The 60948-nt window shown below is 41.3% G+C and overlaps 7 protein-coding genes across 10 annotated transcripts; 5 read left to right on the top strand and 2 right to left on the bottom strand.

The window, feature by feature from the left end:
• Window positions 1-2601: 2601 nt before the first annotated feature.
• Window positions 2602-4155, top strand: LOC118115405 (sepiapterin reductase-like). The gene is made up of 4 exons (XM_035166527.2): window positions 2602-2752; window positions 2844-3072; window positions 3201-3488; window positions 3901-4155. The coding sequence occupies exons 1-4, from the start codon at window positions 2678-2680 to the stop codon at window positions 4053-4055; spliced, it is 747 nt and encodes a 248-aa protein (XP_035022418.2). The 5' UTR covers window positions 2602-2677; the 3' UTR covers window positions 4056-4155.
• A 1150-nt stretch (window positions 4156-5305) lies between these two features.
• Window positions 5306-13216, top strand: smyd1b (SET and MYND domain containing 1b). 2 transcript variants are annotated; one of them, XM_035165976.2, is made up of 10 exons: window positions 5306-5574; window positions 6735-6911; window positions 7409-7622; window positions 8376-8506; window positions 8621-8659; window positions 10175-10370; window positions 11313-11405; window positions 11513-11676; window positions 11802-11970; window positions 12884-13216. In XM_035165976.2, exons 1-10 carry the CDS (start codon window positions 5453-5455, stop codon window positions 13046-13048), a joined length of 1470 nt encoding a protein of 489 aa, XP_035021867.1. In that variant the 5' UTR covers window positions 5306-5452; the 3' UTR covers window positions 13049-13216. The 2 variants fall into 2 exon arrangements, with proteins under 2 accessions (XP_035021867.1, XP_035021868.1); XM_035165977.2 differs by lacking the exon at window positions 8621-8659 and having other exon boundaries at window positions 5307-5574.
• Window positions 13217-14657: 1441 nt separating this feature from the next.
• On the bottom strand, window positions 14658-15756 carry LOC118115054 (fatty acid-binding protein, liver-type). Its single transcript, XM_035165978.1, has 4 exons — window positions 15482-15756; window positions 15130-15302; window positions 14907-15002; window positions 14658-14813 (listed from the first exon to the last, which is right to left on the bottom strand). The coding sequence occupies exons 1-4, from the start codon at window positions 15546-15548 to the stop codon at window positions 14763-14765; spliced, it is 387 nt and encodes a 128-aa protein (XP_035021869.1). The 5' UTR covers window positions 15549-15756; the 3' UTR covers window positions 14658-14762.
• Window positions 15757-17067: 1311 nt separating this feature from the next.
• Window positions 17068-19755, bottom strand: LOC118115574 (isotocin-neurophysin IT 1). 2 transcript variants are annotated; one of them, XM_035166821.1, is made up of 4 exons: window positions 19694-19755; window positions 19469-19593; window positions 18339-18543; window positions 17068-17445 (listed from the first exon to the last, which is right to left on the bottom strand). In XM_035166821.1, exons 2-4 carry the CDS (start codon window positions 19586-19588, stop codon window positions 17300-17302), a joined length of 471 nt encoding a protein of 156 aa, XP_035022712.1. In that variant the 5' UTR covers window positions 19589-19593; window positions 19694-19755; the 3' UTR covers window positions 17068-17299. The 2 variants fall into 2 exon arrangements, with proteins under 2 accessions (XP_035022712.1, XP_035022713.1); XM_035166822.1 differs by having other exon boundaries at window positions 19469-19590; window positions 19694-19754.
• Window positions 19756-21405: 1650 nt separating this feature from the next.
• Window positions 21406-31016, top strand: znf366 (zinc finger protein 366). 2 transcript variants are annotated; one of them, XM_035166820.2, is made up of 7 exons: window positions 21406-21598; window positions 24049-25077; window positions 25166-25333; window positions 26031-26181; window positions 26800-26991; window positions 29485-29659; window positions 29738-31016. In XM_035166820.2, the coding sequence occupies exons 2-7, from the start codon at window positions 24056-24058 to the stop codon at window positions 30382-30384; spliced, it is 2355 nt and encodes a 784-aa protein (XP_035022711.2). In that variant the 5' UTR covers window positions 21406-21598; window positions 24049-24055; the 3' UTR covers window positions 30385-31016. The 2 variants fall into 2 exon arrangements, with proteins under 2 accessions (XP_035022711.2, XP_035022710.2); XM_035166819.2 differs by lacking the exon at window positions 21406-21598 and adding an exon at window positions 21664-21766.
• A 3478-nt stretch (window positions 31017-34494) lies between these two features.
• mrps27 (mitochondrial ribosomal protein S27) lies at window positions 34495-43912 on the top strand. The gene is made up of 11 exons (XM_035166857.2): window positions 34495-34595; window positions 34756-34833; window positions 36368-36438; window positions 36542-36600; window positions 37425-37539; window positions 38099-38177; window positions 39340-39455; window positions 39731-39833; window positions 39947-40089; window positions 41853-42014; window positions 43425-43912. Exons 1-11 carry the CDS (start codon window positions 34523-34525, stop codon window positions 43671-43673), a joined length of 1248 nt encoding a protein of 415 aa, XP_035022748.1. The 5' UTR covers window positions 34495-34522; the 3' UTR covers window positions 43674-43912.
• Window positions 43913-54949: 11037 nt separating this feature from the next.
• On the top strand, window positions 54950-58089 carry ptger4a (prostaglandin E receptor 4 (subtype EP4) a). The gene is made up of 2 exons (XM_035166157.2): window positions 54950-56059; window positions 56581-58089. Exons 1-2 carry the CDS (start codon window positions 55277-55279, stop codon window positions 57124-57126), a joined length of 1329 nt encoding a protein of 442 aa, XP_035022048.2. The 5' UTR covers window positions 54950-55276; the 3' UTR covers window positions 57127-58089.
• The last annotated feature ends 2859 nt before the right edge of the window (window positions 58090-60948 follow it).

The raw sequence follows: 60948 nt of genomic DNA, 5'->3' as shown, positions 1-60948 counted from the left end.
AGGGGTGAAGTGAAAGAGTCTGAAGAAGTGGAACTTTTCCATTGAAAACTGAAAATCTACATCCTGAAAAAGAGAAAGTGACTTGTTGATTAAAAACAAGAACACAACTAGTAAACAACGCTAAGTAAACCAACCAACACCCTCCCTCTTTAAGGGAGATAAATTAAATAACCCAGAAACAGGTGACAAGGAAAACACTCACTACACTGCAGCTGTAAGGTTTGTCCATGAGAGAGCAGTAGTGTCCCACTGCCGACAACCTGCGGAGGGGAAAGACTGTTCTTTCTCCAAAATCCTCTGACTCCCTTTGGCAACTAGGAGGCGCTGTAATGCCTCTACGTTTCCTCCATGTACTGCATATGGTTGCTTCCCTATGATGCACTTCTAGCACTGTCAGTTCCCCTCTCTTTTAATGGTAACACAAGAGAAGACACAGATTCAGGCATGAATGACCTTTGTAACTTTTGGCATTTTACAACCATTTTGTCAACCAAGAATGAGACAGTGTATTAAAAAGATGCTTTTAGTTGATACTTCGAAGGCAGAATCAAAGCAGCATTGTTCACGCGTGAATAAGAGCACACAAGGGATTCGTGTGTGAGTCGAAAGTGGGTCAAATTTGAAATTCTCTACTACAAACACATGAGTTCATGTTTTTGAAGTCTTGAAATGATAGAGAGACACCCATATGAACATTTTAAGTTTTTATGTCATACGTATATTGCAAAATTCCGCTGAGGCTTCTAAGTTTGGTTCCCTAAACTCTTATTTAAAAACCAATAGGCCAACACTCACAAATACATCTGCCACAAGACCCTGTAGTGCACGTGGTGGAGTCCATGACAAAAATCCTGGGTCATTTGATTTTTGGTGCCTTAGGTGATACTGTGGAGAACAGTATCACCTAAGGCACCAGACTCCCAGGATATCGCTGTTGTCTTTATTTATTTATTTATTTATTTATGATCTTAGAATAATATTTAAAGAATTTACGTGTGGCAATGCTTGTCGGCTAATGCCTGTGTAAAGTGTAGCTGCGTTAAGCCACTGATAATGTCACTGTATTTGAACTCGGAACTCAGCATGCAATTCATGAGTCATGAGTCATGTTCTCTCAGCCTGAAGGTGAAAAGTAGTTAACTCGAACGATTATCGAGAGTCATGCTGTCCTGGAAGAAACTAATACTGCTCGTATGCAAAGAGCTCTAAAAGTGTCAAAATGTTTTTGTTCTATTTTGTTCTTCAGTGTAATATTCAGTTTATAAAATCAGGCTAAACAACTTGAATTAAAAGTTTAATTGTGCATGAATGATCAGAATAGCACGAAATAATAGATAATATAGAGCGGAGCAGTTAAGGACATCTCAATTATTGGTACCCTCCCACCCTCTCCGCAACAGCATGCACACGTTGTCCATGCAGCATGAGTTAACAACATTCCAAGGAGATCTTTGTGCTCCTTGTGCTCCTTGTGATTTTTACACACAGTGTCGTAAGAAATGTTCGATGGGGCTGAGATCATGTGAATGTGGAGGAAAGTCCACGACAGTCAGAGGTCATTTCCTGTCTCCGGAGAACGGATTGGGACTTCTTCTCGGTAAATTGGATGCAGGTATCCTACTTCAGCGTGCATTCTCTCTCCGTCTGTCTGTTACGGCCATAAATCTAAATCTTAATCATCAGTGAATAGAACTTATTTTTCCAGGAATTCACAATGAAATCCCTGGATTTATTAGTTTACCCACGTTTGGCCTCGTTCCCACTCTTAACAGGTGGTCAAGAGAACTGCTCCTCACTACAAGGCAGCTTTATTCTGAGTTGTCTTTTGTTCTTGAGTAAATTCTGTATCAGTATAATTTCCATTAGAGTTTCATAAACTGCCCTGTAATGGAATTGATGGTGTCTTGTTCTCATTCTGCTAACTTAAGAGTGAGAAACTGCAAGAAGCTGCCACCAAGTTGATTAACTCCTTCTAAATGCAGAACAATCATTAAATCATTGTTGTAGTGACAGACCTTATCGATGCTTAGGACATCTGGTTTTCATCTCCTTCCCACCAGATAACACCAAGAGCACAAACAACTTCTAACAGAGAAAGAGACTTTGTCAATCTCTGGCACGGGTCTGTTGTGCGATCTTTATTTTCAGATTTCCACCACAGCCCCGCGAGAAACCTTGAGTCTACGGCACTGGATGCAAGTGAAATTCCCAAATGAGCCTCTGATGAGCAGTTGAAATCCACATGAATATAATCTGGGAGACAACAGATACAGAGGAGTTAAATTGAAATGACCTTGCACAGAATCTTAAATATTGTGAATATTGTGTCAATTTATGCAGTGCTTATTTTTATTCATATTTATATAATACTAGTCATAAAGCTATTTCATAAATAAAGTTATATCAGTTCTAAAAAGTATTTTTAAAGCCTTTAAATCTGTAGTTATTCCATTTCAACTCTCTGTGGTCACAATTCTCTTTTCACTTTGAAATATAACACATGAAACACATTAGTTCTGCCGGCACGTCTGATTATATAAACAGCTCAGTGGCCATGTCCTCTTCACAAGCTGATAAAAGCAGGACGCTCTTGTTCTCGCACTTCACTTTCGCTTCAAATTCCCTTTTTTTTAAGCGACCATCAGTTTTTTTTAAACCTTCGAAAGAATTTAGCAAAATGGCGACTTTCGGGAGAGGGATCTGTATCATCACAGGAGCGTCTAAAGGGTTTGGACGGGCGCTGGCTCATGAAGTAAGTGGTTTGCTGGGTAGAAGGAAGAAAGGGAGGAAGGAAAGAAAGAAAAGCAGAAAGGAAGAAAAACACATGTGTTGTGTTCTTGCAGGTGTCCCACTCTCTGGAGCCTGGCTCCGTCCTCCTGCTGGTGGCTCGCTCTGGGACTTTGCTGCAGGACCTGAAGGAAGAGTTGCACAGCTTCAGTGAGAGACAGCATCTGATTGTTCACTGCATCGCCGTCGACCTGAGCACCAGAGAAGGGGTGAATGAAACAGTGAGGATAGCGAGGCAGGAGGCTGTAAATGAAATTGATCATGTGCTCCTTATCAACAATGCTGGTAAGTCTTGAATGGGGGGCTTTGTTTCGTGGAGATCCTGGTTAATGCTTCTTTTGTACACTGAAGAAGTCAAAATGTACCCACCATCCCTATCTATCCGCTCTCTGCTCTCTCTCTCTCTCTCTCAGGCTCTTTGGGTGAGATTTCCGGATTTGAGAACTTCACAGATCTTGAAATGGTGAATTCCTATCTGTCCTTTAACGTCAGCTCAGCTCTGGCGTTGACTGCAGGAATCCTGCAGGTATTTCCATGCCGAGCCGGCCTGCGATGGAACGTGGTGAACGTCTCGTCTATATTTGCACTGAAGGCCTTACCGTCCTGGGTTCTGTACTGCACCGCCAAGGCCGCCAGGAAGATGATGTTCAGCGTTCTGGCTGAGGAGGAACCAAATATCAAGGTCCTCAGCTATTCACCAGGTAACATAGAACTACCACTGACTGCTTTAGTGAAGCCATACTCTGTTATACACATAATTCATGTTTGACCTTAGGAGCGCCAGTTGACAAAACATTTTCCAATCAAGGCACTGTAGATGTTCAAACTTTAAATGTTTCTGAGCACTTTTACTGCTCGTCCAAGATGCACCAGCGGAAAGAGGCACCGGCTGCCAGTGTGTGGACCTGGAACGACATGTGCCAAATCTTAGCTATGTTTAATCTAACCAGGGAATTTAGTCTCAGAAAGCATTTATTTACCTTGGGAATATAAATAACGGTAGCCATGTTCTAGGAGACAAAATAAGAGTTATGATACCATCTCCACAATTAATCAACTGTGACGTATAGAGGAGAAAATCTTAATCCTTCCATCTTTGCTGGTTTCCTACAGGTCCGATGGACACAGAGATGCAGGAGGATATTCTGAGGTTAACAGGCACCCGCCATTGTCTGTTACCCTGCCAGGAGTCTGCAGTCAAACTGGTTAAGTTGCTTCATGACAATGACTTTCCCTCAGGGAAACACCTCGACTTCTTTGAAGTGTGATGTTCGTATAATTGAGAATGAAGAATCATTATTAACAAATGTATATAACTAGATTTTACATGTGTGTGTGTGTATCCATGGCGAACTGTGAGTATTAGAGCCAGGCCCTCAACTCAGCCGCTCTTTGTCACTGGAGACCTGTTTAAAGCTTGTGCAAAGCAGCAGAGCACATAAACCAGCACGATGGTGAAACAGTGGAGATTCGCTGCCGTTGAAGTCTGATTGTCTGTCCATGATTATTTATGTTCCTTTAGTCCACGAGGGTCCAGCAAACATAAGAATAAACAGGGTTTTTCATAAACTTTATTCCACCCAGTACAAATCAAAAAGTGATTGGTTTGAAACACACATTGTTTTCTTGTACATATATAATGTCACTCATGTTTTCGTGTTTTTTGTGAACAGTTTTGTGTTGTTATTGTTGTTGATGTAAATGAATTGTGATAAGTATAAAATTATAATTATTAATAATTAACAAATATCTTAAACCCAGCTGTGTAGTGAAAACACTGTGTTTTTTAATACACAATCTAGAAATGACCTTTGTATTTGGAGAATCCTTTTTCTGCTTGTACTTTGAAAAGTTGCATGAATATGTACATGTACTGTTTGTACTTTTCAGTCATTAAATAATATAAAAGCGATACAATGCGTGGCGAGTACAACCGAAACCTTGACACACACACACACACACACACACACACACACACACACACACACACACACACACACACACTTGTCTCTCTATATTTGGCATAATGCATTACCTAGCCCCTTACCCTAACCTTAACCATCACAACTAAATGCCTAACCCTGACGCTTACCCTATCCTAACTAACCCTAAATTGGGGAGGGAAAGAAAGCACTAGAACACAGTAGAGGCAGCAAGATGGATCAGCCCAGCTTCTGTCTCGCAGCTGTCCAACGTCACCACACACTACTGACGGACAGCAACAACTGAGGGACAGAAATAACCATCAGGGATCAGGCACCTACCAAGTCACAGCTGGGGTCCCTAAACAGGATAAAAAACAGAAAGTGTGAGCACAACTCAAATAAAAGACAGGAGCACAGAGAACGACAATGAGTTCAATCGTGTTACTTTTTAGCGAGGTTGTTGGTTTTATTGACACATCTGTTTGCCAACGACAGCGAACTAATGTGACACCCCCAACCCTTTTTCTGTCTCTCTTGGTACAGTTCAAGAGGTGGAGGGCTATTTTAGTACCTTGGCTGAGGAATGTGCAGTTGTCATTGAAGAACACAGAGGGCACAGATTGGTCCACGAGTTCCTCAACTACCCTATCGCAGTATTTAGCCTCTTACTACCACTGCCACGCTCCTCTCTTCTCAGCTCACCTTCATTGGCCAGCATCTCAGGAACCAGTGCAGCGACCATGGAGAACGTGGCAATATTCAACTCACCTGGAAAAGGGAGGGGTCTGAAGGCGACCAAGGAGTTTTGGGCTGGAGATGTGATTTTTTCAGAGCCCAGTCTTTCGGCTGTTGTGTTCGACAGGTACGGTGAAGACGCAAACTGTGGATGTGGTTGGGAATGTGTTAAGATTTGGTCAGTTTATATGTAGATTATATTTCCCCCTGTGAAGAAGGTTGTGTTAATGTTTTTGGGTTTGTTTGTTACATTACATTTCATTTAGCTGACGCTTTTATCCAAAGCGACTTACTATAAGTGCATTCAACCATGAGGGTACAAACCCAGAACAAGAAGAATCAAGTAAGTACAATTTGCCTCAAGAAAGCCAAACTACAAGGTGCTATATGTAAGTGCCATATAAGTGCGACTAAATATATATATAGTGTTTTTTTGTTTTGTTTTTTAATGCTAGGTATAGTTAGAAGAGATGTGTCTTTAGTCTGCCGAGGAATATGTGTAGACTTTCTGCTGTCCTGATGTCAATGGGGAGCTCGTTCCACCATTTAGGAGCCAGGACAGCAAACAGTAGCGAGTGTTTGTTAGATAGCAGGGTTACACAAAAACTACTCAACCAATGAGCAGTGCCCCACCACGACCCAACTTTGGTGGGGATCTGGATGAGAGGGCGGATCCCTGATCTTTTTTTTCCACTTTCTTGTTGGGGACTGTTGGGCCTCAGCTGTCCTCTGACATGTTCCTGTTTCTAAAGGCAATGGAATCTGATTTTACTAACCCTGGCCGCCGTATTCCTCCTGTGATGTAATTTTACAACATCCTTACATAACTAACTAAAAATAATGTGAGCAACCTGAAAAAAGAAGAAAAACACTTAACGACATTCATCTCATCTGGAACAATCAGAAACAAAAAGCTGTTTTGACTCACTTCTCAGGCGAAAATGAGCGGCATCATCTCGAGCATCACTGGGATGCAATTTGAAATGGACAAGATAACCATCAGATATGGACGAAAGATAATGCGATTGTGGATAATATTTAAGCCGGTGTATCCCTCATCCAATATTGTTTTTCATGTTCCATTAATATCATCAATAACACCAGTGTTTGAAACGAGGACAATATTTTTGAGATATGAGATAAAGATAGATATTTACTGCGTCTACCCACGATGCTCGCAATAACCATTTTTATGGTTTTAACTTGTGTTATGAAATAATCTCGAGCTCAATTTCCTTTTGATTTTGTTATGATCTGTATCTGAATGTTACCTTTGTTCTTCCGCAGTCTTGCCGAGCGTATTTGCCACAGCTGTTTCCGCAGGCAAGAGAAGCTGCAGAAATGCGGCCAGTGCAAGTTTGCACATTATTGTGACCGTACCTGCCAGCGAGCCGGCTGGGCCGAGCACAAGCAAGAGTGCGGTGCCATCAAATCCTTTCACAAAGCACCAAATGAGAACATCCGGTAAGTGGAGGGAAAGGGAGATAGGAACTGAATGAAAGATATTATTATTTATTTGAGATTTTTTTATTAATTCTTTGCTGACAAAACACAGGTAAAGACTCCAACACAAAGAGAGAAACTTTGGCTAGTTTTCCTCAGTGTGTGGCGGTTTCTTTGCATATTCTCTGCAGTTGACTATTGCTTATCCACCGTTTTAAATTTGGAAGGAAGAGGGTTGTTTAGTATATTTTGATTTGATCAAGACAACACAAGGGAATGCAAAGAACCACAATTAACAAAGTGAAGAATAGAACCGTTTAACCACTGGTTATTGTTTATCTCTGAGTTGCACCAGGTTTGTTTTTGTGTCACTGTCATATACTTGCTTCAATTTGCATAACTGTGTTATATAACAGCCTCAGTTACGGCAGACTTTAAAATTTGTCTCAAGATAATGTGTGTCCGATTCCCTTGTAGCCCCCCGCAGTCACATGTCTTCTTTTTCATTTTGTGGCCAGTTTGGTTGCCCGCATCTTGTGGCGAATGGACAAGGAAGGGAGCATCGTATCTGACATGCAGCTGACGACACTGGACGAGCTGGAGGATCACATATGCGACATGCAAGAGGAGGAGATGCAGGAGTTCAAAGTGGACATCCACAACTTCCTCGACTACTGGCCCCGGAACAGCAAACAGCACACAATCGACGACATCTCCCATATCTTTGGAGTGGTGCGTCTAAATATGGACACTGCAAATATGTAAAAGTTTTGTCCCAACTCAGGGGATGCTTCTTTCACTGAAGAAGCAAAAACAATTATGGGTGGAATCTGCCCCACCGCTCCAAATCTGACAGTCAAGCTTCCCTGAGACTGAAACTAATGTGTTCAGGTGTCTTTGTCAATACGTAATATAATTTTTTTTTTCTTTATCTTTATCACCAGAACTTCAGTTTTTAGCAGCTGACACAGCAAAAAATAGCTGAGGTCATTCAGACGTGCTCTTTGTACCTGAGTTTACAGCACAAGTTGAATACTTGACTCCCAGTCGGCACACAGTGTACCAGGTTAATTGTGAACGTCAAACTTTGTCAAACCCATATTGTAAATTCACCTGAAACATCTTGTGCTTCACAACATGTCCAGATTCTTAACACCATGACGTGCACATCATATGAATGACAGTTACCGAAGCCAAATACTGCGACAAGGACATTATTCACCTAAATTAACTTTGAATGAACCCACCAGAGGCAGTGACCTTTATAATCTACTGGAAATTGTGTTCAAAATCAGGCTTAAACCAGGAGGTGCACTGGGTCACAATGTTTAAATCTTATGACAAAGCAAAGCAAAATGTTGATAAGAGCCTTTTGAAATCTGGACTCTGTTCTAAATATATGTAATATCTAATATATGTAATATATGTACATTTTTCTCCCATATTTGATGTGTTCATGCACAATTATTCCCCTCTTTCCCCCAGATCAACTGCAATGGCTTTACAGTCAGTGACCAGAGGGGTCTTCAGGCAGTGGGAGTCGGGCTTTTCCCAAATTTGTGCCTTGTGAATCACAACTGCTGGCCCAACTGCACTGTAATCCTCAATCACGGCAAGTAAGTAAGACAAAAAAAAACAAAAACACAGAAGCTGAACTCCACTTAAATGTTTGTGAATGTGTGTTTGTCAGGTTGGGTTTGGTGTAAAACTACTTCCTGTTTGTCTTTCAGTCAATCGGCTGTGAATACTATCTTTCATTCTCAACGGAGGTGCGTTACCTCTTTAAGTGTTATTTATCAGAGCACCATTAAGACTATAACATTAAATACTGAATTAATATATCATTACATATAACGCCTACTCCCTCCACAGTCTTTGTCAGTAGTGCTGTAGTTTGTACTGTAGGTCTGATGTGACTCAGTTTCACATCAGTGGCTCTGTTCATTCCTGGTAAAAATTCCTGCCCTATCCACTCCAGACTGAAATTAGACACATAAATCACTGGTTTCTGCAAAGACCAAAAGCATTGTTGTTGTTGTCGTAAACCAGTCGGACGGATAAGGCTTTTGTCAGGCACGTGTGTGTGTGTGTGTGTGTCAAGCAATGTGCTGTACAAAGCTCTACTATGAAATAAGATTTGACGCACTTGATTGAAAGAATAGAAAATCTGTCAGTTTTTATTGCGGCGGGCCGCCATGAATAAATAAATAAATGTATAATAAATGCAAACTATGAAACTATATTATAGTATGAAACTGTCGCAGGCAAGAGTATGTCAGCTGAGTAGTTGGTCATTTTAATAATGGCTCAGGACCCGTTCACGTTCACACAGATTTAAGTATGTGGACCAGACCACCTCCTAATGTGATCTGAGTGATCAATTCATCTTGGATTCGTCCACACGTGTACTATATGTTGTTAATGCCAGGTATGAGCAGGGGCAATGAACGATGTGTGATCATGCTACTTGAATGCTCTGACTTTTCACTTTTCACTCATTAAGCATAACAAAAGGCTGGTGTGGGTTTTTCCTTCACGTTATTCTCCACAGATAACTCACTTTTCAACCCCATATATTAATCTTTACTCATACTCTTCTGCTTTGTCACTGTGTGTGTTTCCATATGTGACTGCACTGTGTGTTCCTCTGAAATGCCAACACCGATGTCTTACTGTGTAAGAGTTTATTGATAGTTTTAATTAGTAGTAGTAGTTCACCTCTATTACCATCAAACACCATGATAAAATAATATTTCCATGCATTTACCTATCTAAATATTCATATTAATTTCATATTTAAGCCTTTTAATTATTTTTTTAGCTTCAACAATTACTTAATACTGTAGGTCTGTCACGCATTTGTTAATACTGGGTTTAGTTTGGCATATTTGCAAATTGTTAATTAACAATAAATAACTGTTCCAGAGGTAGAGATTTTTCTGCTGCATCATAGAGAAGATGTGAGTATTTAAATTTAATTTAGAAAAGTCCTATATTTACATAATTAACTAACTAAACTTTGGCATAAATTCGAAATAACATCTCTGATATTCACTAATATGCCTTCCTTCAATCCAACACTGGATTGACTGAACTAAAAGGCACATCATCAATCAAAAACCTTAAATAAAATACAGAAAAAATTAACCAGATAAAGATCCTATGAAATAACTGATGAGTCACACTGAGGCCAAAGCAGCCTCCGGGTGGGACAGGGGATTTTAAGGGTTTATATAAGTGTTTCAGTGTGTATTTGTGGACGTAACTGTGTATTTCTTCCTCAGGATTGAGCTGCGTTCTTTAGGTAAGATCGCAGAGGGCGAGGAGCTGATGGTCTCATACGTGGACTACTTGAATTTGTCAGAGGAGAGACGAAGGCTGCTGAAAACCCAATATTTCTTTGACTGCACTTGTGAGCACTGCAAGGATCACATCAAGGATGATTTGAAGTTGGGGGGAAGGGAAGTGGACGGAGTCAAGGTTTGAGTCTTTCTGCATGATTCTGTTGATTTAAATGTTGAACTGAGAGAATGATTGCATTCTGCACAGGGCAAAAAAGGGCCAAACCTCCTCACGACATTTAGCCCTGACATGGTTGATAAGCACAGATAAGTAACATGAGACACAGAGCCACAGTGACTATTTAAAGCAAAGATAAGTCCCAATGGATTCAGATCACAACTGTTTGTGTGTGCATGCATTCACACACACATTTGAAACACAGTGATGTATAAAATATGACAGATAAACTTTACTTACTCAATACCTTAAATTAATTTGGGGCAGTAACTGTATTTATAATGTTTAATTTCACCCAATTTCCAATACCAAACTGCTTATAATTTATAATTTATTACTTTGTGTATAAATTAATGTATGACCAACATAAAAAGTGCAAAAACTCTGTGACATTGGTGGATATGGCTTTGCATTATCAGGTAACGAGTTGTAAAAACCATGTTCCGGGGACTATCATCAGAAATTATGATTATGATTCGCGAAAAACTAATTTAGCAGTGACAAATTACAGTAATTTTTTAAGTTGATTTGAAAGGTATATTAATCAAAAACCACTGATGTGCAGGAACTGGCTGTCAATTAATAACAATAATAACCAAGACTTGTCTTTTACTCATGTAAAGGAGTAAATCGTGTGTGTTATTAGTAAAAGAAGCATTCAAGTTCTTAACAGGGGTGAAGAAGGACGCTTTACTGGGTCAAACAACCCAGTTAAAAACAAAGTAAAATAGTCAGGCCTTTGCCTCTATGGACTTTAAGAATGAAAACCAGTTTTGTCCCCCCAAAAAATATTTGATGTTTCATCTTGTATTTTATTTTCATTGTGTTGATACTCACTCACTCACTGGGGCAATGCTGCTTAAATCTATTAAAATGTGACCAATCTCTGTCTCTACCTTTTAGCCTCCAGAGGAGCAGGTGAAAGAGGCAACAGACTACTGCTTTTCACTGCTGGAGAAGATGGACAATGCTCGATTAAACGGTGACTACCACGAGGTAACGTAACAAATCAACTACTGACTTCCAGACGGGCTTTTTCCATGTATATCTTATAAAGCTCTATTCTACCTACACACGATTTTTCTTTCCTTTTCTTGCTTCAGGTGGTTAAAATCTGCAGAGATTGCATCGAGAAAACGGAACCAGTTCTGGCCGACACTCACATCTACTTGTTGAGGATGTGGAGCACGCTAAGTGAGGTGCAAGCTTACCTGCAGTACTTTGAGGAAGCAGCAGATTACACCCGTAAAATGGTGGAAGGATACATGTGAGTACAGAGAGCAGTCTCTTGTGAGCATTTTATATCATATGCTATCCTGTAATAATGATGATCATGCTGAGTCTTCAAACTGGATGGATGGACAAATAATTCGAGCCTCTTCCGTTTCACAGGAAGATCTACAACCCAAACAATGCTGCTCTCGGTATGGCTGCCATGAGAGCCGGAGTGAACCACTGGCAGGCTGGCCAGATAGAGGTTGGACATAGTATGGTCTGTAAGGCCTATGCCATTCTCATGGTCACCCACGGCGCTACACATCCCATCACCAAGGATCTGGAGGTAAACACCATTTCATCTCAAAATCTGCATACACAACTGCAGGAAAAACGAGAACAGCCAGGTTGTTAAATTATCTGTGATGCAGTTCAACGACTTTGATATTACTTATTTACAAAAGTAGCATATAATCAATATTTTTGTACGACGTATCAAAGGATGTGCTTTGTTCATTGTGATGAGCATTAAAAACCATCCAAACGCTACCTGCTCTGAACCAAATCGAAGATACAGACACAGCTTGTGCCTGACTGCTAAGAATAGTGGAAAATTAAGCAGCTAATTCCCTCAGGCAGTGATAGACCCAAATCAGAGCTAGCAGTAAAGTGAATATTGAATTTTGGTTTGGAAAACAACCTCACTTTTTCTTCTGTTAATCCCATGGTTTAAGGCATTTGATAAAGATTAAACAGTTGTGGTATCTCTTAAATACACCGGTTTTATTTGACCAGTTCACAAACTTGCAATTCTTTTCTACATATTGTACATTAGATTTAAAGGTAAAGTGTGTAGAATTTAGGGACATCTAGTGGTGCAGTTGCATGTTGCAGCTGAATACCCCTCACCTCACCCTCCCCTTCCAAACATGAGCGAGAACTTGTGGTAGCCTTCAGTTGTCATAAAAATTTAAAAGGTGTTTAGTTTGTCCAGTCTGGGCTACTGTAAAAAACATGGCGGCCTCCCCAGAGTGGACCCACTACACGTGTAAATATAAAGTATTTAAATACAAATGGCTCATTCTAGGGCAAAGAAAACGAAATTTTTTACAATTTAGATGAAACACACTAGTAAAAAGACATCACTCGGATTATTTTATGTAAAATTTCGGCCAATAGATCCCTTTCACCTAAATCTTACACACTGAACCTTTAACTAATGGGTGGGCATTTATGTGTCATTCCTGATATCTACACAGGCGATGCGAATGCAGACAGAGATGGAGCTGAGGATGTTCAAGCAGAACGAATATGTTTACCACAGTATGAGAGAAGCAGCACTGAAGAACAAACCAATGACCATGATGAATGAACCCAAGTCTATGGAGGAGGGAATCAAGAATCTCTTCCATCGGAGGAAGTAACCATTGGGTTGCAGTCAGGAAGTCATATTATCTGTAAACAGCTTTGAATGTTGGTGTGAGAGATGATTTCCTGTATCACTTTTGCAGTTACACTTTACATTGAAAAGATGCCACGAGCTTTTTAAATGATCTTTGTCTTCACAGATTTATATTAAAAATTGTTACATATCATATCTCCGAGTGTGTTTGTGCTGTATTGTTTGGGTATTCAGAATGTGATTAAAGGACATTTTGTATCAAAATGACAAATAATGGCATTAAGATGGAAGGTTGGAAATGGGAAGAGAATTTGAAACCCGAACCCTGGACTACTGTGCTAACCTTGCTGGTGCATCAGTGCTGGACAGATCAGATATGTTACTCAGTGATCAGCAGTTGTATTCTACTTTTCATGATGCATTGTGGGAAACTGAGTCCACTATATCGGGTATGAACATTTTCACCTCACATTCCTTACATCACTACAAAATGGACACAGTCTAAGACTCAAGCTAAAGCAGGTCACAGCACCTTCTACAGGTTGTGCTGCAATGCCCCCACACGTATATTTAATCAGCATAAAAATAGCTGAATGTGGTTAAAACAGTAGAGTGATTATGACACTTAATTTGATTAAATCCCTGCAAACACAGTAAATCAGCTCTTAATCTGTGCATCAATTTCTTTCCAACTTAGTTTTTTTGGCAATTTTAGATTTTCGAATTCAAATACTGTTTCATAATATTCTGACAATATTGAAAAAGCATTGGATCAAAACAGTTTAGTGTTTTTTTTCTTCAATTTTGTGCTTCCCTGCAACATCCATCACTTATTAAACTTTCCCAATCTGAACAAGATAACCTGGCTATCTTCAAATGTTGATAGTAAAGGTGTTAATGACCTAAGTGCTGATATTCAGTTAGTCCACTCTGTTGATGCACACCTTGAAACATGTTGCTTATCAGTTCCGCTCTCAGAAAGGGGACCTTTAGTCAGGGGCCTGTGCCAAATGTTTATTTCCTCTATTAAATGGCAACATTAAAAATTACTTCCACTTATTTGTTCCATCTCATAAAGTTGTGCGATTTCAAAATATTCCAGTCATTTTTTTTTAAAACCTAGAGAAATCCATAGTTTAATCTGGACGTTTGAGTGCAGATTGGGTCAGTTGTGCTGTTGCTTAATCAGACTCTAAGCTGCAAGAACACTGCTATTCTAATCAATAGTCCTTTAGTCCTGAGTCTGACTTCTGAGAAATCTGCCAAGTTGGAACACCACAGCACAAAGTGCAGTACGACTTGTGCCACGACTGAGAAGAACACAAGTTCAGATTCAGAGCACTAGAGTTGCCTGCATTAGCCAAACTGAATGCTCACGTGTTGAATTTAATACATTCCTCTGTCCATTAGTCCTATAGGGGGAAAAACCTGCAGAGACAAACGTCTAAGCAACAGTAAGTAAACACTCTTCACCAGTTTGGAAGGTTCACATTTTAAACCCAGTGCTCCAGGTCACAGATATGTCTTGTTGATCCATTATCTGTGTCCTACTAAGATAATGTCAGGAGGGTCATAGTGCCTAGAAAGAAAGGAGACATTTTAACGAGCCTTTTGTAAAGAAGGACCGAGACCAAAATCTGAATGCTTTATTTCAAAATTTCAAAATTTTACCATTTTAGAAAAGAAAACCATAAGACAGTGTTGCCTTTTCGATTTTATTATCCCAGTGCAGACCTTTACATGCGTTTGCTCGTCCTCTTGTACACAATGCTGCCGAGTGTCATTGTCTGGGGAGGGAAGAGTAAGAAAAAAATAAACGTTTGTGTGAAAACGCAAAGATGAGTCAGTCGCAAGAAAAAAAGTGCATCATGTCTACTCACATTGACAATTGTGTTTGCATCCACCAGTTCTGTGACCGACTCGATTCCCTTGAGGCTGACCTTCAACTTGTTGCTGCCGTCACGCTGAACCACCGCCTTCAGGCAATGTGACACAAAAGAGGGTTCAACTCAGTCTATTCTGATTCAGGATGTGCTCCATTTACTACTTCACATTTTCTACTCAAGCCATGTGGTCTAAAGTCAAGCGTTTGTTCTGGCTCACCTTGATCTTCTCCCCAGTGACCGTCTCCAGCTCAGCCTCCTTTCCGATGGTGAAGGTGTTGACGAGGACCTTTGACCCAGTCGTGACCGTCACCTTGAAGTTGTCGCCAGTCTCCTCGATCTCAGAGATGCTCTTGATATCTTTGCCTTTCTGGATGAGGTCGTCAGGCAGACCTAAGACGGAAAGCAACCAGTTAGCAACCAGTTAAGATCATTTGGGGAAAATTTCTCCGTACTTTCCCATTAAAAAGTTAAAAAAATATTTTTTAGCACTATACAAGCAAAAATAAATAAAAACACAAGCATCTGAGTCAACAGGGATGAACCTTTGCTCAGGAAGTGAAAAATCTTACCAATTGCCTTCATGAAAGCCTCAAAGTTCTCCTGAGAGTCCAGCTGGTACTTTCCAGAGAAAGGCATGGTGACGGATCGGCAAAGGTGAAGTGTGGCGAGGTTGTCAGCCTATTTTATACTTTCCAACTCCAGCGCTGCAATCATTAACTACAGATGCCTACAATTAAATCAGCTCCAACCCACTTTATCCAGCAGAGCTCACAGAGGATCCACCGCCAACACCGATAAGGACAGAGAGGGAGAGATAAAGAGAGGTACAGGGTGACCAGACTGCAGTTAGGTAACTTTAGATCCAGAGGGGAGGTGTGTGTGTGTGTGTGTGTGTGTGTGTGTGTGTGTGTGTGTGTGTGTGTGTGTGTGTGTGTGTGTGTGTGTGTGTGTGTGTGTGTGTGTGTGTGTGTGTGTGTGTGTGTGTGTGTGTGTGTGTGTGTGGATATTTTGAGGATCTGGCTCATGCACAGATACGTAATGATCAAGTGATGGCAGGGCGTAAGGTTTCCGTTTCTCTCGTTCCTCATCCTCCTTCCTTCCTTCTCCCAACTCTTAAAATGTTTTGATTTCAGTTCCTCCTCTGTGGGCTGAACAGCTAAATGATGAAATCTAGCTTTTTTTAAACATGAAGATACAGATGACATGACACTAGAACGTAGTAGTAATAGCAGTAGAGCACATCCGCCAAGGCCCAACAGTTCCCATCGATATACCTGATATTCAGGATCCAGTCTGGGAAAATGTTGGAAATCCCCCTGATCTTGCAAAGTTAAACAAAGTTTTAAAAAAAATAAATAATTGTGGATCCGCCCCCTGATCTGGATCCGCACTAAAATTTCTAAGGGGTCTGTTCCGGTGTTTTTGTGAAATATTGCTCACAAACATACAAACACACTGACAGGGGTGAAAACACAACATCCAGGTAAAGGTAAGAAGAAGAAAAATAAAGGTTTAGCACTGATTTATTTTGGGGGGAGCATTTCTTTAACAGACAGTAAAACCCTCATGTCCCCTCCACAGTCTGAACTATAGTCTACCTTTCATCACAAAGGTACTTTACTCATGTGACTTTTCGAGATAAGCCTCCTCAAAAAAAAGCAGCACAGTGTCACTGTTCCATCATCAATGTTTGTCCCGAGCGTTAATGTCTTCGAGCTGCTCTCTTTGTGCCTAATTTGTTTGGTATTCACCCCTCGAGCAGAACAAGAACTGTGAAGATAACAAAAATGATCAAAGGTTACCACCATTCAAGATAACTGTTGCAACAGTGATATTGTGTCAGTGGAGCCGCCACAAAAATGCACAGAGGATCCTTTAGAATCCCGTGGAGGTCTGTTCCAGGATTATGCAAAGCTGAACTTCTGAAAGACAAAGATGTCTGTGGGATTTGTACATTTGTACAAATAGTGGAATAGTAAATAGCGAAGGACAACACTACATTACTCAATAAGATCACAATGCTTATTTGATTATTTTGTCATTGTTTTTGTGTTGTAGATATTTAGTAACACAAAGGTCATGTGCAGAGAGACTTCTTTAAAAATGGAGGGGAAAATATTCATTCAAAAACACTACGAAAAAAACACGAGGCAACTTTATACTCTCTCAAAACTTTATTTCAACATGCAGCTATCTGGATGACCACCGTATTCATCCCTATTTTCATACAGAAAAATATATTGACAAAGGCACAGAAGTACAGGAGGAGTGAATTCAGAAGAAGGTGACAAACATTCAGAAATACAAAGACATGAACTACAGCCACTGTCCAGTTTCATCTTTACAGCCTGAGAGTCTCAGGTGAGAAACTGGGAGTCGGACACATCTCACTGGTGGTTTTGATGAGGAGAAGCGTGACCAACCAGATGCAGGAGCCTTAAGATGATGTCACCGGGGTCGCCGCCTTCCAGTTGGCCGGTTTGGTCCTCTCCGTCCTCCTCGATGAGGCAGGATTGGTCTGTGGTGCAACTCTCTGTGGTGAAAAAAGAAGCAGGGGTCATGACTAAGATCACAGTGGTTTGTTGTTGCAAAGATATGTTTTACAACACGTTTTATCAGGTTTTGTGACCTTTTCAGAACACAAGGGCAAAGTATCTGAGTGTTCACAGTGGCTGAAACAATAATGATCATGCGAGATACCTGCATTTCAAGCCTCTAACTAAATCCTAAACTGATGCAAACTGGTGTCGCTGCGATCCTATCTGACATGCATGCTTTTTGAATTTACTTTAAGCTCCATGGTTCAGCCCCTAGATACTTTGCTGAATTATTGCTTCTCTCTGCTTCTCTCTGCTGACTCAGGTCCCACTCAAGGCTAAAGGTGCACCGGATTTGACTGTTATCAGGCCTTTGAATGGGCGCTATCAACAAAGATCTGTCCCATATAGGCTGATAGGGGCCAACTGACCTACCAGTGGGTTCAGGAGGCTGTTATCACCAGGAGGCTGTTATCACCAGGAGGCTGTTATCACCAATTCTTTCATTGATCCAGCTCATGCAGCACATAGCTTCTGAGAATGTCTGTTATTAGCCAGGTTATCCCGCAGGTATTTGCATGAAACAGTGCGTATGATAATTGATGATTACAAATAGCTATGCATAACTTTGAACGAAGAATCTTACAAATGTTCAGCGATATGAACGATCAGTCCACCGGCACAAATCGCATCGGCGATATTCTCAAGTCGAACGGCAGAGATCCCTTTATTTTACTTGGTGTAAAATGTAGTATCTTAAGAAATGTTCTGCATTAAAATACACATTGACGACATTAAATGTGCTTTTCTTTTCACAATCTTTGTTAGGATCTTTTGTTTTTTAATTCTTACAACGATTTTTCAGTTTTCTGTGACTTCATTTCCTGACCTGCATCACAGCAAAGTCCTGATGCCGCACAGCGTCCTCCCTCAGATCCACAGGGTCTCCCTCCTGCGTGACAGGGGGTGAGCAGGTAGTTCTCCTCCACACAGTGAGCTGTCTCTGGGGAGCCCAGCAGGCAGCCCAGACCCTCCCCGCAGCAGATACTGGGGCCGAAGCAGCGGCCCCTGTCTCCGGGGCCACAGGACATGCACTGGGGGAGGAAAACAAGTGATTATTCTGGGTGTTACTCAGGATTTCACTACAATTTACTATACGGTCTATAGAGACTATTTATCATAAACTCATGTGACTATGAAGCTTTCTGGATCTCTATTCTCTTCTGTTTCGGTGTCAAAGTTAATGCCTGGGGGGACTTTTTCTCGTTGCACTTGTTATGGTTCAAATAAAAAAGTCTTGGATGTGGTTGAACGTAGTGAAGAACAATTACTGTACATAGAAACACTTTTGAAGTTTTTGTACTTGATTCGTTCCATTTTATAACTACTTCACACGTTACATTTCAACTATTTTGAAGGCAGCTATGAACTTTTTACTTCACTATATTTATTCGACAACTTAAGTCATTGTATCTTTGCAGATTTAACATATGAATACATCACATCAGTGTATAGAGTTTACTGACATCTAATGGTGACATTGCATGTTGCAGCTGAATACCCGTTTACCTCCCCCTCCCCTTCCAAACATGAAAGAGAACCTGGGATAGCCTTCAGTTGTCATAAAAACTCTAAAGGTGTATGGCTGCTGTAAAAAAAACATGGCGGCCTTCGTAAAGAGGACCCACAATATAAATGCTCCATTCTAAGGTAAAGAAAACAGCAATTGTACAATTTAGATGATACACACTAGTGAAAACATCACTGATTATTTCATATAAAATGTCTGCCAATAGATCCCTTTCACCTGAATCTTACACACTGGACCTTTAAAAATAGAGGGTGTGAGTTGTGAAGCCATTGGAGGCAAATCTGTGAATTTAGATTTGGTGCATCTTTGAATAAAAATGTACGGTACTTGAGAATTCCTTTTTTTAAAGCCATCAAACTTTTGCCAACTTGATGAGTTTACTGTTTCATAAATCAAAGTAAGAGGTTGATTGACAAAAAGCAGCTCACCTTGCGTAGTGGTGCATCCATGATGGACCTCTTCCCGCCGATGGGACAGTTTGAGATGTAACACGCTGAACATAGAGACACAAGGAAAAGTAGGCACACGGATACAGCGGCTCCAGTCATATCTGCTGAGAGAGAGAGAAGCAACAACACACAGGAGAAAAATGAAGAAGGTCATTCTAGCAACCGATCACAAAATCTAATGTTGAGAAAACAGAATTTACTCACCTGCTTTCAAGTTAACGAATGACAGACTTCAAGTTCTAGTTTCAGCTGCGCTCAGATGATCTTCTATGTTGCATGGTGGCACTGATATGGCTTATATACTTCCAAAGCTTCTTTTGAGAGTGTCACAGAAACCCAAAAGCCACTTAGAGGCCCTTAATGGGCTCACTTTAGTTACTGTCACCTCCGGAGATGACGCTGACCACTGGGCAGGGCCGGGTCAAAAGGTCGGGCATCTCTGAGGCCTGGATTGCGTATTTTTCCTTTGAGAATCATTAGAGACGGGCTCTCGCTGCGTGACCGTGCATGTTGGAGATAATGACTGAAACTCAGAGAGGTCGGGAAGAGGATGGCGAGATGAAATAACCATGAGTGGAAACGAGTGAAGTACAACTTTGCTCTGCTTTTAGAGGCCCATTAAGGAGTGTATCTTTATTAAGTGTCTTTTCTGGGACAGAAGTGAAGAAAAGAAATGGGCTCAAAAGGTCATGAACAGAAGTCCATCCCTGAATCTGGGCCTTCTCAGCGGCCATTTTGGCTCCACATCGCTGGACACAGGATTCGAAGCGGAGCGGATGTTTGTCAACAAGCTGAATCATGACACAAAGACACAAACATGCACACACGTCTACAAATCGTCCTCTCCGTTGATTCATTTCTTAATTCTGCACAGGAATTGACGCTCACGTGTGTCCAGGTCTGAGGTTAATTGGTTTTATGAGCTAATTAACACAACTAATGATCGGCCACAACTCACAAAAGACTGTTTCACTGTTTCAATGATATGAGCTCAATTACTGCAGCTCCGCACTGATCTGCTTACTGCCACCTCATCTCAATTAAAAACACTCTGATGACTAACTTCATCGCTAACTTCTGTGCAATGAGGAAGGAGCAGGACGCTGAGACGTGGACTCACATCAGTGTATTTAGACGTCACACACGCAGATGGATCATGAAGTGACCATTTAAAGGCATGAAGTGTAAACTGGACTTCAGACAAAGGAACACTCCCGCCACCTAGTGTCTGTTTTGACCCACTCCATCTATTTATGCATTTGCTTTTCATTCTCTGTTAATGTTTTCATCTGTCATGCTTCTGCGGGAGGTGGAAAACAACAACAGTGATACTTAGCTTTTATGCAACACTTTGAAATCCATCATTATAACACACCAAACAAAGCACGGAAAATTTCCATTGAAATGGAATAAAACAACCGTCATGCATTTATAGGTTTTCTTTACAACAAACAGAGAACTGAACATTGAGGTTTACAGAGGTAGAATTAGTTGCAAGGCTTTTCTTTGAAATTGCATCAATATGCACAGTTGCCAATGTTAGAGTGCACAGCCCCTGCATGACAGACACTGTGCACATATCAATTGTCAATCAAATTTGTCTACTGCAAACCTCAAATATTTTCCACCCAAAAGTTTCTTGTGTTGTCCAAAAGCTTAAATGTTGTTTTATCCCAACTATAAAAGACACATGACCTTTTATTTACTTTCATATAACATCAATCTTTATCAATAGGTGTTTGTGAGCTGGATAAAGAGAAAAATCATATCTCGTCTTCTTCCAAAAGCTTTTTACAAATCCCTATTTCATAGAGAAATGGAGATGTCTATCTAGTGTTTCCTTATTTTTCTTCAGGAAGGCACTAGGCTTGTTGACTTCCTCTCCCCTCCCTTCCTTCCTTCTCTCCGAAGGTACTCATCTGAAAAATGAGAACAAAGTGATTGTTCCTGTTCTCTTTCTTAAGTCACTTCAAATGCTATCCGTGGACGGGCGGCTCATTGTCAGGAGAGTTGCAGTGCGAGCAGGAGGGAGAGAACGCCTGTACAGGTACAACAGCAGCAGCTGCAGGAGCACCACCACCACAGCATCACAGAAAGCACACTCAACTGGTGAGTTCCACACACAGGCTTCGCTGCAGCCTCACACAAACACACACTTACATGGCAGTGAGTGGCACACAGGCGAGGAGGGGCTTCGGATTTTAATGGATTGCTCGGAATGCACGTTGTGGCAAAGTGTGGGCTGGGGTCTCTGCACGGTGCACGGAGGAGGGAGAGGTGAGGAAAGATGATGATCCACGAGAACATTTTAAACTGGCTTGAAAACATTGAAAAGTGCAGCATGCATATCAAATTATAACAGAATCTTGAAGCTGAATAACATTTCATTTACATTGTGCGTGTACTTTAATTTTAAAGTTATTGATAACAGATCTACATCCAAATTCCTCTGTCGCCATGTATTTATTTTTACAGAGACAAAATAATGTGTTTGAATGTACATTTTTTGAAGTTTTATTCATTTTCATCTCATGAACCTGTGCCGTATGATCAGCACCCCCGCCTTTAAAAGCACCCACTTACTGTTCATCTCAGGTATGAAGAGTGATGATCAGTTGGTGTTAGAGTTAAATTAATGCCAAACGTACATGAGGTGCTATTCACAGCAGGGATGCTAATCACGGCACAACAGAGCTTCTCAAACTTCCTCGTCCTCACTTGTCACCATCTTTTCAAGTCAATCGTATTTCACTCTACATGTATAAGGGAGCATGAATATATTTAAACTGAATGCAAATTCCAGATTATTAGAATTTGTTGCTTTTCTTTGATTTATGTGATAGTAAACTGGATGTGTTTGTGTTTTGGAATCTTGGTCACACAAAATAAGACATTGTAAGATGTCTTCTTGCTTTTCAGGAAACTTTAACAGACACTTCTCACTGTTTTCTGACCATTTATGGCCAAACGATGAACAAATAATTGAGAGAAAAATCAGTTTCAGCTCTCTATTTGATGATATATGATTCACATGTGTCATTAGCAGCAAACAGGGGGGTTAACATAGAACAGACAATTAAGTAGACCTTGTAGTAATGCTAATGTGGACTGACACGAATCCAAACAGTTTCTCATAGCTGATTATTTATTTATTTATTTAGTTACGTGCAACTTTTCTCAGTTCTACTTAAATGTCATGCAGAAGTAAGACAGTTCCCCTCTGGGTATCATCATCTCTTCATCCATGACCGTCGTCTACACTATAGGACACGCACACGCACACGCACACGCACACGCACACACACACACACACACACACACACACACACACACACACACACACTGCAGAGATGTTGTGAATGGCTCCTTTACGTCCTAACATCACAGTTTTATGCTCATCCCTAATAGACTACTTAGACTTAGACTACAGAGATACAGAGTAAAACATGATGTATAACTATCAGTGGAGGAGAAAGGGAGAAGTTGTTTTCAGCATCAGTTCAAATTGAAAAAAAAAAAGAAGATGAACAGACTGAAAAGAGAGATGGAGAAGCGAAAAGTATGCGGGAGGTAGAGGTGAGCGTTTCACAAACAACTTCCTGATTTCAGGAGAGGAGTAGTCCTGTGAGAAAGGGGGAAGTGAAACGTTTCATGTTGAACACTGAAAGGTGTGGGTGTGTGACGTCATAATGTAGGTGTGTGTGTGTGTGTGTGTGTGTGTGTGTGTGTGTGTGTGTGTGTGTGTGTGTGTGTGTGTGTGTGTGTGTGTGTGTGTGTGTCCGGCTTCAATTCCTCCCAAAGAAATCTTCAGATTCATATCATAAACAGAAACCAGAGACAGAGACTTTTGACATTTGTCAAGTCTTTCTCCAAATGATGTGTTGTTATAGAGGCTCGAAAGAAACTGAGTAAATTTACTCAAATACATAAATAGTACCAACACACGTTTGAGCTATTACTCGGCTATTTCCATCTTATGATTAGTTATTGATTAACTCTACGTGTCAGGTGGAAATATTGTAGATTTCGACCCCACTACATTTATTTTTCAGATCAGGATTATACATAAAAGGATACGTGATCAATTTATAAAACATCTTGCAAAGATTATCAGTGTCCAGCTGAGGCCTCTTGACAACTGCAGAGTGATTCCTCCCTTTATTAAAATAACAGTTTCAGGCCCAAAAGGGTAAAAGTGTCCAATAGTTCACATTCCAAAGATATCAATTCAGTGCAATTAAATAAGAAACTGACCCCATTAATCATCTCATCATCACCCACTAGATTTCTTCTCGTTCCCTTTCCGTATCAAAATCCACTTCCTATATTACCCACAATGCATCACCAGATTTTTTAAATCTTAGCAATAGCAATTGGTCTTCAGCCCTATCAGATGTTGCCTGATATCGCTTGAGGCAACTCATCACATTTGACGCTGCTCTCTCTGGAGCCACAATTCTAGTTCTCCACTCTCCCCAATGTAAAATGAGTGGAGTGAAGGATCTGAACGTTTCTTTCAACAAGACATTTAACCCCTTCCTCTATTTGCTCTAATGCAGAGAGAAGATGGAAACCGATAGAGTGAGATTCTCCCCAGGAAGAAGTCCTCCTCTCAGAGATGAGCTCAGACAACCGCCCCAGCACAGTTTCTACCTAAGTCCAACTCCGCTCTATATGAAACCCCCAAAATTCTCCCCTCCCAGCTACCCCAGCATCTCACCCAGCAGGGACGCCTACAGAGTATTCAGCTCACCCGCCTTCTTTCCCTTACTTGGCTCTGGGTACACTCCAAAGGAGGGATCCCAAAAACGCAAAAGAACTCCTTTCAAAATGGACGCCCAAGGAGGTGAATCCCCTGACAGAGGAGAGGAGGAGGCAGGAGAGAGCGGCAGTCAGAAGACAGTAGACCTCTCCCACATCCCCTTGTCTCTCCCTCTTCGCCCCATTCCTTCCCCAGCTCCAAAACCCCACCCTGGTATGATCGAGCTCAACAGACTGCAGCTTCATCAGCGATCGCCGGGGATGAATCTACCTGTCCAGGTGAAACAGGAGCCTCTCAGTCCTTCCCCAATTTGGCCTCCCTCTCCTCTCCTTTTCCATCCTCCATACTTCCCACCTCTCCACCACAGCCTCCTCCCTTACCCCTTCTTCATGCCCGGCCCTGTCATGCACCTCTCCCCCGGCGCTTTCTACCCCAGAGAGGGCTTCCGACCCGGTCATCGTATCCGTGACCGAGCTACTCGAGGCGGGGCAACCAGCGCTGAGAAGCTCGGGTTGGACATTCACGTGGATGACAGTTACTATGTGGACGTCGGAGGCGACCAGAAGCGATGGAAGTGTCGCATGTGTGACAAGTCGTACACCTCCAAGTACAACCTGGTCACGCACATCCTGGGCCACAATGGCATCAAGCCGCACGGATGCCACCTGTGTGGGAAACTCTTCAAGCAGCTGAGTCACCTGCACACTCACCTGCTCACGCATCAGGGCATGAGGCCCCACAAGTGCCAGGTGTGCCACAAGGCCTTCACCCAGACCAGCCACCTGAAGAGGCACATGATGCAGCACAGCGACGTGAAGCCATACAGGTGAGTGAACGTGTCAGGTTTTTATTTCTGCCTATTTTGGTCTGAATCTTCCTTCTCACACACACGCTTTGAATTATGGCCCCTCCAGCTGCGGCGTGTGTGGCCGAGGCTTCGCTTACCCCAGTGAGCTCCGTGCCCACGAGCTGAAGCATGAGAAGGGCCAGGAGAACGTGTGCGTGGAGTGTGGTCTGGACTTTCCCACACTCGCTCAGCTGAAGAGGCACCTGACCGCCCATCGGGGACCCACCCTGTACAGGTGAGCAGAAACACCATTCTTTCTTTCGCTGAAATGTGATTGTGCGCTTTCAAAAGCAATAGTTTGAAACCGCCTCGTTCATTTTCTTGTCGAGAGTCAGATGACAAGATTGATACCACTCTTACGTCTGTTCTGGAAATGGGGAAGTCTGTTTAATTACACCTTTAAAAATCAGTTATTAACATGCACATCTTATTTGTTTAATCTGTAAAAAATCCCCCGGGAAATTTAACTACATTTCTAACTTCATTTTATAAAGACAAAAACCGAAGTGTAAAACTTTTTATGGGCTGCTCTGTTTCTTTCTCTGTCAGAGGGAGGTCAGGGAGTGTTGAGAAGTTACTGCTCCAGGCAAAGAGATAATCTGGCACATAAACCCCGTTGTGTAACTGCAACATGTTCTTTTACACTTGGGATTTTGTTCAGATCTCAGAGGAGATAAAAGATGATAATCATTGAGCTTTACAGCTGCTTGCAGGTGGATTTCTTACCTTTGGTCAGACCCATCCCAGCTGTTTCCACGAGTTCCCGCTCTTTGTGCTAAACTAATCTCACAGTCGCCATATATTTGAAGGACAGATATGAGAGTTGTATCAGTCGTAAGAAAATGAATAAGAGAACATTTCAAAGTATTGCTTGAACATTTCAGTTCTTTATTTGACTGTATAGAAGGAGGTTATACCTCTTGTTCCTGCAGGTGCGCGGAGTGCCAGAAGACTTTCCAGTATCCGAGTCAGCTGCAGAACCACATGATGAAACACAAAGACATCCGACCACACATCTGCAGCGAGTGTGGGATGGAGTTCATCCAGTCACACCACCTGAAACAGCACACGCTCACTCACAAAGTAGGTTTCATTAGGAGAACCAAGAGAAACGATGCTGTGTTTTCTCCATGTTTTTTTTTTTTGACAGGGACTGGAAGCAAAAACAACGGATTTTGGAATCAATTTTGCTGTCACATTAAAACTCGCCCATTATTCCTTGTTTACATTTTGGATTATGAAGTTGGCGGAGAGAGTTTGGACTCTGTTCTAACAGGTTTCTTTGGCGGCTGTTTCAAAGCGATTCCACCTTAAATTCCGACCACTGGTGTTATTTTTACCCAATAATATCCAGCTTTCTTCCTTTATTTCCCCTTTAGGAACTTTAGGATTGGAAAAAAACATTTTATTCAACACTGCTTTACTGTTAAGTGTTCACTGTGTTAACTTGTGTCAACTGTCCACTGAAGCATTTCAAGATTTGATGTTCTGTGATTGAACCATTGCATCTAGTGAAAATATTCTAGAGCCTGACATATTAGGAATATCTGGAAATTTTGGTCTTTCAATAGAAATTAAAATAAAGATCTTAAAGTGAAAGTTAAAGCGGTGTAGCAGACCAACACTGGTAGAAATTAGAAAGCAGATGTCTGTCAACTACGTGTCTCATGCCACATACTTCCACATTCTCTCGTTCTCCAGGGCGTGAAAGAGCATAAGTGTCGCATCTGTGGTCGTGAGTTTACCCTGTTGGCCAACATGAAGCGCCATGTCCTCATCCACACCAACATTCGGGCCTACCAGTGCCACATGTGCTTCAAGAGTTTCGTCCAAAAACAGACTCTCAAGGCTCACATGATCGTCCACTCGGACATCAAGCCCTATAAGTGCAAGGTTAGTCAAATATAACACGGCAGAGTTTTTACCTTCAGTTCCTCTTTTGGTCACTGATGAATTTCAGGAAATGTTCAAGTAGCTGAACCCTATAGCGACTGTATATATTTTCCGTACAAGACAACAAAGTCCCCAGAGGGAGGAGATGGAGGTGCTGGGTGGGTCAATAAAACCTTGTAGTGGAACATGGGGGAACACTTTCTGTTTAGCATTTCCCATTGGCAGTCAACATGGTGGCTTTCTTTTAATGGCAATCATTCCTTAACCTCAACCGACTTGTCATTTCTGTGTCCATGAAACACTAACAGAGCACTAACCCAAAACACATTTCCCTAATCCACAGCGAGTTCTTTCTGAAGGTCACCTCATCAGTTATATTTCAATTCTATTAAACATGTTCTCCTGCAGATAGGGGCTCAAAACACTCTTGCAAACGGCAGTTAGTATTAACCTTTTGTTTAATGCCACCAAAGACTAAAGTGTAAAAATATGGTGCAGCATAACGGGGGGGCTTCTGTGGCCAACTTTGTCACCACTGGACCAACACAAGCCAACGGTTTCCCCATTTTCACTGTTTAGATCCAAGATCTTTATTGTCACCATACTCAGGTACGGTGAAATTAGAAGAGGCTTCTCTCTCCAATGTGTATTTATATATTGGCGTAAAAATTTGGAAAATATGGCGTGAAAACAATAATAGTAGCAGCGAACACAAAGAAATAGAAGCAGCTTCAGCAAATAACCACAGAGAGTAGAGTATCCATATTAATAGTGTGAAAACCGTGCACACAAAGGACTTGTTGTTCTTCTTGCGAGAAAGAAAAAAGTCCTTTAGCATCAAAGTCTCTGCTTTTACGGTGACGTGTTTAGATAACACTCAACGTGCTGCCGTTATCTTAAACCAAATCATATCTATTGATAACCACAGCCTGAAATACTTAGCGGCTATTAAAGGCCTCGACACTTTTCTGCAGCGTCTGTTTTGACCTTGGTGTTTGGTGTGACGACTGAGACGATGACCAGATAGCAGAGAGGCTTTTGGCAGTGGGAGCCTCCTTGTCCATAGGAAGGATATCGCCGCACAAACTGCCTCTCTAACAATGGCCCCCCAGCCTCCCCGGAGGACGGGGCCCGCAAATAGATTTCATCTCGCTTTCTCTGCTGCTGGAGGGAGCTTCCTGTTTTCTCACGGTCCTCTTGGACAGTTTACAGTCCCTCTCTCCTCCTGAAGGAAAGGACCACCCTAATAAAAAAGAATGCAGAGGAAGGACAGCGCAGGAGTTGCCCTTCCCTGTTCTCCTCCTGGCTCTGTCTCCATGTTGCTTCCTCTCTCTCTCTCTCTCACTCTCTCTCTCTCTCTCTCTCTCTCTCTCTCTCTCTCTCTCTCTCTCTCTCTCTCTCTGTTTTTCTTGTGCGTCAGGGAGAGAGAGAAAGAGAGAGAAGAGAGAGAGGAAGACAGAGAGGAAAAGAGGAAAACAAAGATAGAGGGAGAGTGTGTTTGTGTGTGTGTGTGTGTGTGTGTGTGTGTGTGTGTGTGTGTGTGTGTGTGTGTGTGTGTGTGTGTGTGTGTGTGTGTGTGTGTGTGCATTCACATTCATTCATGATTACGTGTAGCTGTGAATTCTGAAAATATTAGTCATCTAACAAAGGAGATTTGGCAGAGAAAGAAAAATAATAGATAATAGATGGATGGTGTTGGCTTATTTTTCTTGAATCCTGAAATAGTGTGTACTACAGGTGGTTAGTAACTGAGTACAGTAACTCCAAAGCTGTACTCAGTAAGCACAGTTTTGAGGTAAAAGTACTCTACTTGAGTATTACAGACTTCTGGTCCTTTTTGATTTGACACTAGTGCGTTTCATGCAGAAATAGTTTGAGTTTTACCACAGTGAGTTATTATTGTTTGCTGCCCTTAACGGCATCTTATCTAACTACAACAGTACAATGCTTATATGTCAATGTATTAGTGACAAAGACTCTAAAACATATGAAAATATAGTGCCCGTAAATGTGGCCTTTTTTTCCTCTGCCAGGAAGGTTGGTTTTTGTTTTCTTTCATTCTTAGCAGGATAAAACAAAAACTACTTGACTGATTCACACGAAACTTGGTGAAAGGATGTGGTATGAGTCAGGAGAGAACAATTATGAATAAGAGGATAATTCACGGATCATGATGAAAACATTTTTTAAGGGGACTGATTTGGATCTTGGGAATTTAAATGTGGTTTAATAAGGGGACAGTTGGACCTTGGCTGGGGAATGCCATTCTAGTTTCTCCCTAATTTCAGTTGTCATGCTACGCTACGCTAACTGGCTGTTGGCTCCAGCCTCATATTTAATATTCATGCATGAGATTGATATTGATCCTCTAACAAATTAGCATTTTTATAAAAAATCTTGAAATGTTTCTTTAAGCGAGGACCTGAAATCTTAAGTTGCAACTGTGTGTAAATGTTAAAAACCTAACCTGGTCGTACACTTTTTTCTACCCAGCTTTGTGGAAAGGAGTTCAACAGGATGCATAATCTGATGGGCCACATGCATCTGCACTCAGACAGCAAACCCTTTAAATGCCTCTACTGCCCGAGCAAGTTCACGCTGAAGGGAAACCTCACCAGACACATGAAGGTCAAACATGGCGTCATGGACAGAGGGCTGGATGAAAGATGTAAGGATCCTCACATCTGCACTTTACTGTTTATGGCGTGCAACATGTTTTATGTAATCTCCTTTTCTCGTGTTTCAGTGTTTAGGCAAAGGGGCCGTTTCTGCCTGACCGCTCCAATGGGCCTCCTCACCCACCTCAGCCAAGAGGAGCCGTTTGACCTTTCCCAGAAGCCTCTGGGCCTGCCCATCCTCCGTCTCGCCCAGTCTGATGGCGAGAGCGTCCCGGGGAGCTCGTGTCAGGAGGAGGAGGATGAAGATAGCTTGTACAGAAGGAGCCAGTACAGCCCGGAGGTGGACCAACACGAGCCAGCAGGCGAGGAGCAGTACAACCCTAAGCTGGAGGAGAGAGGACAGGGATCTCCAGACGAGAAACAGACGTACCAGCAAAGTTTGACTCATGACACAGGGGCTGCAGCAGAAGAAAAAGGATCATCTGTAGATCCCAGAGGTGACCAAGTCCAACTCCTGCAGTCAGAAACCTCCTGCGAATCTGATTCAGAGCCAGGTGAGGAGGAGGAGGAGGCGTCCCACCATGAAACAGGCCACAGACAGTCGTGTGACTCAGAGATGGAAGATCTTCACCAAGAGTTAGATGAGCCAGAGCAAAGCAAACAGCAGTTGGATGATTTTTATGAGGCGGCGATCAATGTGGCAGAGAGAAACCAGAGCGGTGTGAAGGCGAGTGAATTTATAAGCACAGAGGATGAAGAGGAGCAAAGAGAATGAGGAAAAGTAGAGGAAGAATTAGAGGAAAGATGCAGGTTTTGAGGGACGCTGATGTTTTTGATGTACAGGATGTTTAGAGACACTCCGCAGAGGAGAGAGGAAAGTGAGTAGGTCTCTAGACATAACTTAAAAATAAAGCTCTGAACTGGAAGGGAAATGTGAACATATCATGTTCATTAACTGAGAAAATAAGTGAAAAACAAAAGCTGTGAATCAAACTGCATGTACAGAACATATCATGTAGCAGAAGGTTGAGTGGAAACTTGTGATTTGGATGTAGCTTTTCAATGAATAAAATGCATTAAGATATTTAATATTGTTGTTTTTTACAAATATTTTTGCAGTGTTAACACAAATACGCAATTTTGATTAAACTTTGACTTAATTTTTATGTAAATATAAGATACTAAAATCTAACAATTAGGTTTATTTGGGGGGAAATTAACTCATCACATTTATATGACAAAGGTTGATGAAATAAACTGGGATTTGTTTTTTATGTCTAACGTTTAGATTTTTTTTTTACATAACTTTGCTAGTTTTGGAGAATGGCTGTGTTTTTAATGTACAACAGTGATGATAAGTGATTATTCTGCTAAATAAAGAGAAAAATAAAAGCTTAAATAAATGAACCTGTGCAATGAGTCTTCTGTTTGTGTCTTCAGATGTTTATAAACCTCCCTGATGTCCGCCCAGATATAAAATCTCAATGCTCACTGTCTCGCACATACTTCGGCAAACCCGATATGATTGCTGTGAGTTTAAAAGAAAAACTTGCTTTTCTCCTCCTGCTTCTCTTTCAAAGCAGAGGAAGAGGAAGAGAAAACACCTCTCCCCTTCTGTCTTTTAGGTTGTGATCAAACGGCAGTGACGGACACAGTAGGTGTCTCAGACAAAAGCTTCATATGTCCGTATGAGTCAGAAGAAAGCATTGTTTCTGCTCAATGAAGAAGCCCCCACTGCAAATAGAAGGGGAATGTAAAAAAATGTTTTATTACACAGTAGAATAACGAACATTGTCCTACAGTTCATCAATGTCACATATATCTATCGGGTATTTAAGGAAAACGTATACTTTAAAGTATGATTTGCTGTGTTTCTATCCAGTGATATAAAACCAGGCTCATCGGGTTTTGGTATCTTGGTATAAGTCACTTGTCACCGTGCTGGTTCAGGTGAAAGAGTCATTTCTTGTCAGATGAAATGCAGAACAGCAGCTTCTCCATTTCTACTGGTGACGACCACCGTGTCCTAAAAGGCGAAACTGCAAACAGTTTGAGGAAGTTCTCACATCCTCCTCTCCTTTCCTTTCCTCTCCTCACCTTCACGTTTCAATCCCTGCTTCTCGCTCAGAGAGGAACCGCAGAGAGTGGATTCACTGTGGGGTTTTTTTTTTTATCAACGTCTCTTCTCTAGAATCAGCTCCTCTGCTGAACACCTTGTTGAGTCCACAGTGGACCACATGCACATTTAATGGACTTTTCAACTGTGCAATATTCATTTCTGTTGCTGAAATTCAATGGCTGTGTGCGAATAATGGGTCAAACTGATCACAGCACAGAGATGCAGTGAAAGTTTCATTGGTTTGTGTGTTTTTAATGAAGTGAAACTTTAGCGCTCATGAGAATCCACACAGGAGAACAGGTAGATACTGAACGGATGGGGAAAATGAACTCTGCGGTAAAACACAACGGTTCTGCTTTCCAATGAAAACTAACATGGTAGATATTAACATGACAAAATGATGTCGACACAATGACAAGAAAATGTCTCATCAGTAAAGAAATGAGTTCATATCATCCTAACTTCATGATTTGAGACTTCAAGAAGCTTTTAATTACAGGAAGGCAGCAACTAATAATTATATTTTTATTATCCTTTAATCTGCTGATTATTTTCTAGATTTCTTGATAAACTGAAGATGTCGGTTTATCTGAGTCTAATGTGACGTCTTCATGTTTCTTATTTTGCTCAAGCAACAGTCTGAAACCAAAGCTATTCAGTTCACTGTGGTGTTAAAAAAAAAATTGTATTCCTTTTGAGAGGCAGAAAACAACAATTCTGGGGAATATTTTCTTGAAAAATGACTTCAGTTTATATATAGGTAGTAAGTAGTTGTTTTTCTATTATTAGTTATATAATTATAACTTTTCTATTAAGTTAAAATAACAATCTTGTTTGTGTGTTTATAGCCCCACACTGACCCGATCATCCAGAGTGTAATGATACAGAAAGTCAGTGTTTTCAGTTATAGAAAATTCTGTCAGATAGGATCCCCAGTTGCTCCGAGTGAAGTATTAATTAATGTTTCCTTATATATTAAACAATGGGATATCGGTTTGTATATGAGAGGGTGGAACATCCTGTTTCATGCCCTTCTAAATGTACTGAGATGTTATGCAATCAGAATAACTACTACACGTTCCTTTTGAGATCCAGCAGCTGCGCTACAGATAAACTTCAAAACACTGAAAACTTAAGCCCGGCATATTCTGTTGATCCATAAAGAAACATTATTGCTCATATGCCTATTCAAGAGTCTAAGGAAAAGTCTTGCTGTCTGAAATGTCTTATATGATTATTTGTTGATCCACCACCCATCAAATTTTTCACTGGACGTGTTTTTCCCATGTTTCATAGCATTACATACATTTGTAGGCAGTCACCATACATTTGTCCTTATTGCTGGAAGAATTACCCCAAGCAAATGATTTCTCATCATGTATAATCAATTTTTACAGCGTCACATTCCTCTCTGTTTCAGTTATTTACTCAGATACCAAAATGCTATACGACACGATGGAAGTGAAATAAAAAGGGAAGCAGTTAGGGGACAAAAACAAATCTTTCACTTCACTTCATTGATCCACTTTCACAAACACCTTTTTAAATGAGTGGAAGAGTTTCGGAGCAAGTTTGATTTTTAATAAAATTAATTGAACATGTATTGCTCCTTGCAAGATTAACATCTAATGTCCAAGTAATAAAATTTCATCAAGGATATTCGACTCCATTGGTGCATTATTCCTGAAAAGAGGCCATAGCCCTTGTTTGTTTGTTTAGAACAGTGCACTTCCTGTCTGTTCTCTGTGGTGCAGCTCAGGTAAGAGCTTCCTGTTTTGCTGGTCAGTGAGAAAAAAGGAGATGGAGCTGAAATTTCTTCCATGTTTTGTTTCATTAAACTGTCCCACCCCAGATTTAACCTGTTACCTCCTTTGACCCGCAGCCAGGGAGCTGACTGTAATCCCAGATGACGACTGTCCTCCTGTACACAGAACAAAACCCTGGCTCACTGACAGAGAGGTGAGGGGACACATCAGGTCAGTGGCCCTGCTATTCACGGACACGTTTAGACATATTTAGACTCGGTTTGCTGGGATTCTAATATTGGGACTTTTCGTGGGTTTTCAGTGCAACGGGACAAAGTGAACCTCCTTCCCTTTCTCTTCTGTCTTATCTGGTCAGTCTCCTCCTTAAATAAACAGCACCCTCTATTGTCCGTTTTCTATGCAGCCAAGTGTGAACACATGCAAAGAATATTACTTTGCATTAGCTCCATGAATGCAACATAAAGAAAAAGGATGAAAACAGAGAAAAGGGGGTAGTATAATAGAAAAACTGTTATTGTCCACTTGTGTGAAAAATACATACATACATACATACATACATACATACATACATACATGGGATTCCACTAACAACATTGTTAAAACAATACAATACGTATAAGAAAGCGAGCCTGTAGAAGTTTGAGAGTTTTGAGAGAATAAAAGAGTTCAATAAATGGGGAAAAATGAAAATGAATGTGCTGAAGTTCATGTGATAAAGAAGCTGAAGTGAATATGTCCAACATCACTCATTGAGGGTAAGTTTATATCTTTTTTTTTTTAAATGTCAATCATTTTATTTTCTTGCTTTAATTCTATGGTAAACTCCCAAACATTTTAAAATCAAATAACTGTAAATAAGGTTTTGTTAAAATACTTTATCTGCGCAAATAAATAATTATTAAAATAAGCATCGAGTTCACCGCGTCTCGTTTTCTTTTTCTTGGTATGACCCTCTGACGTCACTTCTGAGGAAACAGAAACATGCCGCGCTCCCCCCCCCCCGGCCTCTGACATAGTACCGTCCAAAGATGGCGTCCTCCGTGTTGAGCCGCTGTGTGACTGCTGCTGTCAAAGTGAACCGTTTCTCTCCGTCTCTCTCAGGTCAGACTCTCCTCACCCCGGGAAACTGAGGCTTTAACCCACAGCTGCACCTTCAGTGAATGTTCTCCCGCTCTTAAACAGCCTGTCCGCCATCATGCGGGGCCTGTGTGTGTCTGTGTGTGTGTGTGTGTGTGACCTGGTGGTGTTTTGTGTGTTGCAGTCAGAAGATGGTTGCTCTCCGCAGCTTACACCGACACCAGACTGTGGGAGGCGAGAGAGAAGGACCCTCACAACCTGGGTAAGAGATCCACCTGAGGGGGAGCCCACACCCACCGAGCACTTTATCAGGAACACCAGGCTGCCTCAGTTCTGTGTGTCCTTTCTGACCCTGCTCCATGTTGACATGTCCACAGCACATGTGTTTTATCACCTTCACATTCTTCCTGATCTTGGCTTTATCGTCCTCACTGGTTGTCTGTCATGAAGTCCATCCCTCGTGCTGTAGACCTTTCCTTTAACTTGGTGAATCCTGCAGAAACTGTGTGATCCTGTCCCTGGGTGGGTTTCCTCCCACAGAGGGGAGGGGGGGGGGTGTCTGTCCTTATTAGAGACACAGGGTGATAGACTGGCCGCCTGTATATGCTCGTGTGGGGGATAAGTGTGTACACAGAACGAGTACTGGAGCAGGACATGTGTTACAGTGGATGTTTCTAGTCTAGAAGGTCAGTGAAGGAAGCTGCCACTAAATCAAGAGAACTATAATCCACGATTGGATATCAAACCTTTTTTTATTTTTTCGGTACAGGCTTAAATGCAAAGTGAAAAGGAAAATGTCATTTGACGGCAGGTCAGGATCATAACTGCATTTTCCTCTTCGATCACATATTTCCTGATTTAATAAATACATAAATTTGCTTTATGTAACATTTGAAGAGTGCAGCTTATTGTTGGTTTAATTTAGTATTAAAAACACATTCAATGTTGCATGACTGACTATGTGCTGTAGTGGAGCTTATACTGTGTGTGCGTGTGATCAACACAGGATGGCAGTGTAACACTGCAGCATCACGGTTCACTGATTAATAAGTGTTCAGTATGATTATCACACAGTCCGTCATGGCCCATATCAAATGATATTTAAATGAAGATTAAAATTTCTTTGAATCGATCTTAACTGATGATGAAACATTTGATGACAGAATTAACCAGAAGAGCCTGTGTCTGCAAAGGCTAAACAGTTAAATTCCTCCCAAAATCGATCATGTTTGATTGGACATGACTCCTCAACTATTGAAGATACATACATGTTGATTCCCTTCTGAATCCACATTATGTCAACTACACATTAGTGGTAGTTACAGGGTTACAGCCATATTTGTTACTGTACAGTCAACAGTCCCTGAAAAGAGCCCAACCCCAATGAAAACCCATCTGCTAGATCTAGATTTTTATTTGGATCTGCACCAAATTCCACACACTAACTGAAGCTACACACAGAAATCAGTCCCCTAAATATGCCCAATTTAATCATCAAGATCCACGAGTTATTCCCTGGGAAATTGGTCAAATGTGAAAAACTAAAAACACTGAATCTCACAATGTTTAAGAAAGAGACAAACAATTCCTGGAACCGCCCCTTTGTCCAGATCCTCACCAAAATGTAATGGCTTCTTTCTTGGCTCATGTCCCATCGTTCCACCAAGTTTAGTGAAAATCCTTTCAAGCAGGTGTTTCCCAAAGGGATACCTTAAATTCTTAATATTTTGATTATTGCTTGTTTCTTACATGTTAAACTGTGTAATAATAGTGTTGTGTTGTGTGTTGTGTCACAGCTCAACTGGCTGCCACGATGGACAGGACATATGACAGGAATCTCCCAGTTAGCTCTCTGAGTGTGTCGCGGGTAAGCTGCGTCCACATGGAAATTGACTGTTTAATTTGTTGTTTAACTAACAAATGTGTTTGAATTTTCAGTAACGATTTATATTTTTCTGTTTGTGCTTCAGTTTGTTGACAACATATCATCTCGGGAGGAAATAGATCAAGCAGAGTATTACCTCTACAAGTAAGAGGAATTACTTTGACTCTTTGTGCGTCTGCATGTCTTTGTCAGCCATCTGCTGCTGCTGCCTTGGTTTCGGTCCACTGTACCAACTTGTGTGCTTATTTTGGAATGAATTGTCTGTTTGGTTTGTCTGTTTTGGTTTATGTTCGGTCACATGCTTTTCTTTGTTCCGGGCAACTCCAGACTTTCCTGTTTACTCCCTCCTCTGGAATCTGCACCCATTCTTCTGATTACAAGATTTAGGATATTTCCCAATCGCACACTTGTTCGCGGCCCATACATTTTCATAATTGAGTAAGAATTGAACAACAACTTCTCCACTTTGGGAAGTTTCGGAGTAAAACACACATTGAACAGTTTTTGATGCGTTTGGTTTTCACACATTGTTAATATTTCTGGATGAAGTCGGGTGCTTCAGCAGCTAAATGTTTTATTATACATTTGTGACATTTGATTACAGCTGCATGCCACTTCTTTTCTTTTTCACATCTTTCCTGTTAGCTGTGTGCGGATTTCTAAGTTTATTACCCCCCCCCCTGCCGAGAAGGTTATGTTTTCACCGCTTTCTGTTTGTTTGCTGGTTTGTTTGTTTGTTTCTAAGCAAGTCGGTCAGAGAACCCATTAAAATTTTGTGCAGATCCAGGGAATAATACATGGGGGGAAAAAAATCAGGCACATTTTTGGAACTGATATCTGTGAGTGTGGGAGATTTGGTGCAGTTTGACTGGATTTTGGGGAATGTTGGGGCTTGGCGGAGGAATGAGTTGACTGAGTGCCATTCACGTACATATATGTGTACATACATGTGTTTTTCATTCCTCCAGGTTTCGTCACAGTCCAAACTGTTGGTACCTGCGAGACTGGTCTGTTCACAGCTGGATCCGACAGTGTATAAAATACGGGGCCAGGGATAAGTCCCTGTACACGCTTAAAAACAAGGTACACGCATCATATTCTCTTCCCTCTGTTATTTAGAAGAGGCTCATCGTCAAAACCAGAGAGGAAATGTAATCAGCGGCTCTGATCAGGGCTGACAGCTGCGGTTATCTTCCAGGATGAGCGATTATAGATCCCTTCTTAACAACCCAGATGCATTTTCAAACTGATCTGAGCAGCACAAATAACATCAAACATGTTTGACATTTCCCAAGCATGTGTACTGTTCTTGAATGAGTCGTACTATCTGGGAATCGCTGCATTATTCCAAAGGCAGAGACGTCAACTGGCCGGTGATGTGTTTACATTGAGGTAAAGCGGCGTATACTCTTGTTATGGCCGCCTGTTGTTTTGATTGGTGTCAGTGTCAGTGATGCTGTAGGAATCTGCAGTTGTTATTGTTGTGCATGATATACACCGTCTTTACCAAATCATGTCGAGTAAACAATGTTGAAGGATAAATAATGTAAAAGATCGAGTTGTTGTACATGTGGCGTGAATATTCAAAGTGTGTGTTTGTGTGTTTGTGTGTGTGTGTGTGTGTGTGTCTGTCTGTGTGTAGGTCCAGTATGGAATATTTCCAGATGATTTCACCTTCAACCTGCTCATAGATCCTTACATTAAGGATGGAGACTTTAAAAGTAAGTAACATTTTTCCCACGAAAGATTTAGGGGGGGGAAAAACCAGACAGGCGGCTGAAATCAAGTACAAGCCGCTGCGGCTTTCCAAACACTCTCTTGTTGACTGTGAATATTGCCAGGAGTAGGAGCCGCCTGTCAAATCACTAAAATCATATTTCAAACATTTCTTTCCTTGTTTGTGAAAGACAGAGGTAAAGGAGAAGCCTGATTACTTCTGACATTAGACAGTAAACAGTGTCGTCTTTCAACTAATGAAGGCGCATAGTTCTATCACATAGTTTCCAGGTGTGTGGGCACTGTAGTTTTTTTTTATTTCAGTCAAGACTACAGACACAATCCATACTGTTGGTACATCATCTCTTCTTGTCCTCCTCCTCTGAGGTAGTTAGATGTCACCTGACAGGACAGTTAGCTCCACCACACAAAGAACTAACTCCTAATATTCACTTAACAGTAATGCTCGAAACATACTTTTATCTGCATTTCCTTTTGCTTATATTCTTATAAGTTGTTTAAAATGACGATGGAAACTTGGCTCGAGTATTTCTCGACTATAAGAAAACTATAGAATAACAGCAGTTTTATCCAGGGTAACTTCATCCCTAAGTTTTGGCAGAAGCTCCTCTCCCAGAAAAGTTTTCCAGATTCACACACACGAGCAGTCGCTGGGGGCCGCCCACCTTTGATTAAAGGGTGTTACGTTTTTCACACACATAAATGTCATGAGAAGTAGAGACGTCCCAAATAGTTGACTCTACGTAGACTTTATGTAAACTCTACGGAAGCATTGGCCCTGCAAGGTTCAGACGTTTTGAAACACTAGGTGGCATTATGAGCCATGTTTAAACCACAAATGTAGAATATTTGTTTTATAAATTTGATAATACAAGTGATATAAACACCAGTAAGTGTTTCAGCAAAGAACACAAAGTTTCAGTATCACTTTAACTTGATCAGGGTCAAACTGACTCTTACCTACTCTTGCCCTAAAAAACACTGTAATGTTAGCTACAATTAGGTCAAGAAGCGTTACTGAAATATTATTTTAGATGGAAATATCTGAAAACATCATCCAGTACAGCAGCCTGACAGAAAGAAATCCATGATAACAACATTAGAAGACAGTAAAAATGCCCCTGACATGATGTTTCTGTGGTACAGGTGCGTGCTCTGTGGTTGAAGAGGTGATGCTTCAGGAGGCCTTCGACCTTCCCTCCACTCAGATTCTGTCTCTCTACGCTCTGGGCTCTTACTTCGCAGCCAGACCACAACTCACTGTGAGTGAAACTGCAGCCGCAGCAACATGGACGGCGCTATGAAAATAAATGATAGCAGAATATTCTTACTCTTGGCAGGAATGCAGTGCATTACTCCTACGGTAAAGTCATCAATGACAAGTTGAATGACTGCTGATGCTCGGAGTGATGTATGAGGGCTTTATTCATTTTGGAAAAATGGATTCCTGAAAGTCATTAGTGTGTGAATGTTTGTAGCAGAACCAACCAATGTGCTTCCAGATGAAACGTGTGCACTTGTTCCTCGCTGTGTTCAGATGTCAGAGGATCGGGCGATGGGGGCGTCGCTGCTCATTTGCGGACTGAAGCAAGAAAACACTGTCGGCCTAAGCGCTCAGCTACTTGGAAATGCTCTCCTAGGTGTGTGTATTGATTACCTTGTTTTTTTAAATTTTTACAATGGTTGATTGGTCCAACACGTTTTTCATTATGCTCCATGTCTCATTAATTCTCATCTTCCTTTTCCCATCCAGGCAAAGTAGAGATTTTAGGGGGCATTCACGCCGTGTTTCGAGGCATGCCTCTCTTCTGGGGTCGTGGATATCTGGACCGAGCGCTGGCTGTCATGGAGCGAGTAGCTGCTGCTGCTGATGACATCAAGCTGTCCAAAGACACGGTGAGGACATAGACATTTAGATAATTGATCTCAAAGTTGATTTTTATTTAGTTTTATTTGTTTTTGAGGGCTAACACATTGTATGATAAGGAAACTAAATCAATGCCGCATGGTGTAACCATTATAGATGGCATTACTCTGAACTGATGCATCAGAATCTGTAAAACAGGAGCAAAATAGTTGCATGATGCAATATCAGAATTCTCTGTCCGTCTGTATGTGGAACGCATATCTCCAGAACCAATAATCGTATTGGTCTCACACTTAACATTTGTATTGTTAAGGGCCCAATGAAGTGCAGAGTCGAAATTTGTTGCAATTTAGACACATGATTCATACAATATTAATGACGTTTTTAAATAAACATTCGACCAGGGCTCTGTAGCAGTGGAGGCTGAGACTTATCAATGCAAGTATTCACGAAAACGGCAATGATAACTGATTCCCCAGGTTGAGGTTCTTTGTTCTGAGTCAGTCTTCACTGAACTTTGAATAAACACTGAACAGCTCCTTGTGCAGCAGCTTCAGGGCTCTGTGGACTGAGTCCAGCAGTCTGTCTTTACTTTGACGTGGCTCAATTACTGCAGGTCTATTTTACAGATTCAGAAAGAAAATCCCCACAGGAAAGCAAACAGCCCCGTCCAAACAGACATATTACTGCCACTGCACTAGGATAAAAGAAAACAGGAAAAAAACGGGGCTTTGGAGTAGGTGGAAACCATATTCTTGTTTTCTAATATAATTAGGTCAGCAGTTTACCCTTTTTATGCTAAGCTTACCTAGACACGTCCACACCAATGAATGAAATAAACACTTGCATGCATGCAGTGTTGTGAGGTTGGCTTATTTCTGATTAGTTCACACATAACTCCTAATATCAGTGACATCATACGTGGTTTATCTTACCGGCAGAAGAGAATAACACAGTACATACAGTGCACCATAATACACAAACATGGCTCATACAAGCACAGATCAACAAACACGCTGCCAGACAGCATCACAGCCTGTGCTCATTTGGACTTTTGCTATTGATCTGCTCCTCAGACTGTGGCTTTGACGTCAAACAAACAAATTTCCCAAATTATTGGTGTGAGATCGTCTGTGTTTTGAGTGAAAATGCTGCATAGACTCAAAGAGTGATGGTGGTTCTGCACAACATCATGTGAAGAGACAGGCCTCTGTTACTCTCCAGGTGTGGTGTGTGACATAGACAGTCTTCATCCGCTGAGATGGAACACACATGCTGTCATTTAGCTGTTATTTTTACATGTATGCACGCACATGCGACCGGCTGTAGCGCCTCTAATCCGCCCTGCGCTGTCCAGTTCAATAGCTGAGCTTTGTTCCCATCTAATGAGATTCTGAGGGGCCTGGAGCGCCAAGCATGTCTGTGAGAATTACCGCAACAGGAATTAATGCAGCCAGCGAGACGGCGGCAAAGCAATAATGTAGACGGAGCAGATAACGCCACAGGACACAGAGGAAATATTACATCTCAAATGAAGGTGCTGGCGACTGGAGACTGCCACCTCAGGTCACCGTTAATCGTACCTTTTCTCTGAGAAGAAGAGGTGACTTGTCATGTAACGTATTCACCCTCTTTCATCATTGTATGACTCTTCCGTCATCAGTCAAATAGGGAAAATATCAGATGCTTAGTTAATATGATAACACAGGAAAAGGCCCTACCAGCTATTTCTGAAGATTTCAAACTGCACTGAAAACATAACATCCTAACATTCATTTCAATTTCTTTTCAGCTGGACTACATGAGTGACTTGCTGCAGGAGTTGTCTTCCAGCTCAGACTCCGAGTCCTCTGGAGAGGAGTCAGGAGGAGAGGAGGACAAGAAAGAAGAAGCTGTAGATGAGGATGATTTGGCCGAGCAGGCTAAGCTTCCTCAGTATGTCACCAGATTCAAGGTGGGTTTCTGTTTCCTGTCATGAGTGGGGTGGCAACTTAAGATTTTTGAGTAGAATCTTATTACACAGCATCCTAGGGTTGTCTTTTTGTAATATTAGTATAACACACACACACATGGGAAGTGATTTACGCTGTCGCCTCAGAGCAAGAAGGTTCTTGGTTGGTTCTTCTGTGTGGAGTTTGCAGTTCTCCCTGTGACATGCAGGTTGGGGTTAGGTTTGTGTCTGTATGTCAGCCCTGCAATACACTGGTGACCTGTCCAGGATGTACCCTGCCTCTCGCCCAATCTCAGCTGGGGTTGGCTCCCGCTCCCCCAATACCCTTAAAGGATAAGCCGTATAGATCATGGATGGAGAAAACACACAATCAAGAAAAAGATTCAGTCTGAGCTGAATTACGGTGTTTGATGATAAAATAACTTTGACCTAAAGTAATGAGACGATGCACATTGTATTGAATTATCTAACTAGCAAGTAAAATAGGGGATGAAGAAACCTTTTCATCTGTTTAAAACCCAATTGTCAGCTTTGGAAAATGATTTGCATCATCTCCATGATAATAATTAGACAGTGATTTGCAGGCAAAGATGACGCTTCATCACTGTAAGATTCTATCCTGCTTTGTTCTATTGTCAAATGCAGAGGGATCATTTTTTTAGATGATTAGATTAAGAGAAAGTTTCACTGCATCTCTCCAATTGATTAAAATAAAGCTATTTAAGGGAGCTGCCAAAGTGTTATTACCACACTCGTCCTGGGAATCTTTTTAATTGCATTCAGTGTTACACCCACTCAGATGAATTTTATTTGTTCTGAAGATCTGACACATGTTCTGGACAGATTCTCTTCCCCGTAATGCAGTTTTATCTTTGTTTATTAGCTTTCTCTCTTTTCTTCTTCCCTGCCTTTTTTGGCACATGTTGATGTTCTAATCATGAAATTATGACCTTGTGTTTAATGAGAAAGTATTGGCTGGATGCCTTGATCAGAGATTAGAGCTCATATGAAAAGGCCAAATTCCATTAAATTCAATCAAGCTGCACCAAGTTATACACACTTGTAGATATTAGTCCTAAATTTGACAGATTTTCTTTCCTTAAAATCCACGAGTTATTCTCTGAGAAATTGGTGAAAATGTCAAAAAACCTTTCTAGCAATGTTCAATGTTTTATTAAAACTGATTTCTAAATTGAAGTGTGTCTTTATGTGAATATCCAAACCTTAACGTATTTATAGACTCAAGGAAATCTATCTCTTTTTGTGGGGTTCAGGAATGTCAAAGCTGGAGCATTTGAAATGTATTAAATAGACTTTATTGGCTTTGGGGAGTTTCACCAAAGTTATTTAAATAATGTAATGAGGTCACCGTTTGACGCCTTCAGCCTTTTCCTTCTTTCTCTACCTCCCCAGGATCTGAGCTGCCAGCTGGAGACTCAGGGTAAAGTGGACTCTGCCTCCCTCCAGGAGTTGGTGAGCGCGCTTGCCCAGCAGAACCTGGCTGCAGCAGAGAAACCAGACCTGGAGCAGTACGAGAGCCGGTTGCAGGCCTGGGAGGCCGAGAAGAGGCAGCTGATCCAGAGAGAGAAGGAGATGAGGGAGAAGGCCAACCAGGAGAAAGAAGAGAGGTTAGCTGCCAAGGCTGCGGCTCAGCAGGCATGAAGACGGAGCTGAACCCTCCTCACTGATCTGTCCTCAGAGCATGTACAGAAAAGTTGTTTATACGTAGGAGATAACAAATAAAATTGTGACATATTACATCTGGTCCTTTCACTAGTTACTGTTGTAAATGGTCAATTATTGTTTTCTTATCTGATAAATATTGTTCTGTTTTTAATAAAGTTGAATCAGGCTAATTAAAAGTATGAATAATGTCACAATAAAAATAATTTCCATTTTCATTTGTTACAGAAACTCTCTCTCTGTTTTATTGTATTTCTGTGCAGGACTATGGGATGATATCATTATTGGAACACACGCTCCCATCAATTGTTAAGCCCGGTGGTTGTGGTGACCTCATGTAATCAAAAAGAAAGGAGAAGCTGGGGAAAGCTCTCCGCGACACATCCGCCCCGTCCTCTTCCTCTCTGCCCGCACTGTGTGTGTCTCTGTCAGTCAAAAGCATCTCTGGGAATAAAAGGGATATTGCACACAAGAATTATTTGCTGATCACCCGTCTAGAGAAAACCCAAACTCTGTGCATGGAACGAACGGAATGCATTTGTGACCAGAAACATTTCCGTTCACAAATGAAATCTTGCGTCATGCAGTGCAGATCCAGGTAAAGACTCATAGTGAGAGAAGAGGTTGAAATATTGACCAGTCAGCTGATGCACGACCAGCACTCATCAGTAAAAACAGCACACGGCCAATGGACAAAAGCCTGTGTTGTTTAGAGTCTGCAGAAAGATAAGATAATAGATCTTGGGAGAAGAAAATGCTGTTGTGGTTTTGCACATAATGCATTCAATCCACTCACTATTCAGTATTCAGAACATGATCTTGGGAAACAGCCTGGTATGCAGTCCAGTATGAATGAATGGCACAAAATCCTGAAACAAGAACCATTGTGAACCCGAGGCTCCGTCCTGGCTGCCATGATCGACCAAAGTTTCCTCGCCACTGTGATGTGTAGAGAGCCCCCAGCAGATGTTTTTAAAAGTCAAAGCAGGTGAAAAAGTATGAGATTTATCAGGTGTCCCAGTAAACCAGGAACTACCTCGCTTCAATTGGATTCTAAATATACAAGTTTCATTTACTACATTTACCCAATTTATCCAACTATTGACTGAATATCTTAAGCTGTGATTTAGATTATTTACACGAGTTGCTAATAGAAAATAACATTCATACTCCTGTTTACATGTTACAGAGCACGGTCTAATTATGACATCAAAGGGAAGCCGTTTTGTCAGGCCCAGGTCAATTCTCATAAAAATAAAAAAAAAATCCAAAAATGTGTTACTCACTCTCTGACGTAACCTGACCGAACATCCCTGAAGTGATTTGCTCATGCTGAAGACGTAAATCTTGAAAAATGGGTCGTAAAGTTATATTTTTACATTACAACTCAGGTCAGTGCAGTTTTTAGCAAGTAACCAAACGAGTAAATCATACATTGGTATGGGGACTATTTTCAGGTGCGGATTAATACAAATACTCCACTGAATATTACAGCAGCAGGACAATGTCTGCAGGATTGAAGTTAATTACTGTATATGTGTGTTGGTTATTATGAAGGACCATGAAACCCAGTGCATTGTGTGGTTCACTGTGTTGTTATTGGAGCTCTATTTGCACAGAGAAATTAGAGCCAATGAGACAATATTGATTCAAGAAAAATAGAGAATATTTCCAAACTTGACCTTTTAAGTGTTTATCGTTTTATGGCAGAAAAGGGAAAATATTGGATATTTGATTTTGAGTCTACACAGGCATCTCATAACCGCTAATACCATGAATAAAAGTAGTAGAGTGCTTTTTATTTTATACCAGCTTTGCTCCATAGGCTGCAATCGCTCAGGTCTTGTTTTGTGTGTGTTATCTTTATCTCGCACTGATAAGCTTTAAATGACGCATCTGAAATAATAAAACCGGGTCATTCGGTCCTTGTTCTCAATTTAAAATCACTGGTTTGAAAGTAAAAGGGCTGTTTACATTTCGTGGTCGTTGGTTTTTGGCCGTCATTTCGCAGACAGGTATGTTAACACTGGTGATGAACTCAGTCAGGTGAGGTGTCAGGAAGTTTGACGTCCGCGTCACTGGTCATCAGGTGCCCAGAGCCCTGTAAGTGCTTTAATAGGTCTGTGTGTGGGTTTTCATGGGTTTTTTCAGTTGTGTAGAATCTGAATAAGAATGGTTGATGCATTAGAGCGTGGACACAGAACACCTGCTGCTATATCAACAATTTATCTCCACCACAGAGCCTTGTAGAATAAATACTTCAGCTGGTCGGAGCGGATAAAACCAAGGCAGCACATCCTCATCTGACGCTCTGTGTTAAGTGTGTTCTGTATCCACACTGAACAGTATGTTCATGTTTTTTTGTACCCCTAGATTTAACTTTCCCATGGCTGCAGTTTTCTCCTTGTCATTCAAACACAAACTATGCTGTTTTCCATCTCTTTTAACGTAGGTCAACAGGATTCGGTTCCTATTTCTGATTCGCAACAGTGATTTATATCAGAGATGGCAGACTGCAGAGTATCTGTCTCCCGCTCTGTGGAGCAGATTGCAGGATGAAATGCACGCTGGTTGTGTTGCTCTTGGCCGACGTGCCCACAGCAGCAGAGTCTCCAGAGAAACATGTTTATTAATCTTTCATTACTCATCAAGGTTCGGCCGCCTCATATCTTAACATTTTGAACAGATAAGTGAAAAACTAATAAGGTTTAATTTGTCTGTGTCTGTTTGCTCTGAGGATATATGTGGCTTTCATGTGTCCTGACACATGGTGCGCTGCTCACATATTAAACTGTTATAAATTAGACAGATGCTCAGCGCTAATTAGAAAAGGGATTTATCTGCTGTCGGATTCATTTGTCTGTTATTTCGTCAACGTTGGCTGATGGGTGTAAACGTTATTAAACAGTTAAAATGTTTGAGTCAACTTATGAAAGATGAGTTTTTAGAAGTTCACCTTATTTACAGATTCATGTTTTGTTAAGTTAGTAGTTTCAAAGTATTTTGAATTAGTTTTGTTTGTCAACTTCCTCCTGTTGTACAAAAATAACGCAAAAATGTCCCACTATCTTGCATCTTTTACGTCATTTGTAGCTGGAGTCTGTGCAGTAGTGATTGTGGTGTGGAGCCACGGTATCAAGTTCCCACTGATACATACCCTCGACCAATCGTGAGTCAGTCTCAGCTGTCACTCATCTCATCTCATCAGCTGTCTCATCCCGTTATGACAGCATCAAATAACTTATCAAACCCAAATTGGTTTGTTTTTTAAACGTGAACTCCCTTAAATGACAGAAACCATCTGTGAAAAATGTATTTAACATGTACTGTAACATTTATTTTGGTCCATGTCCTATCCACTGACATGGTGGCATTGGGGGGGGGGCGTGGTTTACGTCTTACAGTGCAGCCTGCCACTAGGGGGCGATCAAGATGGTTTGGCTTCACTTTTGGAGAGCCGTCAAAATCGTCAATCTGTATCTATGGACAACACATTTTCACAGTTTGTCGTATCAACATGACTTCAGGTATTTTTGGTACAACTGGTTAACATATGTCTGTGGCCACATGTTGTCAGGACTTTATTAAAGCTGACATGTGAAACCACTTACCAATTCAAATGTGAGTTGTTTTTTTCCCCTTCTGGTCGGTTGCAAGTGTGTGAAGTTGAAATGGGGGAATTACACAAATCCTGGCCACAATCCAAACCTGTCAACCCGCTCACAATGATGCAACACATCTGTCAGTGACAAAAAGTGTTTACAGCTGTTGCTCATGGCCTCACATGAAGGTGGAGCGGAAAGAGAAGTGAAAAGATGTAATTGATGGTAAAAAATGGGGATGAGAGCACACGCGTTTGGACAACGGTTGCTAAAACAAATGTTGTAATGTTGCGTTCAGCTGAACACTTGAAAAGTGTCAGTATTAAGTGTGTGCAACTATAGACTGTCTATAAAAACTAGAGCGGCCCTCAATAGAGTGTTCACCTCCGCCAAGGCCCAACAGCCCCTCTAGGTTCAATCAAGAGTCACCGAATTGCACACACTCATCGATATCACACCCTTACACATGCTTGACTTTTTTCATCAAGATTCACACACAATTCTCTGGGAAATCAACGAAAATGTGATATAATAATCTTCTAGCAATTTTTAAAACATTTTTAAAAAGTGCAAAATGTATTCTCTCCACACACCTGCAAGGGACACAATTTCAGTTTCAGAAAGTTTCAGAAGTCATGGGATTCTGAAGATGGAAAGGTGTGTGTGTGTGTGTGTGTGTGTGTGTGTGTGTGTGTGTGTGTGTGTGTGTGTGTGTGTGTGTGTGTGTGTGTGTGTGTTTGTGTGTGTGTTCAACCATTCGACAAGCACTTTGGTAAAAGCTTACTGATCCGTTTAGTAAAGACAAACCCTGGTCACAAACACACCATTAAATGCTGCATGAAAAACATTTAGTATATTGTGATAACCCATCTGCATCTGATACTTGCTGTGATTTGAAATCTGAAGATGACTCTGCAGCTCTATTGGACCACATGGTGCAATGTGGACAGTCGGACATCAACATGACTGAGCAACAGACGGCTCCTTGATGCTCTGCAACCAATAAACATTTCCTGTATCTCTCTCAACCTCTGACCAGACGATGCCATAACACTTTATCTAGGCAGCTTCGTTAAAGAGTGTTGACCCAACATGTGGTTAAAACACGTGTCTGAGTGTTTAATGATGACTTCACGTTCTGGCGGGACGTATCACAGCTGTCACACTGGCCTGATGCTGTGGCTCCATGAGGCAGGACGCTGAAAAGAAGCTGGAAATATCTGCAGACTTGTTTCCGCACTTTACTCAAACATTTACTTGACTGTATATGTATCTGCTTGTGTGACCCCTGTTGCATGTGACGTCGAAATTCAGCTGCTATGGGAACATCTGCTGCTTCCTCGGACACATTTTTAACTCTAATATGTCAAGTTTGAAAACAGGTCGGTGGTCCCTCTCCTGCTAGGTAGCCAGCTCATAGGGTACAGCATGTTGCCATGTCTGTCAGCATGAACTCACTGGGGGGACTGGGGTTGAGGGGGTAGAGCGGTCGTCCTACAACCAGAAGGTTGGCCGTTTGATTCCAGTCTTCCCCATCTGCATGTGAAGTGTCATACAGTCCATTTACCATTGACTTACAGAGCAGTCACCGGGTTGGAGGCCTCACTAGAAATGCTGCTTATTGGCTTTGAGTGGGCTGATGTGATGTCATACATTGCAGGAGGCGCATTGTGTTTCCACAAATTTCTTTGGTGTTTTTTTGGTGTTTCCAACACAAAAGCTCAGGCACCAGCCAATTGAATTGAATATATGCTAATACACAAGCACAGGTCCTAGATCCTGTCATGTTGAGAGGAGGCAGCAGCAGTTGGTGAACCCACGTGTTCATCTGGCTTTGGGGTTTCTATCCTGTGGCATTACATGTACAGCTAGCAAGGCATTTCAGCATGAAAGTCAGCTGTTGTTGCATGTCCCAAGTGGGACCTGGTTGTTGTGGTTTTGACAACTGCACCAGAAACAACTTAGGCCCGGCCACTGTCGGGTGCTAAAGCATGAATGCAGCGTCATGCACTCAAAATAGTAGAGATTTCTCTGGCAACAGAATAATCAACTGAAACCACTCGTTAGTGTCGGAGTAGATTTTAAGAAGATGTTTCACAGGGCGATTTCTCAATGACTTTGTTTGGTCCAGACTTCAGGGCTTCATTTCAGTTTAGTCCGACTGTAACTAACATGTGTGAAAGGCACCTTGGACCATGGTCTAAGCCAGCGGACCAAAGTTAAGTCCGACTAAAAACAGGCGGACTCAGTCTGGATCAAACTGAACCATGTTCTGGATCATATGTAGTGTGAAAATACTTTTTTGCATTGGAGGTGGATAGCAGAGGACGTAAAAACCTGTTTTAAATGACATTTCGAGTTGAATTTGAATTTTGGGGCTTACGGACACTTGGATGACACCACAGGAACAGTATGGAGGCATTTTTTCTGTAGTTTTCTTACATTTTAAGAACGTGTTTTTTGGACTCAAACACTTCACCCCCCACCCCCCGCCTCGATCGACATAGTGGTGAGTAGATAATGAGTGAATTTTCATTTTGGGGTGAACTATCCCCTCAGACCAAAGAAGATGAAAAAGAAGCGGAGGTAGTTTGCAGGATTGCTGCAGTCTTTGCCTCCGATGCTGGAAGTAACAACATGCTGCAGTCAGGCACAAGCCCATCTACAAACCACACAATGTCAAGTATAGGTAGAAGCAGCCCACGTAGGTAATGACGACAGGATGCATGTCATCCGAAGGTCTTTAGTTCGCTCCCTAAATTAAAACGTGAAACCAAAACTAACAGGAACAGATGTTTACAATGTAACGAACACACAAACCTTGGGTCAGACTTTGGTCTCATAGTAGAGAAAAAGGTCTGTGTAGATATAAATGTATATATATTATATGTTTGCATCCTTGCTGTTGACTTGTAAGTCACATCAGTAATCTGAATGGAACCCAATGTTCCCATTAGTGACACAGTAGGAGATCACAAACACCGTGTCCAAACAAACTAAGTAGATAGAATTTAAATGAGCAGATGAAATGAGATGCAGCGTCGGTCGCATTTCGCTCAGTTGTTTTGGTTTTGGCTCTTTGCCAGTCACTTTACACCATTTTCTTTAATTTATGCATCATATGCAGAAGAACATCCTGCAGCCTTTTTTTATTTTTCCATTCTGCTCTAATGGGCAGCTGAGGCTCTCTGGTTTTGCAAAGATTAGCAGAAAACGTTCCTAATGTAGCTTTGACTCTCGCTCCCTGTTAATGATTCCCACCATAACGTCTCCAACCACTGGTGAACTTGTGAGGGACGTTTCTTTCCAAGGAATCTGAGTTGTTTGGATGAATTTTGATGTTTAAAGCAACTTCCCATTTTGTGGCTGTTGCTTGAACGTTGCCATGATGAGCAACACGCCCTCTTGATGGATAAACTGTCAGGGAAGAACGTCAGGGAAGTTACTGTGTGAAGTTAATGTTAGGAGTTAAGTGCATGAGAGTAGAGTTCTTTGTCATTTTGACTTGAATGAGCAACAGCCACATGTTTTTATTGTTACAGCCTGAAGCACAAACTGTCCTTTCTGGGTTTGACGTGTGCCAGACGAGGACTCTCAACAATTGTATGAAGAGCAATGTTGACATTAGATGTATGGTTTATGCTCAGATCACTCAAGCTTATTTACAGAGGTTGTAAAAGTACATTTTAAAAGGAGTTAGTGATTGGATCCGTTTGAATGTGATGACCGAATCGACTGTCCAAGCAAGTTGATGGCACAGTTCGATCGGACGCTTGCTGCAAATAACCTCAGAAAGCAGACAGAGTGTTTCTGTCTTCATGTTGGCATCACATGCCAGTCTCGGTGCCAGTTCAAACAGTTTACATCTGATCCTCGGTGCTGCGGCTTTGTTATGTTGAGCGGGATCGCACGCGGATGTTATCTACAAATCTAGCAGAGCCCAGAATAAACACATCCAAACTCTCTCTAAACTCTACATTTAAAAACAAGCTGCAGACGGGGAGTCCTCAAGGGCAACAACCCGTCCACCTGGACTTATTCTCAGAGACGCTGGGAATAAAGTCCAGAGATTGGACTCTAGACAGTTGTACTTGTTTGATTTAGAATATTTTTAAATAACTCTATTTGAAAATACCAGTTCCGTGCTTGAAATAAAAGAAATATCAGGATTGACGGTCAAAACTCTTTGTTGCTTTGTTGTTCTTATTAACAGGCTAAATGTTTCTTAGCACCCTTCCAGGTAGCTAGGCGTTTCCATTTATGTCACTACATTATGAATAACAGTTTAAACAGCTTGAAACATTTGGGGAAATATTCCTTTTATGCCCAGAGTGAGATCGCTGATAATAATAGTCTGTGAATGTGTAGCTGGAGCCAGCATCTTCCTGCAGTCTCCCATCCAGGATTCTAATTTTAGTGCAGAACACAAACAAGATGTGACCTGTTGAACATTATTGATCCTTAAAGGTGATGGTAGGTGGATTTTATCAGCTTTGTACAGAGCCAAGTTATCTGTTCCCTCCTGGTTCCCGTCCCTGTGCTGAGCTGCTACTGTCAGAAGTTATTGAACAATCAAATAACATTATTCTTATCATCTGCGTTTCATTAATAGGCAGCATATATTCTAACAATTACCGTAAACTAACAACAATGAGAAGTATTGAAAGAGTTAAGATAAAACTATACATTTGAACACGTGCTATAAAATGTCAAATCCCTAAGCCGATGATGACCATGTGACACAGTCAAAAGCTCCAACGGCTTTTAAATGGACCTCACAGTGATTATCATGGCTGCTTTAATTATTACCTGTGACGAGGAGGTTATGTTTTCACCCCAGAAGGATGTGGTATGGGTCAGGAAAGAACAAATTAAATGTTGGTGTGGGTCCAGATCAGGGGATGGATCCAAGAACCTGGAGTATTTTTCAACATTTTCACCTTTTCCCCAGAGAATAACTTGTGGATCTTGGTGGAAAAAAATCCGGCACATTTAGAGGATTGATATTCATGAATTGGCTAAATTTGGTGCAGCTTGATTGAATTGAACAGGACTGTCTGGCTTTGGAGGAGGAATGTGCTCTGCCGAGTGCCGTTCTGGTTGTCAAAGTTTTAAATACCTGCCTGTATCTGAGTGATTCCATTCACAAAAAAGGAAATTGTAATAATGGCGGTTGTGAATTGTGTGTATAAGTGGCACATCCCTCCCTGCACACGTTCTGCAGATCCCCACCCTCGATACGAAGATGGTTTCCCTTGGTGTGTCTGTACCTGTCCACAGACACCAGTTCTTACTCCACAGGGAGGTTGTTTAACCAAACCAAAAGGCCTGTGGCAAACCCTAATCTGAGCGATACATCAGTGGCGCTAAAGCGAAACAGATGCACGGTTGTGAGGGAACTAATCCAGAGGTATTCCTGAACGTGGTGACAAATACACTGCACTGTGCCACACATCTGTACTTGTATATCTAGTTCTTGTCCCTCAGTGTAATTTTCTCTCTTGTTCGTAGAAACTGAGTTAAACCCGTGCCAGCTACCACAGAAGAAAAAGTAAAGAGTGTTTTCCACCAATTGACAGCACTTTGGGGTTACAGGGGTCTATAGAGCCAACAAAACCTTTCCATGACACAATGCAGAAATTCCAGGAATTAAAGCCCTGGAAGAAATGGTGTGTTTGGGATGTAGATTTCTCTTTGCTCAGCAAAACAAAACATACAAAACAAACATACACACAGAAAGACCCACACTCGGCCGTGCGATTGTCCATCTACAGAACATAAGCCCGGGTGGTATTTACAGGAGAATGGATTCTCCCGGCAGTGCTGGTGGTCATTACTCTGAGTTTACAGTGCAATCACGCTGCAGGTTATCTGACTTCAACAAACAAATCCAGGAAAAGCACATTCATGAGAAGCCTAATCTTTCAAATCTACTTACAGCATATTCCGCATGTCTTTGGAACCAGACGCACACACAGAGGAGAACACAACAGGGTGCTGAAATCATATTGTAATCTGCGCACAGAGTGGCACATACACACAACAACACTTTACATAACAGCCGTGTTTGTCAAAGGGTTGACATGTTCAGGACACATGTGTTTTGTATACGGTCTATGTTTGATTGGTATACTTAAATATATATTGTTTTTTCAAGGCTATACACATGCCTGTGATCTCAAAGGGCTTCTCCCTGTTCTGTTTAAATAAATGCAACAGAAAAACAACAAGTGTGTTTCCCAAGAACACGGGGTCAGTCTGACGGGATGACGTCAGGCATCAGGGCTCAAGGTCACAGGGTTCAGCTTTTTCTCTGAAAGCAGTCGTGAACCAGACGAGGGGGGGAAACTGTGTTTTTACCCATGCAGCTCCGGGTTTATTCAAGACTCAGTTCTTATTCGTGTTATTCAAAGGTCCAACATCCGCCTGCTGGATGATGTGGATGTCAGTGGTGATTTATCACATCTAATGCAGCTGACAGCTGGTTCAGGGTCAAGACAACATTCAGAGGAGCTCCAGACACAGGTCTGCCCCGCCCACTGCTGACAGCATCAGTACAGATAAGCTGGTTCGTCAAACGTGTTGGCAAATAGATGTTAAAAAGCACAGAAATAATGCAGAAAACTAACAGTTTAGTTACTCGCACTCTAATTTTATTTAATTTTACAGAAAATTTGGACTCACTAAAAAAGGGGAAGATGCTTTTGCAACTTATCGGGACAAAAAAACTTTAAATAATACTAATAATATGTAACACTAAAAACCATTAATTTAATGTAATACACCTTCAAAACATATTGCAATACAAAAGCCGTTTGCAAATTTACAAATGGGGCAAGAGTTCTGCACAGCAGCTCTATGCTCCGACGTGTGGTTGGAGGGTGTATTGCAACAATACTGACGTGGGATTCTTTTTATCATTGGCTCTTGCAGTGTCCTCAGTAATACACTCGACAAGTTGTCGAGTCTTAATCAGTTTGTACTAAAGACAAAGCAAAGTTTCTGCAGCTCTGCAATTGGTCTAGAATAATTTACTTTTTTTCTAGATGTTTCAAAGATTTTCAGTTCCAAAAGTACAACAATTTAATAGATAACTACCATAAATACACTATGTTTTAAAATGGTTTATGAGAAATACAAACCCTATATTGATTATCAGCTCTGTGATCAAATGTTAAAATTTAAATCTGTGATGAAGTAAAATCATTAAATCAAATCTCATGTGTGCTACTTTTCCTAATTCAAATATAGGAAGTTTAACTTTTCACACCTGTCTTTAAACTGAATATTTCAATTTATGATGACTTTATTCTGCATGGAATGAAGCCAATCATACATTTCAGGTGGATACAAGACTCGCCTCGTTTATCAAAATGTAAATTTCAATATAATTTGTCTTTATACTTATTTTAACAGCAAAAAATCCACTTCAGTTTACAGATGGCCAATTGCTTAACTTAATAATATATAACCCATTGCTGTTGAACATTTGCAGTGAGTGCTGGTGAACCTCTGTGTGATGGTGTTGCACAAGATGTCCGAGGCCTCTCCTGCACCGGGCTGAACAGCTGATGAGGGTTGAAGTGAAGTGAAGGGGAGGGACCGAACCCGGCAGGAAGCTTGAAGGCAGAGCCTCATTTCAATGAAGCCACTGGTGTCTGTTGCCTGCTTTTATCTCTCTGTGCTGGAGAGTGAACTCCTGTCTTGCACATCTTTGAGTCTCTGATAGCAAATCACCACTGACACGTCGCTGACCACAGCAGCAGCAGCAGCAGCAGCAGACAGAGGATGCTCAAAGGCACGCAGGCTTATTTTCTAAAGTTTGTCTTCTGAGATAAGTTGCAAGGTGTTTTTTTTTTTATTTGACAATGTCACTCAGGCAAATTTCAAGTACATATGAGTTTCAAGCTTTAGACTGGAAATACTGGCGCTAAGAAAAGTTGTTTCACTCGTCTTGAACTGCGTGTAGAGGGCAGAACAATGAATAATCAGTCGATGACCGGGAGGACCATGGTGCCGACCATTCCGTCTGTTATGTTTATTTTCGGGGTGGTTGGGAATGTCATCGCCATCGTGGTTCTCTGTAAAACACGCAAAGAGCAGAAGGAAACCACCTTCTACACGCTGGTGTGTGGACTGGCAGTCACGGACCTGCTGGGCACACTGCTGGCCAGTCCGGTCACCATCGCCATCTATGTGAAAGGATCGTGGCCCGGCGACGACCCGCTGTGCCAGTACTTTGGATTCACGATGCTGTTCTTCTCTCTGGCGGGACTCAGCATCATCTGTGCCATGTCGGTGGAGAGATACATCGCTATAAACCATGCCTACTTCTACAATGATTATGTGGACCAGAAACTGGCGGGTTTAACTCTGCTAACGATCTACATCTCCAACGCGCTGTTCTGCGCTCTGCCGATTTTGGGCTTCGGACAGGTGAAGAAACAATACCCGCAAACCTGGTGTTTTCTAGAGTGGAGGAGCAACAAGACCAGCGATGCAGCCTACTCCTACATGTATGCAGGTTTCAGCTCGCTCCTGATTCTCGCCACTGTCATTTGTAACGTGCTGGTGTGTGTGGCTTTGATAAGGATGCATCGGCGCTTCGTGCGCAGGATGTCGCTGGGAACCGACATGGGGCGCAACGTGGACCCGCAGAGGAGAGGACGCAGCTTTGGGCGTCTGGCCGGTGCAGAGATTCAGATGGTCATTCTGCTGATAGGCACATCGGCAGTGGTGCTCATCTGCTCCATCCCCCTTGTTGTAAGTTCTCTTTTCGTCCACTCACTGTGTTAATTCTAACCATTACGCACGTTTTACGCATGGCTCTTTTAGGTAGAAAATCATTTTTAGAAATGTTTAGTCAATCAATTTGACACAGAGAAGTGTGTGTTATTAGACAATACATTTAAAATATGATTATTAAGCTCTAAATAACTTTTTATTCCCCCTTATAAACTATTACTCTCGTCTTTTCCTATATCCACTGTGCACGTTTTACGCACGGCTCTCTTCGGAGAAATGTACCATTTGAACATGGAACAATCTGTTCATGGAGTTTGATACAAGTCCACGTGGGTAATTAGGGAGGAAAGTTCAAACATATTCTTATTTATTTTTATTTTCCTCTTTTCTTGCTCTTGGTGACTCTTCTCTTTGGCTACTCATCCACATTTCCACTCTTCCTTTCAAAAACACACACGTGCACATCCAAATGTGCGCACTTGCAAACAATTTAAAACATTCATCCATCTACTCAGCAACTATTCTTGTTGTCCTTGCAGGCGCAGGTGTTTTTGAACCAGCTCTACAAAACTCCAGTTGAAATGAACTTGGAGAAAAACCCAGATCTAAGAGCGATACGCTTCGCCTCCTTCAACCCTATCCTGGACCCCTGGATCTACATCCTGCTGCGCAAGGCTGTTCTCCTCAAACTCATTGAGAAAATCAAGTGTCTGTTTTGCAAAATGGAAGCAAGGGGGCAACAGAGACAGGGAAACTTCCCCTGTATTGATGCTCATCAGCTCTCCTCGGTCTCCAACCGAGACTCTATGCGAGATGTCAACAGCACCTCCCAGACCTTCCTCTACTTGCCAGAGGGATGTGAGGTGTACCCTGGAAGTTGTCATAAAACAGACAGACTCTCTGGCTCACAACCTTCCTCGGCCAGAAACTCACAAGCTTCTTTATCCTCTGAGCAGGGCAGCATTGAAGCTCAGAGCAGAGAAGGGACAGATGTAATCAGGGACCTTTCAGCCGTGCCGTGTCCAAAAGATCCTGCAATCCAAATGTCACTGAACTCTGAGACAGCGGAGGAGAAATGCATCTGAACTAACTGAATCAGGAGAAAGTTCTCAGATCGCTCACAGGTAGATCTACTGAATTACTCCTCAGTAAGTGAACCTTGAAAACCCTGAAGAATGGGGTTGGCACATAAAAAGAATGAATGACTCCTCGCATGAAGTCGGACACATGCTGCGAGAAAGAGACAGAGAAACTTGAAGTGCTGTGAGCTTTGTCATCTTGTTTCTGCACCCAGCTACCTCAGAGATGGCTATCTGTGACTGTGGGGAACAGATTTTGTCATTTTGCCCAAAACAGCAGTTATCAAAGCAGAGATGACCCACTTCTTCATGGCTCAAGTATCAGTGGGTGAAAAGCAATCCCTCCTAATTTCAGCTACTTTGTTCAATCGTTGTGGAAACCATTACAGTAAAGTGGATGGGGCCAGTAATTTAGAATAATTGAGTCACAAGCTTGTGGTCTATATGGTAAATGAAAACAGTGCTGAATGTGATCCTTATGAGTAATCACTGGCACATGTGCTGCCATTGTAAGGTTCGGGTTGTTTAACAAACTCCATTGTACAGTGCTTTTTGAAGGAGGTATCGTGTTAGTTCTATGACTAATGTACAGTGCAGTATTATCATGTCGTGAATACCGGTGTTTTTGTTCCTCTGTCCTGGAATACACACAAATATGTCATCTCAAATTAAGAAAACATTGTTTTCCATCATACGGTGGGGGGGGGGGGCAAAGAGTCCTGTGCCATAATTATTAACACCAAACCAATTTGAATCTGACTGATGGTGATGTTGGACAATTTTTCCGCAGCTACAGAAGATGTGGTGTAAGTTGGTGGACAGATGTTGGTTGGTGCGGAGTATTAAGATGAGCACTTTTCGGCACAGCTGTCAGTTTGAGAAGTGCAATGTTCTAAATGATCCATGTTGTGTCAAATGTTGTCTGTAATAAAATTATTCTTCTCTAAGAGAAGGTTCTAGTTAATAAATCACAAGTCTACAGATGTATTGCTCCACATTAATTATATTCTATGTCTTTTAACCTTTGTCATGTCTGTCAAAGAACTCAAAAGATATTTGAAGAACATATTTGGATGTTGTGTTTCCGTTAGGTCTCCACCAACAGTTATCCTGCCAGTGACTGTCTCACATAATTGGGTAATTTTTTGAAAATTGTGAAAATGACCCATCACATGCACCTTCCAGGAACCGGGGGAAAGGTCAGTGCAGAGCCACAAATATTCAGTTTCCAATGATATAAAACAGAGACAATCACAAATAACTAGAATGTTTTGCGTCAACACCCGCAAATGTTTGGTATTTTGTTTGAAAAGACACAGAACAGTTGCTATGTTCAGCTCTAGTATCCATTAAATCCCTTTCTGTGCAAAGCTGCATTTTTAACAGTGACAATGTTCCCTCCTTTAATGTGCTATAATGTCAGTCAATTGACACCGTCTGCTCCCGTCTTACCAACATATAATAGACTGAACTTTTGAACTCGTGTTTCGTCTGAGCTTTTCCACTCAAATGAGCTTTATGTCTGCAGTTTCAGCAGCTTTGAAAATCGCTCGCCGCCTCCTTTTCCATTTTTTTAAATTGACTCCAGATTGTTGCCTAATGCCGTGGATTATGTTCTGCCATTCTCGTCTCTTATGTTACCATTGATTATATATTTATGTATATGTATAGATAAATGCTGAGTAACACGACCCTCTGGCGTTTCACAGTACAAGGATATTTCGTTAAAACCAAAGTTTGACATCAAAGTGACCAATTATATTAGGTTTCTTAATACATTTTGAATTATGCAATTTTTTTTTATTTGTTTTTGCTGTATTTGAGAATGAAGTCTACATTTACAGTAGTTCAGCATGTTTTTTTTATTTAAATTCATACAATTTTTATGTGTGTCAAAACTAAGCAGAAACTACAGATAATTCAGGAATACAAATGCGTATAATGCCACTTTACGTTACTACACTACAATTACACAGCTTACGTGGCCTTTGACATGTCGTCATATGTTGTCAACATAAAGCGGAAGTTGCTAATATGATCAAGTTTCTCATACTTCCTTATTCCTGGGTAGGTTTGGTGAGATCATGCCATGACCCGCATCAGTGCAGACAAATGGCCATGAGAAGAGCCGGCTACCGCGTTTCCAAAGTCTACAGACAAACAAACAAAAGCATAACACTCGCAATGAAGAATCCTGAAAGCTTAGAAAAAAAGCCTCTGGATCTTGGTAATGTGTCAAATGGCTAACGCTAGACACACAGAGAAGGGGAGAAAAAAACGAGCGTGTTAGTCTAATGGAAAATAAAAGGAAAACAGGATCTCAGGAAGTAGACCTGGCCGAGAGAGCTTCTCCCCTGAAACAATAAACACAATCTGAGGCTTCAATTCATTGCAATTAAGCTTAAACAAGCAATGCAGTGGCTAAGGTAAACACATCGCCGAGACGCCTAAGACAGAGTGGCAGAGCGGCCTCCAGACTCTGGGAACGACACACATTAATCGAATTAAACTGTGAAAAATGGGATCATACAACAGTGAGACGCTACAACAAGCCTCCCACTTCTCCGCAATTTGATCCTCTTTGCTCTCCCTCACCTAATTAAATGTATAAATGGACAAGCAATGAGGCTGATGTTTACCATCTGTGTGAACAGGTGTACATTCACACCCCATACAAATGAGCTGCATAGAATAGCCTCCCTGACCTCAGGTTTCAGCGTCTCCTCTCAATGTCTCACTCTTACTCACAGGCCAAGGGGTTAGTATTTTTGGATGTATTCGGGTGGGAAGCGGTGATACTTGGGTAAAATCCTAAGTGGATAAGTGATATACAACTTTGAACAAATGTTATTACAAACCTGTGGAGCTGCTTTACATCAGCGGGGTCGTTCAGTGACGCATTGCACTCTGTCACCTCCGGGCCCATTGATACACAGCAGAAAACACCTGCTGCTCCACGACGTCTGCCGTCACCCGCCATTGAAAAGGACACGAAACAATCCCGGTCCAGAAATGTGGCAGAGCTGAAGTAGAACAGATTCACAAAGTGATAATTGAGTGTTATAAGAGCCTGAGCTTCTGCCTATGAGTGAACAAAAATAGGTATGAAATGGAGTTTGCAGTTTCCCTTAAATTAGTGAGAAGACCACCTGTTTTCTTGTTCAGATTTTTTAAATATATATATATACACACACACACACTTTGATCAGTGAAGGTCAAGAGAAGTTAATATAAAAAAATACAGAATTGTTTTAATGTTGTTCCTATATGTCCAAAACAATATATTCAAATAATATTCAAAGCAATGAACACACTATTTCTGGGATATTTATATATATAAATCACAACAAGAAAACTCTCTTTATATATATATATATACATATATATATATACATATATATATATATATATATATATATATATATATATATATATATATATATATACATATATATATAATATATATACATATTTAATAGGAACTATTTCATATAAAATTTATTTTCGAAGCAATATATTTGTAAATTTCAAATTAACCTTGATTTAATGTCTTACTATATCAGATCAGATTATCTGCAAAGAGTCAAAGTCTTAGACAAAACAAACGAAACACAAAAATAATAAAAGATGACAAGAAAAAGTAAATTAATTTATTTTTCCTTTGGGGGTGTGGGGGGGGGTTAAAGGGGTTAGAATCCCAGCTTCATTTATGTTGGTACTTTGTGTTCAGTTACAGCAATGTGAGCAGCTCCAGGGAAGGAATGGCTCACCCTCCTGACTCTGTTAAGTCCCACACAAATATACAGTATGTAGAGCCACTTATTTCAA

The sequence above is a fragment of the Hippoglossus stenolepis genome, chromosome 9 (assembly GCF_022539355.2).
Source record: "Hippoglossus stenolepis isolate QCI-W04-F060 chromosome 9, HSTE1.2, whole genome shotgun sequence".
Taxonomy (NCBI): Eukaryota; Metazoa; Chordata; class Actinopteri; order Pleuronectiformes; family Pleuronectidae; genus Hippoglossus; species Hippoglossus stenolepis.
This window is presented reverse-complemented; position numbering and strand designations above follow the sequence as displayed.

Coding starts and splice junctions, on each gene's coding strand:
- smyd1b (XM_035165976.2), top strand. CDS start 5,453: ATGGAGAACGTGGCAATATTCAACTCACCTGGAAAAGGGAGGGGTCTG. Junction 8,507..8,620: donor GTAATCCTCAATCACGGCAA/GTAAGTAAGACA, acceptor TTTGTCTTTCAG/TCAATCGGCTGTGAATACTA. Junction 11,677..11,801: donor AAAATGGTGGAAGGATACAT/GTGAGTACAGAG, acceptor TCCGTTTCACAG/GAAGATCTACAACCCAAACA.
- LOC118115574 (XM_035166821.1), bottom strand. CDS start 19,588: ATGACTGGAGCCGCTGTATCCGTGTGCCTACTTTTCCTTGTGTCTCTA. Junction 18,544..19,468: donor TGGATGCACCACTACGCAAG/GTGAGCTGCTTT, acceptor TTCCTCCCCCAG/TGCATGTCCTGTGGCCCCGG. Junction 17,446..18,338: donor AGGACTTTGCTGTGATGCAG/GTCAGGAAATGA, acceptor TTTTCACCACAG/AGAGTTGCACCACAGACCAA.
- LOC118115054 (XM_035165978.1), bottom strand. CDS start 15,548: ATGCCTTTCTCTGGAAAGTACCAGCTGGACTCTCAGGAGAACTTTGAG. Junction 15,003..15,129: donor TCACTGGGGAGAAGATCAAG/GTGAGCCAGAAC, acceptor CATTGCCTGAAG/GCGGTGGTTCAGCGTGACGG. Junction 14,814..14,906: donor ATGCAAACACAATTGTCAAT/GTGAGTAGACAT, acceptor TTCCCTCCCCAG/ACAATGACACTCGGCAGCAT.
- ptger4a (XM_035166157.2), top strand. CDS start 55,277: ATGAATAATCAGTCGATGACCGGGAGGACCATGGTGCCGACCATTCCG. Junction 56,060..56,580: donor TCTGCTCCATCCCCCTTGTT/GTAAGTTCTCTT, acceptor TTGTCCTTGCAG/GCGCAGGTGTTTTTGAACCA.
- LOC118115405 (XM_035166527.2), top strand. CDS start 2,678: ATGGCGACTTTCGGGAGAGGGATCTGTATCATCACAGGAGCGTCTAAA. Junction 2,753..2,843: donor GACGGGCGCTGGCTCATGAA/GTAAGTGGTTTG, acceptor GTGTTCTTGCAG/GTGTCCCACTCTCTGGAGCC. Junction 3,489..3,900: donor GGTCCTCAGCTATTCACCAG/GTAACATAGAAC, acceptor GGTTTCCTACAG/GTCCGATGGACACAGAGATG.
- znf366 (XM_035166819.2), top strand. CDS start 21,708: ATGCACGTTGTGGCAAAGTGTGGGCTGGGGTCTCTGCACGGTGCACGG. Junction 25,334..26,030: donor CGGGGACCCACCCTGTACAG/GTGAGCAGAAAC, acceptor TTGTTCCTGCAG/GTGCGCGGAGTGCCAGAAGA. Junction 26,182..26,799: donor AGCACACGCTCACTCACAAA/GTAGGTTTCATT, acceptor CTCGTTCTCCAG/GGCGTGAAAGAGCATAAGTG.
- mrps27 (XM_035166857.2), top strand. CDS start 34,523: ATGGCGTCCTCCGTGTTGAGCCGCTGTGTGACTGCTGCTGTCAAAGTG. Junction 36,601..37,424: donor GCAGAGTATTACCTCTACAA/GTAAGAGGAATT, acceptor TCATTCCTCCAG/GTTTCGTCACAGTCCAAACT. Junction 40,090..41,852: donor TCAAGCTGTCCAAAGACACG/GTGAGGACATAG, acceptor ATTTCTTTTCAG/CTGGACTACATGAGTGACTT.